The following is a 70237-nucleotide window of genomic DNA, read 5'->3' as shown; positions in this document are numbered from 1 at the left end:
CGCCGCCTGTGTCCTGAAGAAATGGGGCTCATTCGGACGCGAAGCCACCACAGGAGGAAAACCAGCGTTCGCCACACCAAGGGGGTCGGCCCCGGCCACTCGCAGTTTGCTTGGTTCTGAGTTGGCAGCCGAGACAGGTAGGCAGGCAGTCAGTTCTGAATCCATAATGCCGTCCTGGTTGTTGGAGGCCGATGGTTACAAGCGATGTGTGGCTTTCTGGGCTGTTACCAAGAGATGCTGGTCTGACTTTCTGCGGGCTGGCTCCCCGGCTGCTTTGGGCAGGGCGTGGTCCAGGCTGCTATTTGTGCTCATGGGCTGACCATTGCCCGTTTGTATTTCAGTCTTTCAAGTGAAATTGGGGGGGGGGGCGGTATTTTGGACATGATGACCTTCACACCAGAGACACCGGTACGGAGCACCCTGTGTTTCCGCACCTGCTAGGCTGGGGTTGGCTCGGGGCCAACAGGGGGCAGGTCTAGCTCAGCGGCGGGCAGAAACCCTGTCTTGGATGCAGCACCGCCACGTATCAGGGCGGCACGGGTGCACGGGACCGTGCCAAGAGAGGCATGCGCCCGGGTCCCCCCGGGCCCAGGTTCCGTGAGAACCGCTTTATTGAGACAGATGGTATGCAGTGGATTGAGAAACTGCCACGGTTGGGGAAACAGCGAGAAAACCTTCCAGAAGAAAACACTGAAGAGGCAAGTGCCAGATCGAGGGAGGAAGGCAAGTCTGGAGCATGTGGGAAATTGCAAACTAATTTAAAACAATGTGAGAGGTGGGGAGGCTTGCGCGGTCCCAGCGCCAGTGCCGGGGGATCTGGCCGGATGGTGGTTCTGACTGCGTTTCAAGTGTAAGATATACTTTGATTAATTTCTCTAGACTTCACCAGAGTTACACCAGCAAGTCCCAGAACACTAATTAAGGCGAAGAGGCGGACAGTGACTCACGCTGGAAAGAGCCCAACTGACGAAACCCTCCCAGCCCTCGGAAAGCATCCACGGTCCTCATGCGATGGGAATTGCCTTGATCAAGACAGCTCTGGCACGAGGTCAGCACGATAATGGAGACAGAGCTCTGATTAATGGGCGTGTGTGTGTGTGAGAGTGCATGCACGCATGCGTGTGCACACACACACGTGCGCAGGCTCTGGGTGTGTGTTCCTGGGAAACGCTGGCAGGGCCATCTGGCCGGCGCTTCCTCGCGGGGTCACCCCGCAGGAGACTGATGGGATGGCCGGGCGCTCTGGGGTTTGGATTCCCGGGAAAACAGCGGAAGCCCGTGCCGAGGGAGACGCGGGGCTCCCCAGGGCATCACCTCCTCCAGCTGGACGCCACCACCCAAGGCCCCCGCTGGCTGACCAGACTCTCGCTTCAAGGCTCCAGTGGTGGAGGACGGATCGGCTTTCACCCCCCGGAGCACGGTGGGGAAAGCGGACGAGAAAGCATCCGTATCCTGGCACAGAAGTGGGTGTGTAAGAAAACAGAAGGGCACCCAAGCAGGTATCTTCTCTCCAGAGGCTTCAGGCTCTGCCGTGACCGGCCACTGTGGCTGCGGGGCTGAGGGCCACCCGGCGGGGCCACCAAGAGCCCACGGGCTGGCGGTCACCCACGTTCATCGTTCTCAGTGCAGAGCGGGAGGAGACACGTGGCGAGATGCCGTGAAGGGCACCTCGCGTGCGGACGGCCCAGCGGAGCTCCGCACGGGCAGTCCGTGGGTGTGCACAGGAACCCACGGCCCTCCGTGTGGATCTTAATACCCGATGCATTATGCCTGCGCGAGACAATTTATCTTCACCCTGGGTCCACGTGCAACGGTTTGAGGGCAGATAAAAACCAGCTCGCCATCCCGAGGTAACTTCTTCTCCAAACCTGTGAAGGCCCGAAAATGGTGGGTGCGTCTTTCACAGCTGCAGGGTGTGTGCGTGTTAAAAACGGAGGCAGGAAAGCCTGCGGGTCAAGAGCAAGAACTCTGAATCTCTCTTCTGCCTGTCCTGCAACTTCGGGCTGGTCACAAGCTGTGTGGGTGGCCTCAGTTCCTCTGCCAGAGGACAGCGAGTGAGAGCACCTGGGCCAGGGGCCACGGGAGCCGCCGCAGGAAACAGATGAGAGAAGGCACAGCCCAGAGCACTGAGCCATCACTCCGGGATGTAGTCGGGCTGGCAGGACGCAGCAGGGCGGACGGCTGGGGGCGGCAAAGTGTCACAGTGCACGGGGCGCGAGGAAGCCCCAGGGGCGCGTGGCCCGGATTCAGGAACCTTTTCCAGTTTGTAACCAGAGCACCGACACAGGAATAAAAAACGCTAGCACAGCTCCTGGGGCGCCTGGGTGGCTCGGTCCGTTAAGCGTCTGACCCTTGATTTCAGCTCAGGTCATGATCTCGTGGGATCGAGCCCCGTGTCGGGCCCCTCGCTGAGCGTGGAGCCTGCTTGGGATTCTCTCTCTCCCTCTGTCCCTCCCCCCTGCTCATGTTCTCTCTCTCTCTTAAAATAAATAAACCTTTAAAAAGTATTTTAAAAACCACTAGTACGGTTACAAAGACATCTTAAATTCTCAACCTGTGGAGAGGTTGTGAGAGTTGAGTTTATGTGTCAACTTGACTGGGTGAAAGGATGCACGGTGACCTGCAAAAAGCAGGATTTCTGGTTGGGTCTGGTTGTGTATCCTGAGGAGATCGGCTCTGGAATCAGCAGACTGAGTAAATGGCCCTCACCAATGCAGGCGGATACCATCCCATCCCTTTAGGGCCCAAATAAAACCAAAAGGCAGAGGACCGGTGAGTTCCTCTGTTTGAGCCAGGACAGCCGTCCCCTCCCGCTCTCAGACGCTGATGCTTCTGGGTCTCTGGCCTCGATTTGCGTGGAGTGACACCCCCAGCTTTCCCGGGTCTCCAGGTTGCGGACGCAGACCGTAGGACTTCTCAGCCTTCACAGTCACGTAAGCCAGTTCCTGTAACTATGTCTCCGGACGTGTCCCATCGGTTCTGTTTCTCTGGAGAACCCTCATGCAGAAATACTACGGTAAATAAAGGAGTTCGCCTTAAAAAGGGAAGGCGGCTGGATGGGAACGGTCTGAGAAATGTGGACACCCGTTGAATGACGGGCACAGGACCAAGACGGAGCACACAGAGGAAGCACTCCTAAGGCGACACCTGTGGATCCTGGGTCGCGACGGGGACGTTAGAGTGCAAGGTCGTGACCTGTGCCTCCGTGTTCCCCCAGGCCTCACTGGGTACCCCCGTGCACATACGCTTTGAATTCAGCCGATTTGATCTTGTTGGTGCAAAACCCTACAACCTGGCGTGAGCGTGACAGAGGGGCACGCACTGGTTGTGCAGGCAGAGCAAATGCACGCTCGGCCTGCCGCCCGCGGTCAGCTCTCCCGGGAGAGGTCGAGCCCCTCCCTTGCATTGGGAGCGCCCGCCGGCACACCCGGCCGGGTCACACGTGCGTGCGAGCCCACGGAGTCACCCCTCACGAGCGGATCCTACATGCCAAGGGCCGTGCCAGGGCCTGGAGGGCCGGGGGGGGGGGAGCAAGGTGACAATGGCCGGGCCCTTGCGGAGCTTAAGCCGCACTTCGGAGACAAATCAGGCAGAAGAGCAAACTCAAGCTCCACCCCTCGTCCCTTGTGCCCCACGAAGGAATGTTTCTAGTAAAGAAACATTGCTGTGACGTCACCAGCGCCGACCCTGACGTCACCAAGCACAGATGCCTAAACTGTGCTTCCACCGTGGTGGAAAAACAACTGAAAAACGTTGGAGGTTTTTAAACTCGTGATGTCTTTCACGTCTCGCACAGAAAGGGCGTCACCCAGACTATGACAGTCACCAGCTGAGGGCCGTCCCCAGGGTGCAGCCGTGGCACACACAGGGCACGCCCGCTTGCCCGTGTCAGCCTCTCTGCAGCCTGCTGAGGGCTCTCGGCCGCCCCACCCCTCCCGAGCCCCCACCGGGGCTGCGGAAACACATCCTTCTGTCTCTACCCGCCCCCCCTGCCCCGGCCAGTGAGATCAGGCTCCACGCGCCCCCACCCCCAAGGGGACCCCGCTCGGCCCAGCTCCTCGTGCCGACGAGGCCACCCGGGCCACGGCCGCGGCAGCTCAGAGGTTGGCTGCGTTGGGTCCGGCATCCACCCCCCTCCGGCCGGCCGGGGAGGGGGACGGGGTGGCTATGCGGAGACCAGGCTGTTTACTCGGAAGAGCCGTGGGCAGGAAGATACTATCGACACGGAAGACATAAAACTGAAGGCGGGGAGATTTTCCTTTTGTTCCTTGTGAATCCTTACAAGTCCCCGAATGGACAGTGGGAGGGGCTGGGTCCTCAGGGTCAGCAGGACCATCCAACAAACAGCTGCGCAGCTTTTTCCAAAGTGATTGGCTTTGCGGTCTCTCTCTCTCTCTTTCTTTCTCTTTCTTTCTTTTTCTTTCTCTTTCTTTTTCTCTTTCTTTCTCTCTCTCTTTCTTCCTTCCTTTTTCTTTCTTTCTTTTTTTTCTTTCTTTCTTTTTCTTTCTTTCTTCGTTTTTCTTTCTCTCTTTCTCCCTTTCTTTCTCTTTCTTTCTTTCTCTCTTCCTTCCTTCCTTTCTTTTTCTTTTTCTTTCTTTCTTTCTTTCTTTTTCTTTATTTCTTTCTTCCTTCCTTCCTTCTTTTCCTTTCTTTCTTTCCCTTTTATCTTCCTTCCTTCCTTCATTTTTTTCTTTCTTTATCTTCCTTCCTTCCTTCTTTTCTTTCTTTCTCTTCTTTTCTTTCTCTTTCTTTCTCCCTTTCTTCTTTCTTTCTTTCTTTCTTTCTCTTCCTTCCTTCCTTCCTTTCTTTCTCTTTCTTTCTTTTGTTCTTTCTTTCTTTTTCTCTCTCTTTCTTCCTTCCTTCCCTCCTTCCTTCCCTTATTTCTTTTACTTTCTTCCTTCCTTCCTTCCTTCCTTCCTTCCTTCCTTCCTTCCTTCTTTCCTCTTTCTTTCTTTCTTTCTTTCCTTCTTTCTTTCTCTTTCTTTCTTTCCAATCTGTGAATTGTTGGGTCAATACCAACATCATAAAGAGGCAGCTTTTGTTAATCTTGGCATCAAAATGGTGTGTTTTCAAAACCTGAACCAAACCAAAGAAGTAACGAGTTAGAGAAGTAAGCCTGAAGAAGCAGCATACTGTTTTGTGGGGAGTCTGCAAAAGAAAACAAACAAACCACAACCATAATCGGGGGAAAAAGCAGCCTGCTGCGGGCTGAGTAAATGTCTAGCCCCACACTGTGGGAAGCTCGAAGGCTTTCGTCCGAGCTGAGCATGGGAAGACGTGGGTTTTAAGACGGATGCATCAGCCAAGGTTCTGGCCCAGCCGCGCTCTGCTCGTCTGGGATGGGGTTCCCACCCTCCCAACAGAGGGCTGCTGTAGGGTAGTGTTGCCCGCCCACAGATCAAGAGAAGTGTGGGAACAGCCTTCGAGGACCTTGACCCTGAAGAATGTTTGAGTGTGTCCATCAGAAACGGAAGACCTGCCCACCTGTCAGTGGACGACCCCGAGCCAAATGACCTAAGCTGGGACACTTGAATCCAGGAGCACGGAGATTGCACTTAGCTTTTGACACCCATCTGACGTTTCTTCCCATCTCTGGGGATCAAAAAGGGGGCACATCAACACAGCCCCAGGAATGACGGCCAACGTCTGACTTGCTCCTGTGTCATCACATGTACATTTCTCGAGAGCCCTGCACGTGTTTTTCTTCTTTGATTCCTTCCTCGCAGAGGGGGAAACAGAGGGAAAACGGGTCATTTGTTGTGGTTATTTCTTGTGCTGGGTTGTGTCAAGTCAGAAAACTGTCTCTCTGTTCTTCTTCCAGCAGTGGAACAGGAAGACAGGGAGGCCTGTTCAGCCCCGGTGGCTGTGAAGGTGGCCCTCGTGGTCACCTGGATTCCTAGCATGTTACGTCTGGTGGTTTCTGCTTTCCTCAATGTCATTGTAAAGGTGACTGTTTGAACGTGGGTTGTTATGATGTCAACATATCAGAAAAGGTTTCCTTCTCCTCTCATAAAGTTCTGCACGCGTGACAATTGTTGGCAAACAATGATCTGATTCCTGTTTTGGTGGAAGTTTTGAGCGCATTATCTCAGGGCTTTTTACATCATGAATGGACAGGCAATCCAGTTTAAATGGATGTAAACGACTAGGACAGTGTACTTTGCGGAGGGTTCGGGAACCTTCAGGAGAAGTTTGGTCCAGCAGCTCTGTGATGCAGAGGGACAGAGCTCCCTCAGGCCCCCGGCTCCCCCTGCATGGCAGGTGGAACCACAGGCTGGCCGCCCCCTGCTCTGAAGGAAGGGAGTCGTCCCCAGCTGGATTCCTGAGGCTCACTGAGCCACCTCTGTGTCTTTCTTGACCCTGTGCTATTTTCTTCAAGTGTCCTGGGGCCCCCAGGTGATGGGCTCTGGTAGGGCCACGCATCAGAAGGCACCTGTCTGGAAAGCCACTTGCTGAAGGGCTCCCTGGGAAGACCCCGGGGTGGATGGCTCTGAAGAGGCATGCGCCCCGCAAGCCATTCCCCTCTGGGCCTGGAGAATTCCCAGAGAATCCCGAGCAGGGACACCTCCAGGCCAGCTGCTGTTTCCAACCCCATGGGCCCGCTGACCCCATCCTCAAGTCACCAGGTCTCCACCCTGGCCAGCTCAGCCACCCACAGCCCCCCGTGCTCAAGCCCACCGCTCTCATCAGTCTTTCTACGGCGCCCTCTGAGCTCTTCAGGCCCAGACGATGGACGACAGAGAACTGTCCACTCTCCTCTTGGCGAAGCTCTGTGCCTTCCCCTCCCCTTACCTGTCTGTCCTCCTCCCATGTCTCTCCTGTCTGCTCTTGTGCACCACACAGCACAGCCGGGGGCTCCCAGTCCCCCCGCCGCTGGCCACACGCAGACTTCCCTGCGGCCCCCGCCCACCCCTCCTGGGGTCAGGCCGCCTGCCCTCTGCCCTCCACATCCCAGCGGCAGGTGGGTTCTCCGGGGATCACAAAGCCCCCACTCCTCTTCGGCCACGCACCCTGCCCTGCGGCACGGTGGCCACTCCTCCGTGTCTGTCCTGTGCTGCCACTGCCTCGGCGGCCTCTTTTGAGCACAGCCCCAGGTTGCTCGCTTGTGTAGACATTCATCTGAGCTGCGGGCTTTGTGCCCCTGGAGCCTCAGCCCTGCCCGCTCCCAGCAGTGAAACCACCCTTGGGGAGGCTTGTGGGCTGTTCCCCTGAATATGGGGATGCCAGGAAGGTGGGGGGGCAGGAGGTGGGGAGGGCAGTGGAGGCAGCTGAGAGGCATGGGAAGAGGAGGGGTCTCTGCTGGCCTTTCCTGTCTTCATCACTTTGAGGACCGAGGACGCTTGGCTTAGCTAAGCTTCTGCTAACAGCATGCTCGCTCTTTTAAAACAGAAACCGGTTTGGGAGTTGGGGTGCGCCCAGAGGAAACATCGCCCCTGGATCTCCGCGCTGCATGGGTGGGTAGTCTCGTGAAGGGGGGCCGTGAGGCTGGCGGCCCTGGTGTAGCCCCAAAACCAGCTACAGGGAGCCCTCGGCATGTGTCATCCACCGTCCCTTGACCCCGGGCCACCGCAGGCTGTGTGGTGTGCTCGGACAAGCAGGTGGTTCTCCCCTTCTGCGCGCAGCCTGTGCAGACGGCCCTACTGTGCGACGACCCTATTAGGAGTCAAGCCACGATGACACTACGAGAAAACGCGAATACACAGATTACCTTCCTGTCATGAAACCCCAGGAGAAAGGCCCGACGGGGGTTTCGTCCCATTTTACAGCAGAAGAAATCCAGACCGCAAAGCCAGCTTCTGACGGGACCCTGCCCCGGCTCGTTCCAGGAGCACGATGTGACACAAACCACAGACGACAGTTGCACCAAGAGGGCAGGAAGAAACTGCTGGTAAAAACAGAATGGAAACCAAGCCACGTCTCTTCAAGGCCCAAACTGCTGGCCGCTTGGGATGCGGCAGGAGAATGTTTCTGATGCTCGAAGGGAAGGTCGTAGGAGGGTGAGGCCGGCTGGGTCCTTCAGGGACGAGGGTCCTGCCTCCTCTGTGCCCTCTCTGACCGCCCCGCTGAGTGTGCATCCGGCCCAGAGTGGGAGGGCTAAGATGTTCTGGGACCCAGACAGGCCACGCCCCTGGCCCTGGCTGGCGGTGCCCTCCCCGCTGGGGAGCCCGGGATATCTGGAGGGGTTCCCTGCCGTTGCCCCAGTGCCCGTCACTGGCCTGGTTCACCTTGCAGGGCTTCCCTGCCGCCCACGTGGGAGGCACGCCGATGCCAGGGAACAGCCCCAAGCCCCTGGCCAAAGCACGCAGAGTCCTGCCCGTGCCAAGCAAGTGAGGAGCGTGGCCTGGCGTAGAGTTTGCCTCTGTCGTGCAAGGTCCAAGTGCCTGCAGCCCAGCGAGGAGCGGCGATCTGGTCCCTGTCCACCACGGTGGATGCTGTCCTCAAGGCCACGTCAGTACCTCTCTGGGTTGACCCTCCTGAGTGCCGAGGCCAGGCCGTGGCTGGTGGAGGGGCCGGGAGGTGGGTTTGGGAATGGCCGGTGGGGCAGACCCACCCCTGTCTTCAGGAACGCCTGTTGACGCTTTTCGTTCTCACACTGAGGGGCCGCCCAGCCAGGCCCTCAGAGGGTTTCCCAGCCCAGGCCCGTCTGGCACACCACCCTGAGCCTCTTCTCTGTGAGTGGTGTCTGAGACCTCTCAGGACTGAGCCCCAAGTGGGAAGCTGCACCCAACATCCAGTCCAAAGAGAAGTTTGGGTGGCTGGCGCTCCCCCCCACCCCCCCGAGCGTTCCTGGGGCTGCGGTGGGGAAAGTTCGAGCACAAGGAAGGGGGAGGATTAGCGTCCAAGAGCTCATGGGTCACAGGGGACACCACACAAGCAGGCAGGTGGGGACCGCAGCCTCCTTCCTCCTCCTCTGACGTGGGGCCTCGGGACTCCGGCAGGCTGCTCTCCGAGTGCCTTTCGATTTTGGAGAGGGACCCAATCTGCCGCATTCCAACTAGAAACATCGCGAGTGTAAAAATACCTGAAGGCAACGTGGGGTCTGATGCTACTGGACCCGCAGCTAAAGCTGGCCAGCTCCCTCCCACCGGTCAGCCTGCGTTAAGCCCCGTACTTTGAGAAGCCCTGAGTCTCTGCGGCGCCTGCAACCACAAACCTTGATTCTGAAGCCCGAGATGAGTAGATTTAATTGACCCGAAGGGGCCAAGAAACCAGTCAGAAAGGCCAGCAGTACTCCACCGCGGCTCTGAACACACAGCGGTCAAGGCTCAGATGGCTCACGCCATCTGCCACCCCCAGAAAGGAACTCTGAGCCTCGGTGACCTTTCCAGAAGACTTGAGAAGCAGGAGCCCTAGCGGGCGGGGGTAGGACTGTGCCTTTTGCCCCCAGTGGCGCATCGTTAAGGAGAAGCCCGGCTTGTGGAGGGTTTGTACGTATGCCTGGCTTGTGTTTGCTCTGAGCTGGGCGGCTCGCTTCTACAGGAGCGGGGAGCAGTCAGGTGGCGGCTCGTCCGGCTGGGCGCAGCATCCCAGGTAGACACCCAGACAGAGGCCCTGTCCTTTGGGCCGTAAATCGGCAATTAGCCGAGAGCCCCGTACTCCTTCCATCCGGTCTCTGTGGAGGGTGACGGTCTGCAGGCAGAGGGCTCCCAGGAGGGGCCTGCCCCTTCCTTCCCACAGGCGGAGGGGGGAGGGGCAAGAGGAGGGGCCGCACGTGCCACCGTCCCTTGTGTCCCCAGGTAATTGTGTCCCCAGGGTCGGCACCACCGGGGAGACCGAGAAACCGCCTCCCCATCATCCGTTCTCATCACCGACGTCATTGTGCCGTCCTGTCCCCGTCTGCACCTTCCCTCCTTCGCTCCTGTGGGGAAGCCAGCCACGGGCAGTGACTGGTAGAACCCGAGAGTTCTGCCCACCCTGCATTTTTAAGCTTGGGAAGTAAGGCCAGCCCCCCGGCTTCTGGCGTTTCTGGTCTCACTTCACTTTCCCATTTTATACTCAACAAAGCAAACATGGGGGCAGGGAGCTTTCCAGCTTCGTCTAGGGCTGCCCTAACACATGGGGCAGCTTAAACACTGGAGACGCGCCCTGTGTCTCTGTTCTGGGGCGGGGAGGTCCCAGACCAAGGTGTGTGTGGGGTCATTCGTTCTCAGGCCACGAGGGAGAACCTGTTCCAGGCCCCTGTCCTTGGTTTATTGATGGCCATCTTCTCCCTTCCTAACTTCCTCTTCTTACAAGGACACCTGTCATATGGGATTGAGCTCACCCTAATGACCTTTTACTTGATTACCTCTGCAAAGACCCCAGCTCCAAGTGGAGAGTCACCTTCTGAAATCCTGGGGGCCAGGACTCCAACGTATGATTGTAGGGGACATAATTCAACCCATAACAAACCGGAATGGCTTTTACAGGGCACCCCGTCCACCTCTGTGGTTTATAGAAGGAGAAACTGAGGCAGAGAGAGAGAAAGTGACCACCACCAACAGCTCTCTTTCCGGATGATCGCTGGGTGCCAGGAAGCATGTTGGGTGTCGTTCACGTGTGGCCCCACCCAAGCCCACCCTGGAAGCAGGTATGTTGGCTCCCGGATGCAGATTATCTGGGGCACCGGCATCTCGAAGAGTGGGGAGCAGAAATGCATCTATGTCTCCTATCGTGAGTTCTCATTTCTATTGTTATGGGAATCTTTGTCTCTTTGTTCCTTTTTAAAAAACGTTTATGTCCTTATTTTGAAAGAATGGGAAAGAAGAGAACAAGCATGGATGGGCAGAGAGAGAGAGAGAGAGAGAGACAGAGAGAGGCGAGCCCAAGCAGGCTCTGAGACGTCAGCAGAGAACCTGGCACAGGGTTTGAACTCACGAACCATGAGATCACGACCTGAGCTGAGATTAAGAGTCAGACGCTTAACCGACTGAGCCACCCAGGCGCCCCTCTTTGTTCCTGAACATCACTTATCACTTGCTTGTCTCCTCATTTGGTAAAGTCTTCTGTGGGGTGACAGCTCCCTGAGGCCTTCCCTGAGTCCCAGCCTGGCTTGTGTTTTTCACGTGCACCCCCAGAGTCGCAAGATGTCTGTCACGGCCCCTGCGCATGCCCCTGGCCTAGCACCTGCCCGCTGTCTCCGGGACTTACCTGTGATGTGAGAGTCATGTCTTAATAAAGAAACCACCTCATGCCAAAATAATCCAGGTGGCCAGTAGAGTTCCAGGAAGCTCGTGGCAGGGAGCTGTCTCCCCAACGCGTGGCAAGAATCTTGACGCTTCCCTGTCCATGGCCGCTTTCGGTATCCTTGGCAATGACTGCCACTGCTGCCCCGAACTCGGTGCCCCTTCCTCAGCCCTCCATCCCAGGCTGTGTCTCCCCACTGCCCCATCCCTGATGCTCTGCCACGAAGTGTAGGCACTGACAACACCCAGGACTTTCACTCCAGACATTTCTACGTCCCAGACAAGGAAACAGAGGCTCCGTTGCTTTACTCCGCTTGGGTGGGTCACGGAGTCAGGACGGCCTGAGGTTCTCAGGACTCCCAAGTCGGACCCTCCCACCACCCTCAGGCTGGGAAGGAGGGGATCGGGCAGGGTTTCTGATTCTCCTGGGCCACAGTCCAAGGCAGACCGCATGTCGACAAAAGGAGTATTCAAGCGGATGGACCGAGAGCACACGGTCAGTGAATAGAACACGAATGGAGTCAACGTGCTGACCCCAAGCTAAACGCACAAAGTGTAAAGGTGAGTATGTTGGCTGGAAAGAAGTCCGTGGCCACACTGCTCCTCAGTATTAACGATTGTTTCTGGTCAGTAGGGGAGGAGTTAATCCAATGGGCTCTATTCCTTGCGTGAGGCCAGAGCAGTTGGAAGAGGAGTTCTCCGCTCATTTTTAAATGAGACCTGGGGGGCGCCCGGGTGGCTCAGTCGGTTGGGCGTCCGACTTCGGCTCAGGTCATGATCTCACAGTTCGTGAGTTTGAGCCCCGCGTCGGGCTCCCTGCGGACAGAGTGGCGAAGCCTGGAGTCTGCTTCAGATTCTATGTCTCCCCCTCTTTGCCCCTCCCCTGCGTGTGCTCTCTCTCTGCCTCAAAAATACATAAAAACATTAAAAAAATTTTTTTTTAAATAAATGAGACCTGGGAACGTAAATGCTTTATTCAGGGCCTTATGGGGTCCGGGGACACAGCGGTGTGTCCCAGGTCCCAGGATATGACTTCAGTCCTTTCGTGGGGTGCCCTGCCGAGACCCTGAGCTCCGTCCCCGACTCTCCCACGACAGGCAAGGTGTCTTCTCTGGTCTTCCCTCGGCCCTAGCACCCCGCTGTGGTCACACCCGGCCAAGCCCTCTGCCCCGCATCGGAGGCAGCACGAATTTTGCAATTTGGAAGTCAAGAAAGAAACTCTTTGTGGCCACCCCATCTGCACATTTGATGTGATAGCATTTGCTATTGTTTTCCTTTTGAATCTCTTCAACGCAAGGTGCCGGAGTATCTAGTGGCCTCTGCTGGACCCGGCAGGACAGCGAGGGGCAGTTCTGGACTCTCACTGCCAGGGCCCCAGCTGCCCAGCTCTGTCTTCCCGAAACCTCTACAAGGGATATAGTTGTGTGTGTGTGTGTGTGTGTGTGTGTGCACGTGCACGTACACGTGTCCACTCTTGTCTGTGGTCAGTGCTGGGGCTCGTGCTGCAGGGACCAGGCCCCCAGACAGGTGCACAGGACCCCTCTAGTTGGTGCCAGTCCTGGCGGAAGCTGGTGCTGCCTCAGGGTCACTGCAAGGAGCCAGCCAGGTGATGGACGTTGAGGTCTGGCTGGTGTTCTGAGGGTCTGCCCTTCTAGTGGCCCCGGGCAGTGGCAGAAAGGGAGGAAGAAGATTCACAGGCCGCCACAGCCCTGCTCCCGAGAATCCTGTCCAGGCGCTGGGTGGCCTCCGGGTGGCGCCGTGTCCTCAGACAGCTCTGTCCAGCAGACCTCGTATCAGCGTCCCCCCCCCGACACATGCCACTGGTGGTGCAGGGAGGTGACCTGGTGACGTGCGGCTGCCCAGCTGGAAGCCCTTAACCTGGGGCTACCCACACCCGCCCTGGTGCCCCCAGACGTGGCGAAAGGCTCAAAAGGCCAGCACGTGGGGTACGGGGCTCCCCGCCCCTCCCGGCGATGTGTCTCCCGTTACCCCGCCCACCTGGACCGGACCCCAGCCAGACTCGCCTTCTTAGCTGCAGACTGTGGCCCTTCTGGGATTTCTGGGCAAGGGCTCCGAGCTCCCCTGTAGATACAGGTGCTCCTTACTTAACCTCCCCCTGCTGTGTGCACAAGGCTCTGGGGGGCCGGACAGCTGCACGCGGGGCCCAGGGTTAGACGTATTCAGAGCAATCTGGCCCCTTCTGGGAACGTGAAGGAGGGGCATGGGTGTGGGGGTGAGGCTGTGGGGAAGGCTCTGCAGAGCCAGGGGTGGTGGGGGGTAAGGGGGGCTGGCCTCGGCCTCGGAACGGGGATGGACGCAGGATGCACAGTCTCCACGTCACAGGCAGGAGGAGGTCTGGACAGCGGTGCTGTCTAGCCCCGGGGGCTTCGGGGGAGGCCAGACGCACGGAGGGGCCCAGGCCAGCCTCACCCGCTTTCCCAGGCCTGCGTCCATAGCCCTCTGCACCACGTCAGGGATGGCAGCTTCTAGAAAGTTGTACGACTACCCGTGGCACACTGCCTCACACCCTCTCTTGTCCCTTCTAAAGCGAAGCAGTGGTCAACTCTGTGACCTGGTTCACGTTTCTCGGGCCGATTCCTTGCTGCGAAGTACAGAAGAGGAGAGGGAAGGCCGGGCTGCAGGGACATCTTTATTATTCCTGGGAGGGGGCAGGGTACACAGCCACGTTGCAGTCACCGAGCTTGTTAAAAACATCTCAATAAATAAAACAAATAAGCAACATATACACTGAAACAGAAAATATTTTAAAAAATGGTTAGCTGAGCAAATCACGAGAGAGAGAGAGAGAGGCGAGGGGTGAGAAGGAGTCCAGGCTTGCTTGGAACGATCATGCAGAGGCTGGGGTGGGGGGCGGGGGGGGGGGCATGCGAGGTTCTTTGTCTGAGAGCCTTGGTCCAGTTTAAACAGAGTTGTACAGGAATGCATTTCTGTTTTATTAAAAAAATATACATTAAAAAGGCACTTAGAGGGAAATACAAATCCAAAATTTAAATCCTTGTAAATACGTTCCTGAATCTAGAGATTTTCAGAAAGAACAAATCCCCCCTCCCCGCCAAAAAAAAAAACAAAAAAACCCAGAAGGAAAATCCAAACAGTGGCAAGGACGATAATGACCATGTCACCAGCAGGGACCGTCTCGGGGGAGGAGGTGTGCGGCCCGGGGTCCTCTATCCAAGCCGCTGCTGTCCCCGTGTCTGGACGCTGTGCCGGGAGCAGAGCTGGGCCCCTTGAGGTTGCACAGGTGTCAGAAGTGACAGACGTGGAGGTGCCCCGATTCCACTTGGGCCTCGGCCCCGCAGGACAGCCTGGAAGACAAGGGAGAGGGAACGTGAGCCCTCACTGCATGCAGGTGTGCGTGTGTGTGTGTGTGTGTGTGTGTCTGTGATGTGTGTGTGCGGTCCTAGGCCCTCTCATCACGCGTGGATCCCGGCACCCCCCACCGTGATCAGGGCACACAACCGTCCCGTCTCTGAGGGCCCGCAAGCGTGTGTAAGGGTCTGCCGGAGCGTGCGTGTGACGTGCACAGCGTCCTGTTGAAAGAGTGTGTCCAGGGGCCACCCAGAGCACCCCCTCCCAGCCCCCCTGCCTGACCGTGGGACCGGCCGGCGAGGCGCCAGGTCAGGAGCCCAGCCCACAGACGAGGGGCCACGCTCTCCCAGAACCGCCACGGCCTTCCTGTGAGGAAGGTGGGCTCACCCAGGGGGCCTCGTCGCCTGGAACGTGGCGGGGTTAGGACAGAGACCCGATGGAGAGGCAGTGAGAGGGAGTGCGCGCAAGGGACCCAGCGGTGGGGTCCCCAGACCGCGCCCACGAGTCCCGCTCGAGAGGACGTGCTTCCTGGAAAGAAGCTCGGGTGGGGTATGATCTCCAGACTGTAGACAGACGTGGCCGCTGTGAGCCACGGTCACCAGTCACGGTAGTGGGAAGCCCAGGAAGACGGGGGTCCTGCTGCTGGGCACGGGCGTCTGCTCAGGGCCTGTCCGCCTGTTGCAAAGGTGCTGCAGGTGCCAAGGGCGAGGACGACTGGGCCCCACACCTCGCTCCAGGGGGCAGCTCGCGGCTAGGGCCACTTCCAGCCCGTCGCCGGCTGTTCTGGGGCCAAGGGCTGCTGATGGCCTCGTCCCGCAGGACCCCCGTCCCACGGAACGCTTGGCAGCTTGCAACCAATCCCAACCTATGTCATCCTTCCCAGGAGCCCCTGAACTTTGTTAGGGATTCTTTAGACTGCCTGGTGGGCACTCCGGCTCCCCGTGATCTTTACCGCCTACCCCAGGGCCCGGTGCGCACAGCACGCACCTCCTCATCTGGAGAATAAACAAAGAAATACCCAGATCAACTTCATAACCAAAGGAGGCAAGTCCATTCATCAGAGTCGTCTATGTGCTGGGGCCACGTGGTCCTGGGGGCAAAACGATGCTTGAGGCAGGCCTGCCCCTGCCCCCGATGCGCTGTGGCCGGGGGTGGGGTGGGGGGCTGCCGGACCCAAGTGCTGAGACAGAAGGATGAGGTTTGCAATGAGGCCGGCAGGGGCTAGGGGTGGGGAGGAGTCAGGAATGGCTTTACCAAGGAGAAGCCTGAGAGGAGGGTCACTGTAGGAACTTCCCTCCAGGATAAGAAGTCAAGGACAGGCACCCCAGGTCCTGGGACCGTGATGTGTAAGGGTACAAAAACACAGAAGGATTTTTGATCCGGTGATGGGTGACAACTTCCACAGTGTGTTGTGGGTGTGCATGTGAGTGTGAGTGTGTGTCCCTCATACTACTGGGCAGTTGCAAGCAGGAAGCTTCCCCCTCTCACTGCACCCCCAACTCCCTTCCCCCAGATCCCTAGAGAATTCTAGAAAGCCCCGCTGGGCCAAGACAAAGGGCTAAGAAGTTTAAGACACATTTTCCCTGAAAGAAACTCATGTGTGTGACAACATGCACACACACACACACACACACACACACACACACACACACACTTCTTTTCTTTCGAGCCCAGAGCACTCCAAATATGTACGCCTTTCTAAGTGGTCCTGGGCAGAAAGTCAAAGGCTGCTCTCTCTTGGAGAATGTGGTTGTAATTAGATAATTAATAAGGGGGGCAGCTAGAGAAAGGTAAATGGAAGCCTTCCTCAGAGGGAGGAAATAATTACAGCAGTTTTTGATATATGAGCCGCACCAACCCTCCAAGGGGAAATACAGTATCATCCATGAAAAGCCAAAAATGACAGAGGCCGTCCCCCAGTAGTGGTGAGTTTCAGGGCTGCTTTGTGTACCCACGGGGCCCAGGGCTCAGGCAGAAATGAGCAGGTTCATTCGTCTTCTTGACCGAGAGCCTGTGGGCCTGGCCCCCCTGATGTCACCCTGACCCCGGCCATGTCTGCTGACATGGGCAGCGTTCTCAGCAACAAATGTAAAACATGTGGGGCCCAGGACTGCCTCCCGCGTGTAACAGCCACCTGAAACCATATGCGTGTGCCCTGTCTGTAGTTCACTCCCCACATCTGTCTGCCTTGCAGAGATGGGGGGGGGTGGTGACGGGCAGAGCAGCGGGGCAGCGGCTACACTGAGAGGGTGACTTTGCTCCTCTCTGCCACACCAGACCCTTGGGCACGAATATGCAGTAAAGGGTCTTAGTTGACTATTAATTCCAGGACCTAACCCAGGGAGTGAAACACCAATAAAAATTCTCCAAAAGGTGAGGCAGGGGCTTCAGGGGGAAGATTTTATTAAAAGGCCTTCCATCCATCCACCCATGTACCCACCATCCATCCATCCGTCCATCCACCCACCTTTCACATATCTACCCCCCCACCCTTCCTTCCTTCCACCCACCCGCTCATCTATCCACCCACCCACCCATCCATCCATCTATTCACCCACCTACCATCCATCCATCCATCCATCCGTCCATCCACCCACCTTTCACATATCTACCCCCCCACCCTTCCTTCCCTCCACCCACCCGCTCATCTATCCACCCACCCACCCATCCATCCATCTATTCACCCACCTACCATCCATCCATCCGTCCATCCACCCACCTTTCACATATCTACCCCCCCACCCTTCCTTCCTTCCACCCACCCGCTCATCTATCCACCCACCCACCCACCCATCCATCCATCTATCCACCCACCTACCATCCACATATCTACCCCCCACCCTTCCTTCCCTCCACCCACCCACTCATCTATCCACCCACCCATGCATCCATCCATCCGTCTATTCACCCACCTACATTCATCCATCCATCCATCCATCAATCATCCATCCATCATCCATCTTCTTAACACGTATGGAGCTTCTATCATGTGCCAGAAATGCTAGTAGTTATTTAAAAAGCCCAGAAATGAAACAGAGAAATCTAACAGGGGAGAAGAAACCTGTTTGTAAGCAACTAGAACACACAGTAGACAGTGGCAACTTTTTAAAGAAAGTACAAGGCAGACTGTGCAGCCAGAAAGGGAAGGGACAAAGTACCTTGAACTTTGTGGGACACTGCCAACAAAAGGCAGGGTAGGGAATAAGGGTGGAGGGGAAATGGGCACAGATGTGTGATCTCTAATCAGTACAGCACATGCACACGCGCACACACACACACACACACACACACACACACGCTCCTGAGATTTTGCCAGTGGAGATGGGGGGGGGGGGTTGAATGTGACTCTCAGGAAGGCAGGAACTGCGCACAGAAACCCCGGAGCATGGCCACCTTGCAGAGCGTGGAGCAGATGCCCTGAGCCTCACCCAGGCCCTCGTCGCCCCCTTCGGCCTGAAAAGGGGAGGAGTCTGCCTCCCTCAGACCCGACATTGCCCAGCTCACTCGAAGGAGCCACCACCGGCCAGTCTGCACTTGCTGCCACTTGTTGTTTCTCCCCTCCCAGTCACTATGCCAAAAACAAAGACCCCCAGCTCCTGGGCTCCAGAACACCGGGATTGGGGGGACGTGCCCTATGCAGACGGACAGTAATGAACCCAGTGGTGGAGGTGATGGCTGCCACCTCCCTGGAGGGTCTTGCCCATCCCACATGGGCCAGTCCCCCTGCTTGGGCACTCATCGAGCACCGTTGTTCAGCTGGGGCCCGCCGTGCCCTCGCCAAGCCTGGACACAGCCTTCTGACCATTTGAACATGGCTCCCCGGGGTTGGCTGGGGGCATAGAACCCACGTACTAACACCAATCAGACGTGCCATAAATATGAGTGGAAACCATGTGATGCCTCACATCGGGCAACTGGGGACCACGGCGGGGAGATTAGCAAGCCAAGCGCCTCACAAGTGGCCCAGAGCACGAGGATCAAACTTTCCGGACAGTGGAATTTACCATTTGGAGAGAAGCCACAGGGAGTCTGCATGGAGAAAGTAAGGCTGCTCTGCTTTCAGAGAGAAGGAGCAACCAGGAAGTAAGAAAAGGGCTCTTGGAAATAGCAAAATGTCTGGAAGTGGAGTATTTCTCAAGTAATGGAAGCAAACTAGCAAAACAGACCTGATAAAAAACGATCAATAAATCAGAGACTGACTCATGGAGGTCTCCAGCATCTGAGCAAAAGACAAGGAATGTGGAAGGAGGGAGGAGAGGCGGCCACAAAAGAGATATGGGGGAAGACGTCCCCAGGCTCAAGGAAGATTGACGGTCCCAGATTAAAGGGACACAGAGTTCTGGAAAGAAGAGCTGACAACATGGGTAAGCATGCCACATCACAAGGCAAGTTCTGGATTCTGAGTACAGAAAGCCTCCTACAGGCTTCCAGACAGAAAAAGAAACAAAAAAGCACCCAACGAGGGCCACCCGCTGACAGCCAATCCCAGGATGTCCCGTGTTCCTGCAGAAAGGGGTCCATGGACCACATCGGGGAGCAGAAGGAACATGTTGAGGCATATACGGCTCAGAAAATGCACCCCCCCACCTCCAGGAGCCACTTCTGGGCAAATTCTACTTGAAAAGGTCTTTCCACCCAGATGAAGAGTCATTAGGGCTTCTGTCTCCATAAGTACAGCAGCAAATAACGCGACAATCGTCCCACCGCAAAATGAGCAGGCAAATAGGAACTGGGGGAGGAAAGCCTCAGAGGTCAAAGGTAAAGCAGAGGCCACATCTGTGGATCCCCAGCCAGCCCGAGCTCCCACCCGGCCAAGGCCACAGGACCGCACACCAGACAGCCCCATTCATTCATAACCACCACACCCTCCGATTTGTCACTCTGCTTACCAACCTCACTCAAGAAAAGGCAGGAAATCTGAATGTATCAACATTTGTAAGATAAGGTGACCAGGCTACCCAAGATCCGTATCTGCCCTACAAAGAACCCGGGGCCAGATTCTTTTACAAGAGCATTAAATAGAACCTTCTGTGACCAGGTCATTCCCATCTGTATTACTTGAGCTGTTCCAGAATTTAAAGACGAGGAAACACTTCCCATTTTGTTTATTTTTATTATTTACTTTTCCAAAGGTTATTTTTTAGAGCAGTTTTAGGTGCACGGCAGAATCGTGGCGCAGGTAGAGAGGGAGTCCGTGTGCCCCCTTCCCCCCCTTCCCCTGCCCCATGCGCGGCCTCCTCCATAAAATGCCAACGCGACACAACTCGGGCCCCCGTCCAAACGGCATCAGAACCAAAGGCCAGGTCATGCCACCCGTGCCTCTGAATAAGACATCAGCAAGCCAAGTCCCGTTATGTAGGTGAAGAACCCCTTCCACATAACCAAGCAGGGTTTACTCCAGGAATGCTGGCCGGTTAACACTCGGAAGCCCGGCACAAGACGGGGCCGTGAATGAGTAGCTCAGCAGACACGGAGACCTGTAGTCAAAATGTCATGAGCATTCTGGAAGCTCCCGGTAAGACAGGAACCAGGAACACGGCCTTGAGCCAGATCCCAGCGCCGCGATCCATGGGCAGTCCAGCCTTAGGAAAGCGGCCTCGCCTCTCTGGGCTTCACCCCCTCCCGCCGAGGGTCACGCCAGGCCTGCCCCCTCGGTGCTACGGGGGTCCAAGGAGCCACAGCAGACAAAAGGCCTGGGGCCTCGCCTGGCTCGTGCCCGACTCTCTTGTCACCTTGAGAGGTCAGGATGCTGCTTCTTCCCCAGCTGGGTCTCCACGGTCTAGACCAACACCTGGCACGAAGTAAATGCTCAGTAAACCCCTGTCCAAAGAGGCCACGGTGAAGAGACCGCACAGCCCCCCCGTGCACGGCTTGTGCAGGTGCAAAGTGCCGGGTCCACTAGAATCACTCTCACGCCTTCAAGTTCCTGCTGCTCCGACGGTGGCTGATGGCCAGTGGCACCTGCATCAAACCAGAGCTCGTGAGGAATTCGGGGGCAGGCCTGGCCCTGAACCCGGGAGTCCACCTCTGCACCCTGGCACGTCCCCCGTCCCCAGCTCGTCTGAGACGCTTCTCGAGAATCGGGAACGGGAGAGCATGCTCAGTCCGCGTCGTTCAGTCCCCGGTCAGCAAGGTCAGCCGCAGCCTGGACACGCCGCGACTTGCCAGAGACACGGCAGGTTAGAGACGAGGCTGGGCATCCTGATGCCCCTGGGGGGGGGGCCGTCCCCCCTGCAGGCAGCCAGGCCCCGAGGCTGTGCCCGCCGGCTGCAGTTCTGCCCCACGCGCAGGCGGGCGGGCGCGACACAAAGCGGACACGGCTGGGCAGCCGGCCTAGGCCTCCCGCCATCGGTCACCCTAGGGGTGCCAGTGACAGGCCCTGGAGGCTCTGAGAAGGTCACACTGCCCAGCTCACGGGGAGCTCCTTCCTTCCTGGTGAGGGCTCTGAAGACAGCCTTGGCTCTGGGTGTAGGCTGGCTCTGCCCCGCCCCCCGGCCCGCCAGCCCGGCCGGCCTGGGCCGTTGCCAGTGAGCGGCCCGCCACAACGCTCGCTCTCCCGGAGCCGCCTTGCCCCAGGGGCTATCTCTGCGACTTGTCCAGAGACAGAGGAATAAAACAATTTGCCTTCAGAGGAGACGGTGTGCAACCTCCTTCCAGGTCGGATGTGCGGGCAGCCCCAGTCAGGCCGCAGGCAGGACCGTCCCCGGCAGGCAAGCGGCCAACCCCTGCCAGCCTCACCTGGCTGACGAGAAGGGCGGAGACCCAGCTGCCCTTGCTGGGTGCTGGGTGGGGTGAGGGCAGCACGCGGGGGCCCCCAGGGGGGCAAAGGGGGGCTCAGGCCCCCTCCCCTGCCTGCCAACCCCTGTGCACCTGTCCTGGAGGGGCAGAAGGTTAGAGGCAAACGACAGAACACGCCCCCGCCCCCCGCCAGCGAGTGCGGAAGGATCCATGTCTAAGTGACAGGGCAGGAATCACCGCTGGTCCTCTGGGGGGCTCGGACTCTATCGCCTACGACTGGGTTTCCTAAGGGGTGTCACAGGACACAGGGAACACTCTGTGGGATGCTGGTGGAGGCAGGAGAAGACAGACAAAGGCTAACCGTCGTCACTGAGACAAATGCAAGTCAAGAAGCCATCGGACTTGTAAGATTTTTACCAGGCTCCTCTGGCTGCCCGCCCGTGCCCCGGCCACCCCACTCTCCCAGCCGCGTCCCCCCGCCCCCAGCGTCCCTGCCCCGTACAGGGGGGCCTGTGTCCCATCCCTGGGTCCAGCAGTGGTTCTGACAGGCAGGACGCTCTGGTCCCTCTCTGCTGGTCCTGGGGCCCTTTTTCTAGGAGTTAAACAGAGGCCACGGCTACGGGGTTCTCCTAGGCCATGGCGCTCTCCAACGCAGGCCAGAGTCCAGATCCAGGAGCTTCTGTGCTGGGCAGGGCCTGACCCATTCCCCTCTGGACGGTCTGCTTTCCCAGGAATGGGTGGGTGGGCAGGTGGGGTGCCCTTTGGCACCCACAAGGCTCCCAGGACACCGACGGGCTGCTAGGCTTCTGCCGCCGGGGCCGAGAAGTGGCCGAGGCACTGCGTTCGGTGCGGCCCTGGCGGGACCTCCCGGATTCCCGGGACCGGTGGCCCTGTGCGTCCAGGTGGCAGTGAGACCGCTGGGAAGGCTGCCGGGAGGCCGGCGCGGGCGGGTGTCCCTGTGTCCCCTGCCTCTCTGCTTCCGCGGCAGGCCCCACGCTTCCAGACGCCAGGGCCTACGCTCAGGGCCTGGAGCCTGGGGCCTGGGGGCAGGCAGGTGAGAAGACACTGTGCCCCTTTCCCCTCAGCTCTGGGACTCGGGAGTCTGACCCCCGGCCTGCCTTGTGCCTGAGAAAGAGGAACCCCGTCTACGGTGACTATATTTATGATGCGGGGGCTCATCTTCCACGGCTCCCCACCGTCCACGATTCCCACTGTCCACAGCTCCCTGGTGGCTGGCGGCCGAACTGTTGGCCTTGCTCCTTCAGGGGAGCGAGAGGCTCCCGCCAACTTGGAAGCAGGGCTGTCTCTTGGTCCCTGTGTCTCTCTCCTTGGGGCTTGGCTTCGGGGATTCAGGCCGACTGTGTCTGGAGTGGCCTGCCTGCCAAGGGGCTGGCCTGAGAGCGACCTGGGGGAAAAGGCAAGTTTGCCTCCGCTCGCAGATGTCTCCTCTGCGAGGTGCCTCCCAGGCTCTGGGCCCCGGAGGGACGCGGCCCCCGGCTCTCCTGGCCAGCACTCTCGGATCCGAGGGGGCTGGCGCAGGAGGCCCAGTGTTCACCCTCAGGATTTACCCCGTCCGCCTTCCTCTGAGCAAGGCCTCCCCACTCGTCCTCCATGAGTCACGGGACACTGCAGAGGGAAGCCCCAAGCTCAGAGGTGGTGAGGGACAGCAGGCCTGAGTCACTAGGTGACAGGAGGGTGCGGCCTCCTCCCGGGACACGGGGCCCCCAAACCCAGGAACTACCCGGAGCGGCGAACCGTGATTTCTACAGATGGCACCAAACTTGCCGACAAATAAAACCCATCGGCCAAAGAAGGCGGTGTTAAGAAAATCACCCTGTAGGGCCCTATTTCAGGCGCAGGAAGTGCCTGTCGCGATGACCCATCCAGGGACGTCACCCCAGAGACGAGATGGGGTTCGTGGCGGGGGAGGGGACTTGCGCCAAGCCACCGGGCAGGTGCAGTGTCATCACCAGAACTCGGGTCAGCGAAGGCCCGAGGCCTGAGGCAGGAATCCCCATCCCACGGCCCTCCGTCCCACAACACCGGTCACGTGGGTCCAGACCCGCGAACGCTGACTTAGTAAATGTCTTTGCACACTTGACAAAGGAGTGTGTGAGGACACACCCCTCCCCGTGACAGCAGCGGCGGCTCAAGAGGAAATTCACCGAAGGTCCGCCGATGTCAGGCCCTCTGCTGGCCGACCGGCTAAGGCTGAGGACAGCTCGGTCCCTGTCCTAAGCCAGTTCACTTGGGGACAGACGGCAGAACACGTTCTGATTACAAGTATGTGCTAAACGTTCTAACAAAGGCACAATAAAAGCATGTGGGATCTACAACTATTTTGCTACAAACGTAAATGGTTAGAGCAAAATATAGTAAGAGTTAGAGTAAAGGTATGAAAAGGCGCATAATAAAGGCACAGAGAAGCAACAATTAAACCTCTGGTCAGGTGGGTGGGCTAGCTAAGGGGGCTTGGGGGGCAACGGTGAGCCGTGACTCTGGGGAGGGGCCCGGGGTGGGCAACGGGGGTCCGTGAGAAGCGCAGGGGGCACTGACATGACCGGGCCGGCTTTGCAGGGGTAACTGTGGGGTGGGCCTCGAGGACCGAGGCTCAAGGAGGTGAGACCCCCCCCACCCACCCACCCACAGCGGGCTTCGGGCGGGGCATGTGTGTGAAGCCACAGGAGGGGTGGCGACCCGGAACCGAAGAGGGAAGAGGAGGGAAGGAGCCTTGGGGGGAGCCAGCAAGAGCAGAGCAGGTGGCAGTGAGCTGGAGGTGGGGTTCACTCAGCAGGATGCCACCTCGGACCCTAGAAGGGACTTCACACGCACTCTGGGTGAGGCCGTCGTCCCCCTGCCCTTTGAAGGGAAAGGGAACGGCTGCTTGCCTTCATCTGGATTCGAACCCAAACCCTGGGCTCTGTGCTTCCTGTCCTCGACAGACCTGGATGCCGGAGAGGGGGCGGGCAGGTGAGGCCGCAAGAGGCCACGTGTGGCGCCCCCTGCTGGAGGGAGGAGAACGGGGCGGGGGTGGGCGGTCCCCACACCAGGCAGGCAGGGGTCACCAGGCCCAGCAGAGCTCCCACTGGTGCTGCGGGTCAGGGGGCAGGGAGGGCTCCGAAGGACGGTCTTGAGGACCTCCGTGAACGGAGGCGGCCCGCACCAAGCCACGCTGGCCGCACGGCGAAGGAACCAAGACCTGGGAATTGAACCCAGAGCCCCGGGCTCTGGGTGCCACCTCTCCTCAGTGCGAGAGAACGTCTCTCAGGCTATTTCCTTGAGCAGTGGGCAACGGGGGTGTGCAGCCACTCCCGGCAGTGAGTCGGCTCCGCCCACGCGCACCCCCTGGCAAGGGCCACCAGCATTCACTTCCCAAGATCAATCTCAGAAAAAGACGCAATTTTCAAAATGCGAAACCGCTGACAGAAATAAATCTATTTTCTAGACCTATTTTCTTGGACACTCTTTTTAAAAATACTTTGTATTTATTTTTGAGAGAGAGGCAGAGACAGAGCATGAGCTGGGGAGGGGCTGAGAGAGAGAGGAGACACAGAATCCGAAGCAGGCTCCAGGCTCCGAGCTGTCAGAAGAGAGCCCGACGCGGGGCTTGAACTCACGAACCGCGAGATCGTGACCTGAGCCGAAGTCGGCCGCTTAACCCACTGAGCCACCCAGGCGCCCCTGAATACTCCTCTTTTTTTATTAATGACCCAGAGAAAACATGCTACTTTAGAAATCTCATGCACACACTCGTGCATGTTTGGAAGAATGCTAAGTCCCTACTTGGTAATGGGAAGAGCCCTACTATGCTCCAGTCATCAGCCCTCACAGCTCTGGGCTCCCTGGTTTCAGCAGACGCTGCAGGTGTGGGATGCGTCTTGAAATGCCAACAGCACACGGGGTCTGGTGCGAAGTATGCGTTTCCAGGCGCCGTGGACACCCCAGTTTTCAGGAGCACGAACGTGGCCTTGGCTCACACCCCCCCTGAGCAACAGGCACAGAACCTGTTGTTCCCCAAGCGCTGGACTCAGTTACTTTCAGCCTATGTCACATCCTCAACCTCCAGCACCACGCGAATAAAACTGGCCTCTGCGTGGAAACACATCATATTTAGAAACCAACGAGCACACACTCAAGCGTCGAAGACTCTGTCCAGTGCAGCTGAAGTCAGCGCATCTACAGACGCAGGCGGGGTGGCACGGGCCACGGGGCTGCGGGGGGTGCGTGCTGAGGCCGCAGGAGGACCGGCCATCCTGGAGGTGGCCTCACGGCAGCTCGCTGGAGCCAAGGCTCTGGGGTCTCGAGGGAGGGGGCGCGTGGCTGCCGCGGGACGGTTCCACGAGCGAGACAGAACGCGCCCGGGTTAGCAGCCAACGAGAGCTGAGACCGGATAAACCGTCCAACTTCACGGACACACGGAAGAAGAAAGGATAAACGGTCCACAAACAGACCTCAGTGTCCCATCGCAGCTGCACGACCTCTCTCACACGCGTCCCATACGTTTCCCGTGCTCAGTGGCTGCGAATTCAGACGGACATCTTGCAAGCGCTCAGGTCTCTCTAGGGACAGACTGGAGACGGAGAGAGGCAGCGGGGACCCAAGAACGGCAGGGTTTGCTGGACCGGCCATTCCGCCTGGAAAACGCACACACCCTTGACCCCCTTGACCCCCCGGCTCCCAGGGTGACGGTACCATCAGCCAGCGGAGCGTGACCCCTGGCCTCTGAACTTCCACTTTTTGTTATCTCGGGGCCTCCGCGCCCTTTGCACGACCTCGCCTCCTTCTTGCGGAGTGAAGGGGTCCCTCTCCAGTATCCACCTCTCTCTCACCCTGCAGCGGACCTCACACCTGGGAGCCCGCATGTTGCAGGGACAGCAGACAGGGAGACAGAGTCCAGGCCGAGATCCCGGTGGCGCAGAGAAGAGGGTACGGCCCCGACGTGAACCCTGCAAGCCCCGAGTTAGGTCCGGGAAGATGCCCACGTCGGTGCCCCGGCTCAGCACCAGCCAGGACCTCCAGGGCCCGTGGGGGGACACAGAGATGCTGCGCTGTTGGCTAAGAAGGGGCCCCAGCCCTGTGGACACAGTCAGGGTCGCCCTGCCCATCTTGAAGCACTTGACCTTGGCATCGCCCCTGGAAGCTGTGTTTGGTATTCTCTCCCGAAAACGACGTCCGTCAGACTCCCTCAGACAAAGAGCTGTGATTCCCAACGTTTTATTTCTGAGACTTAACGCTTCTAATTTCACGGTCCGCCAGTCCATGGGCTTCCCTTGTCTGCGTGGGATCCTGAAGGATCTGGGAGTATGGGTGGATGTGCACAGACCCGTATCGGCCCACAGGGAAGAAACACTGTCCCCTTCCGTGGTGGGTGGGTGTCGTAGGGTCTGAAAAGGAGTCACATGTCCTGGTGCTGATCCGACACGGACGGGGCCAGGGCAAGAGATACAGGAACATGGTCTGTATCACTCAAGTTTTTCAACATTCACTATCCCTGGGTTGAAATTTCCCATACTCAAATCTACGGACTTTTTTTTTTTTTTCAAAATAATTTTCAATAAGAAAAAAATGAGAAATGACTGTGCATGCACATTTCTGAAAAAAAATTGGGGCGCCTGGGGGGGCTCAGTCGGTTGATCGTCTGACTTTGACTCAGATCATGACCTCGTGGTTCATGAGTTCGAGCCCCGCATCGGGCTCTGTGCTGACAGCTCGGAGCCTGGATCCTGCTTCGGATTCTGTCTCGCTCTCTCTTTCTCTGCTCCTCACCCGCTCGTGCTCTGTCTGTCTCTCTCTCTCTCTCAAAAGAAATAAAAACATTTTTAAAAATAGTGAAAAAAATCCTAAGGGAGACACCATTTCCTTGATTGTGCGGTGCACAGAACGGGTTCCTTCAATTTGACAGGTTTCGTGAGATCCCTGGCTGGCTCCTGACCCCTCCCCCATGGGGACTGTGGGAGCAAAGCGTCTGAAAACAAACAAAAGCATTCCCGGGATGTCACGATGAGGGAGCCCTGACTTTTGCCTGGCTCTCGAGGTTTCCCGTCCCGCTGCAGCGGCTGTGACCCAGACCAGATGTTGCCACGTCCCGCAAAGACCCGTGACCAGCGTCTGTGAGTGCACAGCCTGGCCGTGCCTCCCTTCCAATTGGTGTCTCACCTATAAAGCGGGCTGGGTCCGCCTGCGCCCCAGGTGAGTGGCCAGCGGGCGCGTGGCAGGTGCTCGCGGAGTGTTAAGAGATCCACACGGAGGGCACTCAGGTGCGCGGCGGTTACAAATGAGGGTGGAGGGGTGTGAGGGACAAGATCCTACTCTGTGTCACATACACTGACTTCATCTGGGTTTGGGGTGTCTGGACGCTGCAGGCAAATAAATCAGGCAGCCTGATTTATGGCACAAATATAGACAGAAATTTCTTTGAAATGATAGAAAAGATATCTATCGTGCGCAGTGTGGCTGGCTCTGCTTAGACTCGGGAAACAGGGATGGACAGAGCACAGCTGGTTGGCATTGACTTTAGGGCTCTGATGTTTAGATATATTCGCTATTTGTGCAACTGGTTCACTTCTAGAGTAGGTGTGTGTGTGTGTGTCACAGTATCACATACCGTACGTACGCACATACACGCTCCAGACACACATCACATATGCACACGCCGCATATAAACACATGCACACCCCCGCCATTCTTCCCTAAGGGTCACCTTCGTCCCAAGTTTGCTCCAGTCCTTACTGGTGTCCCCGTGTGGGGGCGGAGGTCATACACCCATGCTGTTTCAAACTGGTCCGTCGCACAGGAGCCGGTGTGTGCTCAGGGTGTGGAATGATGCTTCCGCCACACCTGGCTGGTCCTGCCGCCTGGCTTCTGTTTGCCCCCACGACCCTCTGCTGAATACGGCACCTTCAGGATGGCCAGGATTTGGGAGCGGACGGATAAGGAGCCTCTCTGCACCCTGGACCTGCCATAGCGCCAGGAAGCAGGTAGCCAGGAGGTACCCAAGGAAGGCACTGGAGTCCCTCTTCTTAAAAGAACATTTTTCTTTTTTTTTAATTTTGTTAATGTTTATTTATATTTGAGAGAGAGAGAGAGAGACAGGGAGAGACAGAGAGACAGAGTATGAGTTGGGGAAGAGGCAGAGAAAGAGGGAGACACAGAATCTGAAGCAGGCTCCAGGCCCTGAGCTGTCAGCACAGAGCCCGACGTGGGGCTCGAACCCACAAACCGTGAGATCATGACCTGACGGGAAGTCAGCCGCTCAACCGACTGAGCCAACCAGTGCCCCAATTAAAAGAACGTTTTTCATCACCCACGTGTCAAAGAACACTTCTGGTGTCTTCCTTTCTGGAAGCATCATTAGCCTGAGCAGTCACTGGGGGGGGCTCACAGGTGCACAGGTGCCCGTATAGCTGTGTATGTTCCCAAATTTCCCTGTGTCTTTTTTCATGGATTGCAACAATATTCCCGAGTTTGGAAGCCAGAAGCGACCGCTTATATTTGAAAGACAACAGAGCAACCCCCTGGCAATTATTCTCAGAGCTGAGTAGCTACGTGTCCAGATACTTGCTGGGGTATTTTTCGGCTAAATCCAGGCCTGCTGTTTAAGTGCAGACCCCCCTTCCACATTGTTCATGCATTTAACTACCATTTGAATTCCAGCTTAACATCCCATAATAACGTCTTTTGCCAAGAAAGACCCCCAGTGTCAATGGCAGTGTTTACAAGGGGATTGGGACTTCCACTTTCAATCCTAAATCCAGAAACCCACTTTCCCTTCTAGACCCTCTTTAATGGAGTTTGGTCAATAAATAGGTGTGATGCAGATGTCCTGCCGAGTCTTGAAGAATTCAGGGTGAATCCACTTTAAAATAAAGTGCACGGGAAGAAAAGTCAGTAGACACAAGGAAGTCCCAACAAAACCCAAAACGGAGGCAAGGGCCTCGAAGACAAGCCAATAATACACCTTGAGCCAAAGATCAGAAGTCAGATAATGCTTAGGGGCAGTGCAAAACGATGAAACATTTTTAACATTGACTATAAGTTATTTCAAGGAAATCTGGTGTACCGAGACCCACGTTTAGTAAACAAATAAATGACGCCATGGTTACACCCTTTGTAAAGTTTTATGATTTATAAAAAGCTTCAGGGAAAAGTGCCTTTAGAAACCGGGCTTCTCTAAAAATGAACGTGGAGCGACTCACTTTAGATAATTTTTCTAAGCACACATCCATTTTACAGAGCAGGGCATACCTGTCTAGGGCCCTGCGGCAACACAAGGGAGACCCATGAGCGACGCCAGATCATCTGCCCTCTTTTCTCAGGGTGTTTCCATCAGGGCAAGCGAGGCTTTGCTGCGACGACAGACAGACCCCCACAACTCACTGGGGTAACACGGTGGTCATTTACGTCTTGTCCATTCTTGCTTGTTCGGGTCAGCGGGGGCTCCTCTCCACACAGCCTCCCAGGACCCAAGTTGGCAGGGTCTCTGCCATCTTGTAGATGCGTTGTTTGGGACACACGCCTTCTGGCCCCTTGGGGCAGCAGCAGGGAGACTGGAGTGGCACACTGGTTCTTCCACACTTCGGCCTGGAAATGCTATTGTCCCTTGCTCCCAAAGCTCATTGGCTGGAACTAGTCACATGGTCTTGCCCAGCTGCAGGGGTCCTGAGGAGCATGAGGGAGATAGCCACTGAGTCCGCCTCAAAGGCCAAAGCAAGGTTTTTTAATAAAGGCTTGTCCAAAACACAAAATAATTTCCCTCGAGAAGCTGTCTGATAATTTAATTTCACTAATCTCTACCAAATGTTGGGATCAGAATTCTGAAAATTCACAGGTAGCAGAAATAATGGCTGGGGACGTAGGGTAGGGAGAGGGTGCAGAGAGCAAGATGCTAAATCAACCAGTGAAAGGACTTAACTTTTAAAAAAAGTACTCATTAAGATCAACAGAAGGGCACAACACCGAGATGAGTACGGTGATATGCATTCGACCTGAAGTTGGTGCCAGTGGGGTCCTAGTCGCTAGCCTCGGTCCTTGTTTGGTTGGGGAGAGGTGGGGCACTGAGGGAAGGTGGGTTATTACTGGAAAGTGCCTCCTCACTCTCCTCCCCCTCCTCTGAGTGATGGGCCACCTGGTCCTCAGGACCGCGGCACAGTGTCCTTGGCGTGAAAATTCCACTGGGACCCGTGACTCCGGGAGGCCCGCCATGGTGCAGTGAGCTGCCATGTTGCGTCTAATGGCACTAGACTTCCAGAGAGGCTCCCGTGCTGCCCTTGGAAGAAAGCTCCAAGGTGCCTCAGTGGACTGGCCTTTCACGGAGTCTTCTTGGCATCTGTACCCAGGATTGCTGGGCATTGTTCAAGCACATTCTTGGATGTGGTGAATCCATCTACTCCAAGTTCCGTCTTCCAGGGCTGCCTGGACACGACATTTCTCTCTCTCTTTCCCGGTTCTCTTTCGGAAACTACACTTCCACCACGATAGGAAGGTTTGGCAACGGGAGGTCACTCAGAGCCTCCCTCGTGGAGCAGCTTCTCTTGCTGCTGGGAATCCGTGCTGAAGACAGAGCTCCCGCTGACCCAACACACAACCCCTCCACTGCCGCACGCCTCCCTGCCTTCCCTCTGGACCTGCTCACCCCGTTCAGCTCATAAGCATCATACAGTCACACACCAAGATGGCGGCCAAGAGCACCGCACACATGCAACAACCTAGGGGCTCCAGGAAGCATTCTAGAGGATTGCTTTCCCAAATGTTGAGCAAGGTGAACTCAGGGCTGGATGAGGGATTGGAGCAAGGTGAACTCAGGGCTGGATGATGGGGTTGCCATGTACACTGGGCTCATCTTTGCTGCACCGGTGACCCTACGGCACCCTCTGGGGAGAAATCTGAGTTCTTCCGCGCACCTTGTGCTGTGGACCAAAGAAGCAGAAATGGAAATGTTTCAGTGAACCAAAAGGATGTGGACAGAAACCGTTTTCCTTCCAGTATAGTCTAGCTTGAGTTTTAGGTATTAATTGTGGAGTCAAAGACATAATTGACACTAAGCAAAGCTGTGACCTTGGATATTTACAGGGGTGCAGGGGCTAATGTTTCACTAGCAGCTGGGGACTCAGACCCCAGAAGAGGGTCTTGGCAGGCGTAAAACATGGGCGCCTTTCTGTTGCTCTTTAGAACACATTTCACGTCTTAGTGGGAAACTCATTAGCGATATGATTGCGAGCTAAGATTACCAGCATACTCTAAGAATGTAAAAACCACCTTGGCTGCCTTTCCAAAATGATCCTAACATATTCCAAAAGGCCCTTCATCCCCCCAGGGTGGTGCAGAGCCGTTACGAGGAGGTTTTGCAGGATTCCTGGAGATCTCGAGGGGGAATTCTCGGCCTTACTCCCAATTCTCAGACAGAACCTCACCTGCTTGACAGATACCAACCCCCAGGCCCCGGGCAGGGAGGGTGCCCAGACCTCCGCACGCTCCGCGGGGCTGCGGGCTGGTGCGGCAGACAGAACACCAGACAGCCGTGACAGGCAGAGTCACAAACAGAACACTCTCCCCAGGTCAACTGTGTACAACAAACCCCCGAGAGGCCAGTTTTTCATTGTCCACCTCTTCGCCGGGACCCAATAAAACTGGGCGTACCAGGGCCTCGGCGGGGTGCCGCGTGGGCCCTGGGAGGGAGAAGGTCGGGAGGAGCAGGGGACCCTCCAGCCCCACAGCACGCCCTGAGATGGCCCGAGCGCTACAGGGGACCCCGAGAGGGAGGTGGCGGCCCCAGGGTGTCCCGGCCCCCGTGCCGTCTGCACTGTTTGGGACAGACCTGAGAACTGACGGGCCAGGAGGCTGGGGAGGCTCCCTTGGGCTGGACTGGCCCCAACCTGCTCCCAGCTTCTCCAGGAAACATGTCTTCATGTGTGTCCTTCACTGCCATGTCTCCTCCCACAGAGAGAAAGCTCAGTCGATGAAACCCTGGCCTCCCCCTGCCTCCTCCCCTGCCCCAGGGAAGCTGGAGAAGTGGCCAATGACTGATTTGGGAAGAGAAAACAGAGTGCATTCAGCGCAGGGTCTGGAACCCTCCGCCAGGAGCTGGAGCTGGCTGCAGGGACCAGGCGTTCCCCGTGCACCCTTCCAGCAGGTTCCCCACCCGGCGGACCACAAGGGGGGCCCACCTGGGTCCAGCTCCGCCGGCACCGCGGGGGAGTCGGCCTGCATCTGTGAGAAAGGTGATACTGCACCGGCCTTGTCTGTCTCCAGTCTCCATGCCCGGGTCGGGGGAAGGGCACTGCTCATCCCACCCCTGCCCTGCTGGGGGGCACGTGCGAGGGAACCACACCCCTCCAGCCCGGTAAGTAACCAGCCCGAGGCCCAGGATGCTCCTGGCACTCACACCTGGGCACCCGTGGTGTGGCCAGCAGGGAGTGGGGTCCACCGTGCACCAGCTGGGGCTTGCGAGACTTCCAGCTGTAGAACTTGCCATGGGGCATGAGGCTGATTCAGGAGGAAGCTTCCATCAGGCCAGGCTGAGCCCACCTGCCTCCCCTCTGCCACCTGCTGTCTGAGTGACCTTGGGCACATCTCTCCACGCTGGTCCTCACTTCTCCCAGGTAGAAATGGGGGGGGGAGGTGCCTGGCTCAGGGGTCTTCATGGTCCCGGGGGCCTCATGACTTTCTAGAAACTCAAGGAGACTGGAGGGCTCCCTCACACGTTCTGTCCAGGGGCACAGATGGCATCTGATATACGTGTTCCAGAAAACGGGGTGAAGGCGTACCGTCCGTTGTTGGCCCACATGCTTAGCTCTGAAGGTCCTCACGGTCCTTCTTGGGGAGGGGCCTGGTGTTAGCAGAAGGATTTCTGAACAGAAGAGGAGGCTGGGAGGGAATTCAGAGACACCAGGCCGGTCCCAGGTGTCCTCCCGCCCCGCCCAGGGCTGGGGGACAGAGGGGCTGCGACCAGACCCACCGCTCTTGCCCCCGGCTTCGTGGACTGACCTTCCCCGGCCACGTAATACAAACGTGTGGCAGGTGCTCCAGGAGAGAAAGCCACAGTCATGTACATCATGCAGCTGGGAACCAGCGAAAACACAGCCCCGTCAGGTTTTCGTTCCCCAGGGCCACCTCCCTCTCCACAAGGCAGAGCCGCTGTCCTTTCTGAACGCCCCGGAGGCTGGGGTCCACCTTCCTCAACGCCTCCACGCACTCAGGGTGCCTCCCTGGCCAGGCTTCTAGAAAACTCTGCTGCTCACACACTGTCTTCCCTGCTCTGTTTTCAAATTCCCATTCCCTCCCTCCTATTGGAACGAAAGGGCCATGTGGTCGAGGAGGGCCGGGCCATCCCGCCTCCGTCACTTCCCTGCTGTCTCCTGCCCCTCCCCCTCCACCGTGCTCCCCCCTCGTCTGCCCTGTTTAATGTCAAGAGAGCCCGCCCAGCTCCTCAGGAACAGCAGCTGCAGAAGCGAGCATGAGTGAATTTCACATCAGCAGAGTTTTCCCAGTGAGTAATGTGGTGAAGCCATTGTCTACACTCGCATGGGTCCTGCTGGCCCGGCCTGTGCTCTCGGGACAGTGAGAAGAGCAGGCCAGGAGAGGCGGCTCCCGTGGGCAGGAAACGTCCTCTGCCCCATCCTCACAAGCAGGCAGGGTCCAGTGACCGCCACGGTGCTCCTCCGAGGTCCTTGAAGCGCGACAGGCAGAAAGTGAAGGTCCCAAGTCCCTCCAGGGCCACACTGACCACAGGCTGCCTGGCCCTGTCTGAACACCCTCAGGCTCACCGTCTCAGGATGGGGAGACGTTTGCGCTCGGGGCAGCTCTGTCCGGCAGACATCGGCTCAAGCCTTCCCCGGCTCTCTGCCCCCAGGGCCACGGTGGACAGGCCACCCCCAGCACCCGGCCAGCTGCACACCAGGGCAAGAGGTCAGGCACCGGGAAAGCCGTGGGGCCCAGACGCTGGTCATCCCAGAGCCCGCTCTCCCCTGAGCCCTGCCCATCGGGAACCGGGTCTGCCCGGCCCTCAGCTGCCCTGGGCGGCCAGGACTGCCCGGGTCTCTGCAGCGCTCAGAGAACACCCTTCTCCTCTGTAAAAAGCAGCTTTTTGTTCGGCCAACACTCAGAAGTGGGTTATCACGGGGGTTTGGCTGCCGGAGGGCCCCCTCGCCAGGGCAATCTGAGTCGCACACAGCTCTGCCCCGCAAGAGGCTTTCCTCCCAAACCCAAGTGTTTTCACAGCCCATTAACCCTGGTGGCGAGGCCAAGGCAGCGCGGAAGCTCTGTGGTGGCCGCTGCCTCGGACGGCCAATCACCGCAGAGGCGAAGAGGCTCTGAGATCATAATAACATGAGTCAACGCGAACCCAAATTAAATTCACACATGCTTCGCGAGCGCGGTCTGTTTTGCAAGGCAGGGCACACCGGCACGGCCAAGGACGCACGGCCAAGGACGCACGGCTCCTGCATCTGTCGGGGCCGCGGCGCAGCGGGGAGAGCAGCGCTGGTGTATTTCCCAGCCGCCAGGTTGTCGACTGCCTGTGCGGTCCTGACCCCCCGAGCACGGCACTGTGTGTGCGCGTGCAAGAGTGTGCGAGGGGTGCGCGTGCAAGAGTGTGTGAGGGCAAGGGCGTGCGTGGTGTGTGCATGTGTGAGACACAGATGGACCCAACGACAGAAAGAGATGCCGTGTGGCCCAATGGCTCCCACGGTTGGGAGAGCCCAGGCGGGAGGTAGGGGGGGCTTCCTGGGGTGCAGCGCTCTCTGGCGCTTCCTGACACAGATGTTCACAGATGCAGACCATGGACTGGGGCGACGCACAAGCCTGGGCTGCTGAATGGAACTGAGCCAGGACAGGGATGTGAGCTCACAGCCAGGAAGGCAGGCTGGCCAGTCCAGGGGCAGCCCCGGCACAGGTGAAGCAGGCCTGGGAGGGGGCCCTCGAGGAGGGAGGTGAGTGAGCAGGGGGGCCGAGAGGAGCACAAAGGGGACCCTCACTCTGCTCTCTGTGACCCCCCCGTTAGCCAGGGCTCACTGAAAGAGGCAACACCAGAGATCACTGCTCTGGACACAAGTGCCCCTGACATTTAGTAATAAAATCTCCTTGGGGCTCCCGGGTGGCTCAGTCAGTTAAGCGTCCGACTTCAGCTCAGGTCATGATCTCGTGGTTCGGGAGTTGGAGCCCCGCGTCGGGCTCTGTGCTGATGGCTCAGAGCTTGGAGCCTGCTTTGGATTTTGTGTCTCCCTTTCTCTCTGCCCCTCCCCTGCTCGCACGCTGCTCTCTCTTTCTCAAAAATAAACATTAATAAAAAATTTAAAAAATAAATAATGCCCCCATTCCTTCCTTAACACGCCATAGCTTGCCACCTGGTCCCTGGTTCTGGGGGTGAGAATCAAGGGGGAGGGATTTTCAGCACATGCCTCCCAATGGGGAAGAGGCAGCAGGGAAGAGAGCAGAAAACCCCACGAGTAATTCTAAGGCACAGCCTTCCCTAGAAAGCAGCAGAGCTCATGTGTGTGTGTGTGTGTGTGCGTGGACCCTATGATGCGTCCCCTAAAGCGAGCCAGTTTTGAGAGTGAAGGGGGCAGTTCACAAGCAGACTCAGACACGGGAATTAACCAGGACAGTCCTAGGAAGATGGACAGGGGCGGTCACATTGATGGGGCGCTCTTCACCCCCACTCAGTCCAGTGGAGCCCCGATGATGATCTCTTCATCACTGAGCCCCCATCTCTCCAAGATGCCCGGGCTGGGGTAAGACAAGGGCAGAGACCCCCACCCCCACCCCGAGGGGGCACAGGCTCAGCGGGGAGAGAGCCTGGAAGCCGTGTGTCCAGGCTCCCTGCCTCCCTGTGCCTCCCGGAGTCCGTCTCTGCATGAAGCGCTCACTGGACTAGATGTCGTATGATCAGAATTCTCGTTAAATTACGGTCTCACTTTTCATTACTTGGGCGTCAGCTTTTCTATACGATTACATGCCCTCCGTTGGTATGTTTAATGGGCGAATTCTTGCCGCGGCCTCCAACATTAACATTTAACAAAACGTTAAAGAGAAAAAAGTCAGCTCTTGGAGGTGGCCGGCAGTAACGAGAGCAGGTCGCATGTCCAGCTGGCGGCCCGGCGGCCACTCGACTCGGCTCCTGGGCCCGGGTCTAGGATTCAGTCTGCACTGTCACTCCTGTCTGGGGGGACATGTCATCATTCTGGGTTATCTCCTGGAGGAACAGACGCCACATGAAGCCGGGGGTCCTGGCCTCACCTGGAAAACCCATCAGGCGGGTGCTGTCACCTGCACTGTGTCAGGGTCTCTGCGAGCTGCTCTGCCATTGCATTTAACTCCAGATTCACTGCAGAAAATTGTAGCTCTGTCTACAGGTGTCCACGTGGACTCTGATAAGGGGACACGGCCACGGCCAGGCCTGTGCCCCTCTGACGGCAGAGACCCGTGCATTAACAACTCACTCGCTGGCTCACGGAGAAGGGAGGGGTGCGGTCAGGGAGGAGGGCACCCCAAGAGTTAGGGGTCACAGCTGTGCACAGAGAACTTTGGTCTTTATGACCTCTAAGGCTGTTCTTGCATAGACCTGCCAGACCCCAGCCTTTTTGGGGGTTACCCTGGGAATACCGCTCGCGAGAACCATCCCCTTCCCCTGCACCTGAGTATGACACACGTGCAGGTTTTTCCGGAAGTCTCTCTGGCACTATTTCATTCGGTTTCCTTCTAGTCCTCACCCTGCCCCCCACCTTCCAGTGATTTCCATGCCAGGGCCCGGAGACAGATAGCACCTCTGCCAGGGACGGCCCTCCCGTGCACCCCCCTGCTTTGTCAGACATTCTCCGATATGTCTGTGGTCTTCCTCTTCCATATATACTCCAGGATAATTGTGTCCAGTTAAAAATCATACTAAATACTTGAGTTAATTGGGGAAGGAAATGTCACGGCCATGGTACTAAGCATTTCCAAACAGCATCACAGTCACAGAGAGCTCCTCATTCAAAACAACATTCTGCTGGACTCCCCTATCTCATAGTTTTCATGAAGGATTATACATTTTTGTTTTCTGGCCCCTTGGATTTCATTACATGGTCTAATGGGCTATTGCTAGCATGCATGAGAGTGTTTTCAAAAAGCATCTTCTCTTAGTAACTGGCCTCCATTCTATATGGTTTCATCAGTCGTAAAGGTTTTGGAGGGACGTTTTTGGTGATGGGGTGGGGGGCAAGGTTCCTAGTAGACAATATCTTTTATTGTTCTGTTTTCTGGTAGACCTCATCATTATTTCTTTTTCTTGTTTTACAGAATCACTTAAAACGTTCAAAGCAATGTTATAGAACAGTATGTCGGGGAGAACAGTCTTGACTTTGACACAAATGACTTGACTGTCACTTCGGCTTCCGAGACTCATACTCTAGGAAGGGGAGGAAGAATCTTTTTATTGTGGCTTCCGAAAATCCTAAGTACGAGAGGTTAGTGTCAGAAATACGTTGAATTTTTTCAAATGCCTTTCCAGCATCCACCGAGATGATCCTTTCTCTTCTGACCATGGATGTGACGAACGGCATACAGAGCAGTGAGGGTCACGAACAATTTCAGTGCTGTTGACAAATATTGCCCATGTGCCAATGCCCAGGAAAGGACCCAAAGGTGAAATCACCCTCATCGTCCATCAGTAAAACCTCCATGTCGTGGGTCTTACACTTTTGAAACATCACAGAATTTATTTTTTTAAGTTTATTTATTTTGAGAGAGAGAGAGAGAGAGAGAGAGAGAGAGAGAGAGAGAATTCCAAGCAGGCTCCTAGCTGCCTGCACAGAGCCTGACACAGGGCTCGAACTCATGAACTGTGAGATCATGACCCGAGCTGAAGTCAACTGATGAGTCAGAGGCCTACCAACTGAACCACCCAGGCGCCCCAGAGAATTAATTTTTCTTGTACTTTACCTGGAATTTGGGTTAAGTTCCTAATGAGATGGGCCTGCTTGCTTTGTTTTGTTTTTCATGTTTCATGGGTTTTGGTATCACAGTATGACAGATACACTGTGTGTTGGGGGCTGTCCCCAAAGAGGGGGGGGGGCTTTCCACAGTCCCCAGGAGGAACGGACCCACCAGGGGTGCCTATTTATTGCCTGAGTGATCCTTGAAAGAAGAAGGGAGTCATCCAGAGAAAACATACTTTGAGGCTGATACCATTCGAGAAGTAGTTCATGAAACATTTTACAGTCATTTCCCCAGGGCTTTGTTCTTCCCAGTTTCAAAATTCTTAGGAGTATAAAAAGTTACGAGCCACTGAGAGTCCCCGCCTCGGTTTCCCTTTGGTGAGGGCCCAGCGGCTGCCGGGCGCCCTCACACGCAGCTCAGCACCGGGGCCCCACTCTGCCAAGGCCCCACGCCCACAGGCGGCGAGGGGGTGAGGATCTGAACCTTACCCTGCGGGCCTAGGGGCCCCCGCCCCCCAGCCCTGCCCGACGGGGGAGCCCCACAAGGGGCCAGTTTCCGTGTCCTTTACTTACGTTTTCTCTGTTGCACCCGAGTCTCCCGCAATCAGCCTTCGTCGGGGCCTGAGCGGCGCTGGTCCAGAGGTCTCGGCCAAGGATCTGTGAGGTGGTCTTTCCATCTGTTCACCTGTGGTTTCGATGCGTGGGGACAGGGGAGACATGCACAGAGGCCCGTGGCCCCCGGCATGGGGATTTGTCTGGCTCGATCTACGGCATTCTTGTGACCCAGGTCAGGCAGCTAAAGTTCACAGCGCTTTCTTGGCTCCCATCTGTTGCTGGACGTCCAGCTCGGGGGAAGCCAATCCCTGTTTCAAGGTGACGTGCAATTCTGCGGTTTCTAGCAAACGACAGATGCCGGCCGTAGGAAAAATAAAGCGTTGGGGACGAGCCCCTTCTCAGAGTGCTGGGCCACCATCACACAGACTTCATTTTCTCTTCTCTGTTCTTTTGGCCAAATCCATTTCCCCCCACGGAGGAAGCTGTCGGAAGAACAGCAAGGAGCCTCTCCCAGGGGGTCACACTGAAGTGGCCTTCTCGGGAGGACCCGCAGCTGGGTTCGTCCCTCTTATCTGTCATCTGGGCTCCTTGAACGGCCAAGCATCCGCCTTGCCCACTCCAGAGCAAAGAGCTGGGTCCACTGTGGCCTGAGACAGTGATGTCCTCCAGAGATCCCCTGTCCCCAGCCAGGATTTGCCCGCTTAGGTCAAACCATTTAAGAGGCGGGAGAGCCAATGAATGTATTTCATATTTTCTGCATTGTTTCCTGCGTCTTCTGGTAGTAAGAGAAAATAAATCCACCCAGGCTGCGTGAGCTCCGCCTCTCCCCCGTCTGACTTTATTTATTTTTGTTCCTTCGTGCATTCTACCCGAAGTTGCTGATAGAGCCTAGCTGACTGCAGGGGCTCCACAGTGGGGGGCATGGGGAGGGTATCTCCAGTGTGGTAGAGACAGACAGACGAGGACACAGAACCCCACTCATGCAGCCTCGCTTGCTCCCGGGGGGGCTCGGGGGCCGGGGGGGGCAGCGCAGGCACGTCTCCTGCCTGAATCACAGCTGGCACCCAGGGGATGTTCACCTCGATCTCCAGGGGAGAGATGTCTCTGCTCCAGAAGACGAGGAAAGGGCCGGGATTTATGTCCTAAAAACAAAAATACCTGCTGGCAGCCGGAGAAGGACCGGGCCAGGGCTGGTGCGGACCAGCGTCCAACAGGGAGAAAGTCAGCGGGCTGCTGTCCAACGGCGACACAAATCATCGCGAAATGTCAGCGTCTTGTAGCAGCACGGGGGTCCGGGGCCAGCTCCTTTGCCGGCATCCTCACATTTTCCCCATTCTTTTGCAAAACAAAGACACTTGGTAACTATATCGCACATCTTCAGCTCCGAGAACGTGGGACTGAAGAGAGACACTGCGTGTGCAATTAAGATAACCACAGCAGCAGGCCAGGTGGGACTTTTAGGCAACTCTGGTTTCCATTTTTTGGACTTGGTCACAGACCAAGTGTCTGGGCCATCGTGTTCCCCAAGTGGCTGTTCCCCTTGACAGATGACGGCCGCCACCCCCCCAAGGTGCCCACCTTGGTCTGTGATTCCTCTTTGGGGTCTCGTAACTGGGGAAGATGGTCCCCACCCCTCACCACCCCACCCTGGGCCTGGGCTCTGCCTGCTTTGTGCCCGGTGTCTCCCAGACAGGTTGTTAACTTCCCCAAGACACGGGCCGTGTCTCCGCAAGATGCAGAACTGCAAGTGAACCATCCTGGTTTTCTTCAGCAAATATGGATCAGTGAGCTGAGACAGAGTCACCAACACGGCTTTGAGCCCGTGCATGACACAGTCCCCGTTCCCGGGCTAGGTTGGGGGACAGGGACAGCAGACCAGGAGATGAATCACAGGCTTCCAGCTTCTCTTGAGCAAGACCTGAACAAACACATTTTATTATTTTGTTTTTTGGAGCTGAGATGTTCCAGAACATTCCTTACAGGCTCACTTATCAAGTCTTTCCAGACAATGTGACTTTGGGTCAAGTTTTGCTTCTGTCCTGCCCTGACAGGGTAGCTTTGCAGGACACTACGTTGTGTTTGAGAATGTGTACATATGGACGTCCAGCTATCTTTAGCTCCCGGTCTCCCCCTGCTCCCTCCAGCCGCCTCACCCTCCTCGGCCCCATGCACAGCCTCGCAGGGCAGAGCCCTCACTGCATTCAGATCCGCTCAAGAGAAGTCACGAGCAGGTGCCGGGAGACGGATGAATCCACGCCTTCCTGGTTTGCAAACCACCATGACCCAACACTGACACGTGGTATCGTAACCGGTGGCTTAATCTACTTGTCTCCATGGCTGGACGGCAAACCCTCCACAGGACAGACCAAATCACCCTCACCTTTATGTGTCCAGCACCAAGCATAAGACTGCAAACAGTCAGTGCTCAATAAATGTGAGCACCACATAACGGAAAAGCTCGGAAAGAATAAGTCTGTCGCGTCAGACCAGCTATTTGGAACCACCCACTGAGTGGGTCCTGCTGGAGGTACGTCCATGACCTTCAGATTTTCCTTCTTCAAAAGGAGGAAACACTGGTCATCCGTCCACCAACCTGCTCAGGTGCCTACGGCCAAAAGGGCATCTGTTGGGTGTGACGTGCCCACGTCCCCGGTGAGGCCCACCTCCCCCCAGGCATATACGTGCTATTTCATAATTCACAGTTCCTAGAGCCTCTGGGAGCTTTGTGTGCGTGACCTTTAAGATGCAGTTATCAAATCGGCAGATGTGTAATCCAACTCCTAGAAAAGAAAGACCATCACCTTTTCCTCCACAGACTGGCCAAATTAAGTTACTAAGTCTAAACACAGGCAAACAAAAAAGGGGCTCTAATTTCTGTAAGGCTTTGGACTCAAGCCTGTCTCTGAAATCCGTAAGAATCACTTGTACCTGGAGGGTGCTGGAAGCCCTGACATACCCAGGGCCATGCTCCTGAGACCCCTTCTCAGACCTGCTGGGCTCCGCTGGGCGGCGAGCTTGCTCAGGGAGTGGGGGCAGAGAGGGCCTGGAGTGGGGGGTGCCCAAGAGTTGTTCCCCTCTTCCAGTTACTATGACAGGAACACCTCCTGAAAGTTCTGTTGTTGTTTTTTTAAATGTTTATTTATTTTTGAGAGAGACAGAGAGAGAGAGAGAGAGCAGGAGAGGAGCAGAGAGGGAGACAAAGAATCTGAAGCAGGTTCAGTACAGAGCCCGATGCAGGGCTCGAACTCACAAACCATGAGATCCGAGCCAAAGTTGGATGTCCAACTGACTGAGCCACCCAGGCGCCCCCTGAAAGTTTTAACTGTAAGAAAAAACACAGGTGCAGCATTATTTACTATCAGCAAGAAACGGAAGCAACCTAAGCATCCGACGATGAATGAATGAGTGAATGAAAGAAACGTGGTATATACACACAATGGAATATTATTCAGCCATAAGAACAATGAAATCCTGCCATTTTTGATGGTGTGGATGAGCCTTGAAGGCATTATCCTCAGTGAAATAAGTCAGAAAGAGAAAGACACATACAGTATGATCTCACTTACTTGTGGGATCTAAAACAAAAAACAGCTCACGGATACGTAGAACGGATTGGTGGCCGCCAGAGGCCAGGGGTCAGGGGTGAGAAAAATGGGTGCAGGAAGTACACAAATCCTGGGGATGTCACGCACAGCATGGTGACCACAGCTAATAACCCTGTCTTGAATATTTGACTTAAAAGTGTTCATCGCTAGAAGAAACAGTGTTGTAACTATTACCATGGCTGATGTTAACCAGACGTACTGGGGAGACCATTTCACAATATCCACAAATATCAAATCGCTGTGTCCTATACCTACAACTGATACAATGTTATATGTCAATGACGTCTCAAGGAAAAGAAAAAAGACCTACATCTGAAAGTTGTAAAAGTCAAATGAGATGATGTATTTAGGGTACCTGGACTGAAAATAAATGTATATTCCTACCTTAAAAACACACACATGGCACAAATTTTACCACCTTTGTCATTTCAAAAAATTTTTTTTAATCTTTATTTTTGAGAGAGAGACAGCGTGTGAGCAGGGGAGGGGCAGAGAGAGAGGGAGACACAGAATCCGAAGCGGGCTCCAGGCTCTGAGCTGTCAGCACAGAGCCTGACGTGGGGCTCGAACCCACGGACCACGAGATCATGACCTGAGCCGAAGTCAGCCACTTAACCGACTGAGCCACCCAGGCGCCCCACATCTTTATTATCTTCAAGTGTACATCTCAACAGTGAATTGAATGTCCACGTTATTGTGCAACCGATCCCCAGAACTTTTTCATCTTGCAAAACTGAAACTCTGTTTCCATGAAACATTCCCCATTTTCCTCTTGCAAGGCTTCTGTCTCCATGCATCCGACTCCTCCAGGGACCTCATGGAAGTGGAACCATGCATCATTTGTCTTTTTTGTGACTGGCTTGTTTCACTGAGCATCAATGTCCCAGGTCCCTCCACGTTGTGGCGGGTGTCCGAACATCCTTCCTTTTAGGTTGCTCTACTGCAGGGGTAGACCACGAGGGGTTGATCCACCCAGCCCTGCAAGAACATTTCGGCTGCTTCCTCCTCTTGACGCCTGTCATGAACGCGGGCACACACATCTCTCTGGAGAGACCCAGCTTTCCATCCTTTTGGGTGTATGCCCAGAACCAGGATAGTTCGACGTTTAACTTTTTACGGAAGCTCCACGCTGTTTTCCGCAATGGCTGCACCAGGCCGCGTTCCCACGCACACCACACGAGGGTTCCCCTTTCTCCACGTCCTCGCCAACACCTCACCTTTCTGTCCTGATGGGTGCGAGGGGATAGCTGTGGTTTTATTTGCATTTCTCTTGCGTTTAGGGACGTGAAGCACCTTTTCTTGTACGCGTTGGCCATTTGTAGACGATCTTCGGAGAAATGTCGATTCAAGTCCTTTGCCCTTTTTAAAAATCAGATTATCCGATTACAAATCAGATCACAAATTGTTAAGCTGTAGACATTCTTTACGCGTTCTGGATGTTAACAAATTTGCAAAGACCTTCTCCCATTCTGCGGCCAGCCGTCGTCACCCTGTCCATTAGGGTCGATAAGTCCCATTGGTCTATTTTTGCTTTTGTTGCCTGTCTTCCGAAAATTTTCCCGAGAGGGCCCAGACTGTTCTTTCTGCAATAAAGTTCCAACCCCGTGGTGGTGAACAAGTTATGGCAGTAGCCTGTGGCCATCACCTCTCTGAAAGAGCTCCTCACTGCCGTCGACGTGCCTTCCCGCCCTGGGTGGACAAATCCTCATCACTCACTTTTCGAGTGGGTCTGGCACGCATTGGTATCTCTCTGTGGAGTCCTCCCCGGCCACATCCTTGAAGGAAAACCACTTGAAGCATCAGACATCTGCACCCCACTCTCCCCCCTAACATGATTGGACAGCACATCCAACACTGCCTCGTCACGCAGCATTCCCTCAGTCACATGTCAGTCCCCGCACCCGCCGCTCCCAGCAAGGCAGGACCCCTGTGCACAGCATCCAGCTGTGGCCGTGCTGAGCTGTCACATTTGTTCCTTCTCTACGTCCGCCCCCCCCCCCATCTCCAAACCAGCCGGAATCTTGCAGATGTCAAACACCCCTGAGAACACAGGTCAGGGAACGATTCTCTCTTCAAGATCACAGGCCCCTGAAGACTGGGGGAGAGGCACCACCATGGGGTCAGAGCGCATAAATTCAACCCCAACCAACCCCCAGCCAGCACACGGACTGGGCCTGATGGGTAATGACCCCTCTGAGACCCATACTCGGGTCTAGAAAATGCGAGGAGTAGCCCCCACCCCAGTCGCTGGACTGTCGTGGGGACTTCATGGCTGCTTCAGGCCCCTGTACTGTGCCTGACATGCAGGGAGTTCCTAAGTACTTGCTCAGCCACTAGAATACGTCCCCTCCATGCTGTGCCAATCGCCACACCGAGCCCAGTTGGCCATGTCTGCGCCAGTGGGCACCCAGGACGGTGTGGGGAACCTGGTACCGGAGAATCACCAGCTCGGAACGCGGTGATCCAGACAGTCTCAGCCAGGGATGCTCAGCTGCCCACCCTGGAAACAGCATCTTTTATCTCGTGAGGGGCAGCTAGGGGCCCTGTGGTCCAGCCCAGTGATGGCATGACCGAGTGATGGGGGTGGGGGTGGCTGGGTCTGTGCTGGCCACGCCCCCAAGTGCCGTGTGCCTTAGACGGCCTCCTCACCTCTCCTCGGAGCCAAAGCTATGGGTCGTGTGTGCGTTAAGTCTCTCTCGGCTGCAGAATCACCGGGAACACAGTGTGCACCAGAGTGAGGGGTCAGATCCAGGCAGATGGTGAGCTTGCAACCCGGGGGCCCCCCCAGCCTCAGCCCTAACCCAGGAAGGCTCTGGGGCCCCCCAGAGCTCCTTCCGAGGTAGCTGTTCCGGGGTCGGCCGAGAGCCTCCAGTCCTCTGGGAGCCCCAGGCTGGTGCACCCAGGGGTGCGGTGGCTCAGGCTCAGGTTGGGGGGATGGAGCCCATGATGACCTCCACCCTCCCCTGACTGCAGCTCCCGGGGTTTCCATTACCTTCAGCCTTCCACTCAGCCACCTGCTCACACCCCACGTGATGGGACAGCCCCCCTCAGCACCTCCCCCCCCGGCGGTGCGCACACGGGTCCCCGTGGTCCACCTCCCCGTGTCACCCGGCCCTTGGGGGTGCAGGGGAGGCCTCGAGAGATCCCTTCCCCCCGGCCTCCCAGCCCACCCAGCAGCTCCCTTCTGATGAGGACACTACTGCATGTCCGTGTTTGGCTTTCAGTCACTTCATCTGCAACACGGGCCCCCGTGCTGCACTCAGTCTTTGGATGTGCTTGTTGGCACGCGGTGGGCAGGCTGGGGGACGGCGCTCTTTCCTGTTTTATTAAAAGGTACCCAGCCACGACTCTCCCATCGGGGCCCAAGCACCCCAGGAACCAGGCTGGGTTCTTACTGACCCCCACACCCCCAAAGCCACTAAATAAAGCCTGGTGAGACACGGGCACTTCACTGAGTGTGTGAGTGTGTGTGTGTGTGTGTGTGTGTGTGTGTTGAGGCCAGAGGAGACGACATCGCACAGAGCACAGCATTTCACTCCACAAATCCCCCCCCCCAGATCGACGTGTGCCTCTACCCCCGAAGATCACCCGTTAGGACGCACTGTGCCAGGTGCCCACTCTCTCTCTCTCTCTCCACCCTCTTCTTCTGCAGAGAGCGACTTAGGGGACACGGCCCCAGGAGCCCCCGGCCTGCAAACTGCCACGGGCTTGTAGAGCGGACAAGGCCCTCCCAAGACGAGGCTGACTCCACTCTCAGCAGCGAACTCAAGGCCCACAGGCTGCCAGGAGTGTTCTCAGAAGCAGCCGGGGAAGGATAAATCGCAAACGCTCTTTCCTGTCCCAGAGAAAATGTGGTTTTGGATCACGGACCCTGCACGAATCCCCACTATTGCGTTTCTGCAACATGCAAACACGTCCCACGTACAAACCAGGTGCCTGGCTGTGGACCGGACCCGGCGGTCGTAACACACGACCAAGATGTGGTCCCGAAGCTGCTCCCAGGGAAACGGGCAAGCAGGTGCCTGGAGGTCATTACTAGGGGCGCACCAGACCCGGGGAGCTCGGGGTTCACCTGAAACACTGCAGGAGGACTGCCAGGGCCACCAAGAAGGGGATGCCGGGCTGGGTACTGGAGGGAGGTGCGGAGGTGGGGGCATGCTGGTGGAGGGAAGGCCGTACAGAGGCACCGAGAGCCAAGAGGCGACGCGCAGAGAGGCAGGTGCCTGGATCGCTCATCCACTCTGCCCCTCCTTTGGACCCCTGCCCCCTGCCGGTCCCTGCTGCAGTGCTGGGTGTGCTGCGAAAGGGCGAGACCCCTTCCCCGCCCTGGGGAGCTCATCTGGAGGATGCCTGGGGATCAGAAGAGCAGGGCCTGCAGCCACCAAGGGACCAGGGCAGCCCCACGGTGGGGCTGGCATAAAGGAGCCGGCATTCGACACGGCCCAGGGTGCCACACCCCATGAGGGGCACGTGACGCACGTGTTCCACCAACCGCTTACGTGGTTACATCAGACGTGGCCTGGGAAGGGGCCACTGGCCGCTGGTGTGAGGAAGGCACCGCACACCTGTCGGAAGAGCCCGTACCCGGAACGCCGACAGGACCGGCTGCCGGCGAGGGTGTGGGGCGAGGGGGCCAGGAGGGACGCACCCGGGACCGCAGGTGGAAGGCAGCCTGACGTTTCTCACCGAAGGAAACACTCTCGCCATGCACTCCAGCGCGTGCACTCTTTAGCAGGTACCCACAGGAGTTGCATGCTTACATCCACACAGAAACCTGCATGCGGATGCTCTGGCAGCTTTATTCACGACCGCGAAAACTTGGAAGCACCCAGGGTACCCTTCGGTAGCTGGACGCACGGACGGTGGCGCACCCGGCCGATGCTAGGAAGAAATGCGCCATCGAGCCACGAGAGGCCACGAAGGAACCGGAAACACGTGTTATCAAGTGAAAGAAGCCAGTCTGGAAAGCCTGCAGGCTGCATGATTCCAACTATGGGATCTTCTGGAAAAGGCAAAACTACAGAGACAGTAAAAAGATCAGTGGTGGCCAGGGGTCGGGGGTGGGGGGGAGAAGGGGAGGAGCAGGGGAGCAGGGGCGCAGAGATTCTTGGGGCAGCGAAGGGACTCGACGACAGCACAGTGATGGCTCCGTGTCGCTACACGTTTGTCCACGACCACAGAGTGCCCACCATCAGGAGTGAGCCCTCGTGTGCACTGTGGACTCTGGGCGACCGAGACGCGTCTGTGTGGGCTCATCCACCGTCACACGTGTACCCCCCACCTCTGGTGGGGTGCTGCTAACAGGACAGGGCGTGCCTGTGTGCAGGTGGGGGGCGGGGCGCAGGAAATCTCCCTACTTTCCCGCCATTCTGCTGTGAACAAAATTACACTGCTCTGAAAAAGTCAAGTCATAATAAAATATTAATAAATTGCAATTCACAGCACGGAGGGACGGGAGATGTTCCACTATCGGGAATCACAGGCAATCACTCACCGGTGTAATACAGACGGGGGGTGGGGGGGGGTGACCAAGAACACTGAATCTGCGTCCTTTCTTAGCCACGTATTTGTAAAGGGGGTGTGGTTTCTTTAGGGTGCAAGAAGGTTCCCGGCCTCCTACAGGAAAAGAAGCTCCAAACCAGCAAAGTCTTAATAGTACAGACCCCGAGATTCCCCTTCTTCCCTGGCCCTGCAAGTTCAAAGGTTTAATCGCTGGGCATGAAGAGCCAAGAGATGCCCGGGAGAGGAGAGGGGCAACCTGCCCATTTCTGGCCCCGGGGACCCCGCTGTCCAGGCTGAACAGCACCCGGCCTGCCTCACCGAGTCCTGCCAACAGCAAGCTGCACAGGTGCGGGGGGCGGCGCAGGGGGCGAGGTCAGCCCCCACCCGGCAGCGTGAGCAGGCTGGGCCGCCCACGAGCAGAGGCCAAGGGCCTAGGAAATGCCACATATGCTGGGCCGGGCCTCTCCCCTCTCTCTCCGAGGAACTGCCCTGCTACATTTGGGGACCACCACCTTGGCTGAGCCAGAGACGCCCAAAGGAACAGCACGGCCCCAGAGCAGGAGCTGGGCCATATTTGACACAGAAGGGAAATCCTCGCTCCTAGACAGTCTGCTGAAGGCCCAGACGGCCTCGGTTCAATTCCTGCCTCTGCCCAGCTGCTGGCTGGGTGCCCTTAGCTGAGCCACCAAAGCCCCTCAGTTTTCCCACCTGGGGAGTGGCAGTTAGAGACCCAACCGGACTGGGTTGTTTTCAGGATTAAAATAACACTACGGGCCAAGTGCTGTGGTCAGGGGGCGGGGTGGGCCAGAGCCTCAGCTGTGGACACTCAGCGTCTCTGCCCGTGTGCTCTGCTCTGCGCACCCCTGCGGGGCGGAGTGCTTCTGCCATAGTCGCTTACCCCCGCTGCCAGTCTGGAGCGGGACACGGGAGCTCCTAAGACCCCTCTGCAGCCAGGTCTGGGTTGGGCGAGACCACCCGGTCCCCCCTGAATCTAGGTCACCCCAGCTACACCCTGTGAGTTTTCCAGAGCCCCCAGCCTTTCCCCCCTCCCAGATCCTGAGGCCAGGCCCCGGTGCATGCCTGACACTCTCCACCTTACAGAGGGTCCCAAAGGAGTTGGGAAATCCCAAGGACCGCCTTCCTGAGTGCACAGGAGCTTACTGAAGGGCAACTTTGTGCAGGAATGTCCCCAACAGGCATTTCTGAGGGGGGCTGGAGCGCAACATGGACCCCGGGCCAGGGTGGACCCTGGCCTGGCATCTCTGAGCACCCAAGGCCTGCACGCACCACATACCCCCCCCCCCCGACCCCTCTGGGCCCTGCCGTGGCCCCATGGGCACCAGCCTCCACTCCAGTCCCACGAGCGTGCGCCCACGCCCCCTCTGCCCACGCCCGCCCTCAGGAGCCTGGAGCCGCCTCTGCCCTGCGCTCCTGGCCTCCCATTCAAGCCTCCCTGCTGTTTACTTGAACAGCCAGAAGACAGAAAGCCACGGCTCTGAGTCACCCGCTTTGCTCCACGGTCGGCTCTGATTCAGGCAGGAGGCCCACGGCAGGGACCAACCCGGCCGTTAACCTCCTGGTTTCTCTGTGTCGCGACAGCAGAAGGTATCTGTGGTTTCGGGTTGAGGATTAACGCACGGCTGGCTTGGCAGCCACGGCGTGTGGACGGGTGTGTGGACAGGAGACAACCTGGAGCACGCACACGCGCGGGGCTCTCCCTCCCCGAGCCTCGGGCCGCTTCACCGGCCGCGATGGAAACTTACAAATATTTCAGTCATGTTTCTGAAGAGGGTTTGGTCATCTGGCAAGTGTGGTCCCAGAACTTGCCAGAAGTATGCCTCAAGCGCAGCCCAGGGGTGAGAGAAGGCAGGCCTAGTGCAAATTAGATTATGGCTGAGGATCCGAAGGGGAACGTGAAACTAGGAGCCGGGGGCTGTGCCTGGGGACCCGCGGCTGGTGTCAGGTCCCCAGGGAGGTGGAGGTGTGATTCAGGCACTAGGGGTGGGCAGGGCTCTGCACAACCGGGGGGGGGGGGGGGGGGGGACGAACGCCCTGGCCCACCGGTGTCCCCTCCAGTCCCAAGCGCTCACGGGCCACCACAGAAGGCCAGGGGCTAGGGGGGAGTGGTTTTAACTTCTCATTCCGATCATCAGTGAGCACAAACGCCTCCAGAAGGTAAGAGGGCTTCTGTCGTATTTCACCTCCCAGTTTGGGTTAGGAGAACAGTCCATGAGTTCGTTGTATTTCTTCCACTTACTTCTATACATCTGAAGTGGTTTGTGATTAAGAACATACATCCCCAAATACATGGAGACGAGTTTACAAAATAAAGACAAGTGAGGGTGTTGTTAGCAAATGGGGGAGGGTACCACTGGGGGGCAAGGACAAGGACAAGCGAATTCCCGAATTCCCGTCATCGCAGGAAACCCATACACAGCCCTGCTGCCCCAAACAAACCTGCAGCTTCCTGCAGGGAGTCAGGCGGGGCCATATTCATACGTTCTGGAAAAGTGTATCAAATTAAACTACCATTAAAGGCACTGCATAAAAATAACAGTCAGGGTCTTGAGCCGAGGGTTGCAGAAGACAGAAAAATAATTATTTTTTCTTACGTGACTTCAGGTGGCACCAAACCTGTAGTATTGAGAGGAGGGCCCAGCGAGGGTAACAACAGACTGGTCCCTCAGGAGCGGGGCTTTGCGATGGGCACGCAGGGGAGGGGTCAGCAGAGTCCAGACCAACGACTCGCTTGTGCACACCCTCAACTCTGCCTTTAAAAAGCACCGTTTTCTTGGAGTAAGACCCTGGCATTTGCAGAAAATTTGGGAAAGAAGGAAAACCAATGAGAATAATAAGGAGAGGAAGATCTCTGACTCCCGCTTTGGCCGAGAGGCATTTGCTCTTGTGACAGATGCACCCATGCAAACGCACACTCTGATCCTGCAACCTGGGGTCAGAGGATCTGCTCCACTGGGGGGCCATTTCCCTTGATGACCAAGTATTTGCTTACAAGACACAGTTTTCTGGCTGTGTAGTGTTTCAGTGGATGGATAAACCACAATTTATTCACCCTTTTCCCAGGACATTTGAAGGATCTCACTAATATTAGCAAAGCTGATAGGAATCTTTTTGTTGCTGGTCAGATTCGACCATCGTTCGCTCAGGATAATGCCTAAAAGCGGCCTTGCTTGTCTCAAAGGGCATTTCCAAATTTTAAATCTTCTCTTATCCATTGTCAAAATCTCTTTGCAAAGATTTTACAATTTACCTTCTCACTGTCAGAGACGAGATGGCCTGGTTCCTCACGCTTTCCTTAATACTGAGGGTTCTCATCTTTCCAATGTAATTAAAAAATGGTATCCTCCTGCTTATTTTCCATTTCTTGGATTATTGCTGAAGTTCAACACTTGTCATGTGTTGACTGGACAACTGAACTTCTTCTTTTGTAAATTCGTATTATGACCCTTATTTTCCACTGGGGTTTTTTAAGTTTATTTATTTATTTATTTATTTAGAGAGAGTGAGTGAGCGAGCACGAGTGAGGCAGGGGCAGAGAGAGAGGCAGAGGGAGAGAATCCCAAGCGGGTCAGACAGAGCCCAACGTGGGGCTCTATCCCACGAATCGTGAGATCACGACCTGAGCCAGAATCAAGGGCCAGACACTTAATGGACTGAGCCACCCAGGTGCCCCATTTTCTTTTGGATTTTTAAGGGATCTTTGTCTAGTAAGATTCACTGTACCATACATTGGTAAGTACTTCCTTCCTGGCTCATGAAAAGTTTCTGATTGTCGTAATTTTTTTGATATATAAAATTTCAAATTTTAATTTAGTCTGTTATTTTTTCCTTCGTATCTTGCGCTTTGCCACGCTTGGAACGATCAGCTTCAGGAAGCAGAGGCCGTGAGGGGTCCCCATTAGTGAGTGTCACTTAGGTCCCCTGAATGTTCACTGTTGGCTTCTGTGGGACAGCGACCTGGGTGTCCCCACCGCACTCCGTCTGTGGCCACACGCTGCAGGTGATGGGTGCCGCACGAAGCATGGGGCTTCGATGGGGTAAAGTGAATGCATCCCCTTGGGTTCACCAGGAAGCCTGATTTTCTATTAGCTTCGACAGCAGATGCGGCCAAGGAGTTAGCTGAGTGGGTGGACATCAGGACACCGAGGCCTGACCTGCTTTGGGGACAGTAAGAAGGGCAGGTGAGTGGGAGGGAGGGGGAAGTCTGTGTGTTGCTCACCCAGGGGCACCAAATTTGGTTCACGTCACCTGGATGGTATGTCTGAAAACCAACTGCACAATCAAGGGCCAGAGACCCCCGCCTTGTGCCCTATCCTGACCGGAGCGCGGGCCCCAGTGTCCCGAGGCTCGCAGTGCATGTGGATATGCCCGAGGCTCCTGTTCAGGTACTCGGAAGCAGGAGAGAGGAGAGCAGAGGGTCTGGGTGCACAGCGAGGGTGCGTAACCCGCTGACAGATCAGAGTGTGGCCCCTCTGCAGCCGGGAACCCACACGGGGCTGACGGATGGGGATCCTGACATAACACGCGCCGGCTCGAGGCGACCCAGGCTCCCGGCAGGACAGGTGCACAACCAGGGGTGCGAACAACCAGGTCCCCTCCTGCTGTCTCTCCCTGGAGCCCTCCTTGTCAGCACGTGGGGACTCTCTGTCTCTCTCCCTCCCTCCCTGGTGGCCGTCCCTCTAGTGCGGCAGGGGACTGGGAATGGACAGACAGCAACGTCCTTTGCTCTGGGCAACCCCACTCTCCCGGGAAGGTTCTCTAGGACCTGCTCCCAGTTCTGAGCCCTTCTGCCTGGATTCCCTAGACGCTAACAATCCATGAGCCCAACACGATCTTTGTGGTTTCTGTGAGTGTCTCAAAGTGCTGACTGTGCAACACCATGAAGGTGAGAGTGTTTAAAAAAGAAACGGAGCTGGATCGTGGCCACGGAAGCCCCGGGAAAGCCACTCTGCCGCCCCCTCCCTCCGGCGTGGGTCCCGAGGGCACAGAAGGCTCAGGAGACACAGCAAGGTGGACGGATCAGGGGAGGAAGGAGAGGAAACACCGCCCCATTGGCCGGAATGACCTCGCACCACCGTCCTGCCTGCACCGTCTCTGGGGACAGCACAAGAGCACAAGCACCACCCTTTGTTCTATTCCCAGCCCCGGGGGGAGAGGGATTCGCTGAGAGGAGCAGCCCTGAGCCGCAGGCCCCGCTTTTCAGGAATCATCATGTCCCTGGTGGCAGCATCGACCTCTCCAGGGTCTCTCTGAGCCTGAAATGGTCTGACCCACCGACAGGCCCAGGGAGACCACTGCTGGATGGGTCAAAATGTCCATGGACCAACCCCCCCCACCCCACTACACATGGGGAAAATGCCCCCTGCTTTCGGCTGGGTGCACTGCAAACGACGCACAAGCTGGGGCCACCCCTTCCCCACCCGTCACCCCCAAAAGTGTGAGAAGACTCAGTCCATGGAGGGGCTTCCAGAGAGATAACTGACGGGCCACCAAAACCAAAGGGTGGGCAACGAAATGTCAAGTGTGTTATCAGAGTTCTTGGACGTATTTTTTTTTTTTTTTAGGACCACATTAGGAAATAGATTTCCAAAGAGAAAGAGAAACGCTTTCAGGCAGGGATAACTTGAAGGGAAGGATAATGTGGTACGCACAGAATCACGTGGATAAACCGAATAGCGCCTCTGGAAAGGGGCGAGAAGCTGAAGGTTTAACACCTCCCCCCCTCCCCCCCGTCGGCCCCGCCGCAGTCCTACTTGTTACCAGAGAGACCCACGGTCTGTGTCACAGGATATTTTGGGGTTTGTAAAATACACATTATTGACATTTATCGTTTTGACCATTTTAAAGCATAAAGTCCAGCGGAAGTAAGCGCACAGCCCTCACGCTGTTGTGCAAGCATCATCACTATCTATTTCTAGAACTTTTTCATCACCCCGAACAGAAATCCCACACCCGTTAAGCAATTCTGTCCCAGGCCCCCTCCTCCGGGCCCTGGAAGCCACAGATGCACTTTGGCCTCTTCCGGATCTTTCGTCCAGATGGAATCCTACCACATTCGGTCTCCTGCGCGTGACTTCTGAGACTCAGCGTCGCGTTTCCAGGGTCCGTCCGTGTTACAGCAGGTGCCGGCGTCTCGCTCCTTCTTACGGCTGAACAACATCCCACCGTGGGGCTAGCCCGCATTTTACTGACCCCGCAGCCGGCAGACGCCCGTACTATTTTCACCTTGCGGCTCTCGCGAGCAGCGCTGCAATGAGCACACACGTGCACGTTTTTCGGTGGAGACCCTGCTCTCGATTTCTGGGGGGCGTACAGCCAGCGGGGAGTGGCCTGGTCACACTGACTCACAGAATACTGACAGCTGCAGGGCATCAGAAACTCACTCCCTCATTCACATAGAGGGAAACTGAGTCCCGGAGAGGCGACGCCTTACCCAGGCCACGCGCAACCGCGGGCTGAGAGCGGGAGTGTCCTCCAGCCCACGTTCAGCTTCAGGAAAGTCTCGTTGATCCCCTAGACCCAAGACAATGGGTTTGCCCAACAGATTAACTCGGGGGCCCAGCCGGCTCCTACAGAGGCCACAGACTGCGGTTTCCGCCTAATTAGAATTTCCCGAAACAGAAAAATGCCACGCAGAAGGAGTTTGCTAAGGGAAAGTATTCCATACGGTGTCTTCTGGGAACAGTGACTTCAATAAATCGCAAAACCCACCGTGGAGAGTCACGCTGGTTACACGGAGCCACGGGCGCTGGAAAGCCCTCCCAGTGTGCGGGTTATTGGTTCCCGTCGTGCAGGATCACGCAGGGGAAAGCAGGTGGACGCCCCGGGGACCCAGAAAGGCACCCCAGCCTCGCCCTCTGTCTGCACACACTGCCCTTCCCCTCGTGCTGCTTGGAGAAAGGAACATTATGTAACTAGCAGTAAACGAGATTTGCTGCATCTTTCAAAAAAGAAACGTACACCACAAGAGATGGGTTTGGAGAATCTGCACACGGCACTGTCGTGCCAGTGACAGTGGCCGGGCACTTTCCTGACGCCCCTTGGAACAAAGTCAGAGGCGAAAACACTTGTAAAGTCACTGTGGCCTGGGTGGCCTCCTGCCTGGGGTGTGGAGGCAGAAGAATTGAGGTGGCCTTACTGGGTGTGAATGAAGCGTCCTTTTTCCGGGAAGGCGGGCAGCGTGTTTATTCTGATAAAGCATTTTCCGCTCCCTCCCAAGGGGCCCGGAGGGAAGAAGTGATCCGTGTGCCTCCAGCAAGCAGCACAGGGGGAGGCATCGCGGCACCCAAGCCCGGGCCTTGCATTTTCTCATCAAGGGGCCTCCACCCGCTCGGTCGCCCCGTCACCTTTTCCCTTTAATACATCGCGAGACGCTGGATGCACGTGTGTGGAGCCTTCGGAGACCCACGAGGAGAGCAAATGGCTCAACAATGAAATTATAGGAAAGCGTCCATTTCTGAAATGTCACTAAACAAAAGTGGACGCAGCATCAGAGCTATCCTGAGATGAGTCAGCAGGTACATACATCACGGCCCTCGCTTTGTGCTTATTGAAGTAGGAGAGGATCCCTATCCTCAAAAAGGAGTCCACAGGGGAGCTTTGGAATTGGCAGTGATTTAACATCCAGCAAAATCACCTTAAGTTAATTCTTCCCTCCGAGTGTTTCGCCGTGTGGACCCTTCCTCACACCTCAGCAACTCCACGAGAGATGAGCTCTGTGCGCACGGAGATCTGCCTCGGCCCTACCGACGATGCCACAAAACACCAGTGTGCGCTCATGGGGTCACCACGCGGTCCCCGGGGGGTTTGGGGTGGCTGAAGCCACTCAGGTTGCACGAGAGAAAAAAAAAATAAAACCAGGATAAATCAGGTTTCCTGGGGTCCAGATCTCTGGCACACTTCTGTTCACTGGAATCACTGGAGCAGCTTTCTTAGGAAATGGTAATGATGGGCAATTAAGGACAGGGAGTCACCGAGCCCGGGCGGGGGGGGGGGGGGGCTGGGTGGACCTCGTTCACGAGCTGCACCAAACTTCCCAGACCCACAACCGCCCAATCCCGGCGTGTTTCCTCGCCATGTGTGGTTGTGCTGTCGCTGGAACCTGACGATGGGCTTTCTGTTCACCCTTTATCGCTTATCATAATATGAAAATGTATGTGGGCTTTGGATAACAGTAATAACAACACAGAGGAGCCCTCAGCTAAAGAAGACAAGAAAGAAAGCTGGGTGTAGGGGTGGGTGGTGAAGGGCACGGCTGGGGAGGAAGTGCTCACCAGGCAGGAAAAAATGTGCAAAGGATCAAATCCTTCTCTCTGGGTTTCCCACCCACGCACGCAGACATCACAAAAGAGAGGAAAATCAGTTTTGATTGTAGTCAGGGACCCATTTCTATGTGGTGCGCGTTTGCGAACGGTTTAAATTCGGGAAAACCCATTTTCGGTGAGGATGCTGTTGGTCTGTGGGGCTCAATCACGTGAAGGCAACACGTCTCAATTGGAGACAGAAAATCACGCCTTCCCCTCCCTCCTTTCCTTCCCAATTTGCAGTAAATCAGGCGTTTAAATCCCAGAGAAAGGACAGACACCTCACAGGCGGTCTCATAAGAACGGGATTCTCGGTCCACGCAGCCTCCTGGAAGTCAGCGCAGGACCTCCTAACCCCGCAGGCCAGCCTGCCTTCGGTCCTTCCACTGAGCCAGACGTCTCTGGCTGACAGGCACTCTGCACCCCCGGGTCTGAAAAGTCAACGCAAGTGGCTTTTGGTTTCTGATCCCCCTGCACACCCTTCACGAGCCAAATCTACTTTAAGAACCGAGATCAAGGAAAGGAAATAGCAGTTTGATCTTTTATTTCTAGAGCTCTCGTTGGAAGGAAGACGCTGCCTGCTTCTTCCAGAACGTTAAATCAAAGTAGAACACACAAAGAAATCCACCGTGGCAGTAGACAGAGTCAGAGACTGTAAACTATGGGCCTGTGTTTTCTTTTAGGGAGTTTGTTTATTTTACAAGCTGTCCCTTCTGGAGCCCCCACTTGCCACGGAAGCAGGGAAAAAAAAAAAAAGAAAAAGAAAGAAAGAAAGAAAAGAAAAAAAAAGATCTCTTGAATCTCTTAAGAGACATGCTCAAAGAAAGAGAAAAGTTAGCGCGGCATTTTGTTTGCTTAGCAGTAGTAAAACAGCATTAACAACAAAAATGTGGGCATTTTTTTTTCCTCCAGGAGGAAACCGGCTAAAGTTTCCCTTCCCGATTCCTCCCTCCTCCAAGCAAAAGGCTGAAAACCTGCCCTAAGTTGTTCTGTGCTGAGTGGCCCTGTCTGGTGCTCGGGAAAGTCTCAGGATGGGACTGCAGACCTCGGCTACGGGGTTGGGATGTGATGTCTGGTCACCACCAAAGGGTTAATGAAAACCAAGGTTTCTGCCCAAATCTTTCCTGAGTCAGTCACACACCAGATCTCCACGTTCAGAAAAACAAATGTGAACTCTGTCAAAAACGAAACAGCGGGACATACAAATCTAATGCCAGACAACAAAACTAAATTTACCATTTCCACCCCCCCACCACCACCAATGATGCTGATGACTATTTTTTTAAAGGCCGAATGTGAGCTAAAAAGAAAAAGTATTTTCCAGTAACTGAAAGCTCTTTGGGTTACCCTTCCTTTCACTGATGGGGAAATTGTGATCGAAAGAGAGGGGGATGTGCCAATTTTAAAGGTATTGGTCTTAGAAGTTGAGAAGTAAAGTTACGATTCTATAGAGGAGGTCACGAGAAGCTGGGTCCTCTCCATTCCCCACCCCCCCCCCCACACCGGTCAAGTAACAGAAGAAAGCGTATCGGGATGGGAAACCGGGTTCTAAGCACCAAGTGTCCACAGACCCCACGCGCTGAGCTCCCTCAACCACGGGCTTCATACACATAATCGCAGGTGTCTGTTACTCTGAACCATCGAGCTACACGAAAAGCAATACCGATATTCGAAGCAGGCAAAACACTGTTTTGGTTCAAAACGACTCTATCTTCAATTAACCATTAGAAGTTTCTCTCGTGCCGGAATGAGGCTGCCTGCTGGCTTTCCCAGTTTCTGACTCAAGTCTCCTAGAGCAAGACCACCCTTAGTAGTCACTGAAGAAAAATCCCATTGTGACCTAGTTTACATCAGCATGAAAATCACATCGTTAATGTCACTGTATCGCATTCCAAAACAAACATTAAATTAAGGCACATTTAATATAACTAAATTGCGTTCGAAGGTTTACCACTGAACCAAACACAAAATATGTTCCTAGAACAAACAAATATTACCTTAAAACAACCATGACTGAGTTTAGGGTTTGATCTCTCCCTCTCCTTCTCTCTCTCTCTCTCTCTTTCCTCTTCCTCTGTGTATGGCTCTAAATACTAAAACTTTAATCTCTACACCTCTTAGTGAATAATTTTTACAAATCGCGGGCTTTAGAATTATGTGTGTGTTTCACGCATGTCAGTGTAGATTTAGTATCTTAAAAGCAAACGCTGGGTCCGTTTGGGGTAAATACTTCATAAAATTTATTTGAAAAATATTTTGTTTCTGAGGATAGGAATAAATACCAGGATTGATTGGTATTTCTCCTCTCAGATTTTCCGGGATTCCACTCTAAGAATTACAAGGAACCGCCTTTAACTCTACATTGGAAACACACAGGGATTCTACACATTCTGAAAACAAGTACAACAGGCAAATGACATCAAGAAAAAAAATGGGCTCAAACCACCTTTTTAGTTTATTACCCCAAGACGAGGCATAATAATTCCTTCTATAATGTGCTTGTTTGGATATATGAAAAATTTTAAATTCTTGTGGAATATCTTTCCTTGAAACTTTTCATTCTGAGGTAACTGTAGATTCACATGAAGTTGTAAGAAATAATACAAAGAAATTCCCTTATACTCTTTACTTAAGTTTCCCCCAATGGTAACATCTTGCAAAACTATAATGTAATATCGCAACCGGGAAATTGACACTAATACAATTTCCACGACTTAGCTCACATTTCACCAGTTTTATGTGCACTTGTGCGTGCGTGCGTGCGTTTCATTCTATACAACTTTATCACACGTGGACACTCAGGTGACCATGCGGAATATCTTTTTAAAGAGTTTCTGTTTGCAGTATTCCATCTGGCCTTTACTTTTGAATGCATCCTGTCTGTATCTCTTAGGTTAGATTCTCCTTCTCCTTTATGGCTGCTTCTTCGCTGCAGTAACTTACTCACCTCTTCTTTGAGTTTTATTGCCTCATTCGTGAACTCTTTGCTGGTGGAGAACTTTGTATTTGGTTTGCTTTCTGCAACACATTTATCCTTTCCCAGGAAGAGACACATACATAAACAGACATTCCAGCATGCATTCACGGAGTTTTTAAAGACACCAGTGAGAATAGATTAATATAAATACTAAGCTTAAAAACTGTCATAAAAGTTCAGCCTTTAAAATTGGCTTATTAAAATATTTGTTTTTTTTTAAGCCCAGATTTAAACTAAACTTATGAGTTATAGTGCTCTGCTCAGAGAGAGTTTACGTTATCGTCTTTTTGCCAGGCTAGAGGAATCTGGCATCTGTAATGTCCGTCCGGAATACAGTGGAACAGGGAAGATGGAAACTCCGTTCTTTCGGGCTCAAGACTTGTCTGAAAACAGTATGGTTGTCAGAAAACCTCAATAAAATACTATATTTCACACGACCTCAAGCAGCCACTCTCAAAGCCCCATCTCACCAGCCCCCGCTTCGGCCAGATGCATCAGGCAAGGTTGAAAGCAGAGCTTCAGATACTTAGACAATACCCACATCTCGGAGGTCAGCTCCCTATACCGCATCTTACTGACGGCTATTTTTTAACAAAACATCACTTCTATTTCTGGGAGCTCAGTCTTTCGGTCCACTTCTTCTGATCAATCAAAAGCTCCCCTGGGATTCTGCACATACATTCTCCACGGGGAATTAATTTTGAGATCGGTTAGCATTCCAAATAGAGCAGTTAACAAACACCTCCAAAGAGGAAGTGCCCAAGAGGGAGGAACAGGCTTACACACTTTTCAGATGGTGAGAGGGTCATACTCTGTTCTGCAAAGTGAGTACAAGTTCTCAGGGGGCAGGGAGCAGGGATAAAAAGTAGTTTGTTGAGTACAGTAACCTACTGAAAATCTGCGTATTGCACGAGTTAGGGAAGATGTTTTCTTTAATGACAAAGCAGAGAATAGGAAAAATGTCTGCTAATCGTCCCCTTCCTCCAAGCCAGGTGCCTCTGACCCTGCTTCTAATGAGAATACTAAAAGTTTCTTTTGAGTTTTGTCCGATTCGATGAACCCAGCTGACCGTCCAAAGACACCTGATTTATTGTGTATTTGTGTGTTTAAATACCAGGCCAAAGAAGAAAGCCAGGGTAAATATTAGTACCAGCTGAACCCTCCACCATTTTCTGTGCTTCTCTTTATATCAAAGGACAATTTAGGTTTTTTATGGTTGCTGCTGTTCGTCTGGACACATGTGAAAGCATCTCATGTTAAGACATTAAAATCACACGCGATTTACTGAAAAGTCTAGAAACTGTTTGCTGATATAGATAACTAACACCCTGTCAGTTAAAAATGTTGCAAATAAATAACAAATGTCATTTAGCAACATTTTCAGGAAATCAAACCAATCATGATTGTATTTCTATTCACAGACAGTGTGATAAAAACAAACAAAAAATACAAAAACGCTTGCCTAACGAGTCTGATTAAGTAAAAACAAGGTGTATCCATAATCATTAGTGTATCAAAAATTTACACGTGTCCCTTCTCTTCTCGTAGAGCATGGTTATCTCCCTAAAGAAACTGGTTTACTAGAATTAGCCTGTTACATCCAAGTATATAAAAATAAAAATACATGGGCCCCCATGTGATCATTTGCTCTCTAGCTGAATGTGTTATCTGCTATATTTTAAGCATTTTTCCCCCAAAAAATCAACACTTTTAATGAACAAGGTGCTGCCTTTTATTTTTACATAATCTTTACTTGTGATCTATGTCTGATTCTCTAAGTTGGAGGAATGTAATTATTTTTAAATGAATTTTAAATGATTTTACTAAATTTTTCATTAAGGTAATGTCTCCTGGAATATGCTTTCAATAATTTTCTGGAGGGAAGTCTTAATGATAATTCTGTTGACATTTCCCTTAAACAAAGCTACGCATGTATGTTTAACAAAGATGACATCCCTCATCTGTTTGTCCTTTCTTCAGATGTGATGCAAACTATGGATGGTAAAAAGGGTAAATGGAATTAGCTAATGGAAGCTCATAATTTAGGCAGCAGAACCCAGAATTAATGTATTAACCCCCTGTAGCATTTTACTGCTCAGCCAATCCAAACTTTCTTCCCTAGAAAAATATGTGATTGAGAAACTTTCCATCTGTTTTTGACAAAGGTAGGAGAAGATACCCGTGTTATTCTCCACTAAAAATCCTTTTTTAAAAAACCTACAAAACAATCGTTACCTTAGGGGGCTGTTTCAGCAAAAGAATTTTCAGTGGCACAGAAATAAGAACTTTTTAAAAATCCACCTGTGCTGGATCGGCCTTGCGTGGCCACAGCAAAAACACTTGGAGATATTAGAGACCCACATAAAAAAAGAAATAGATATGTTTGGGAGCACGGGCGGGGGCACGCTCAGGATTAATCTAAATTCCTTCTGTGTGAAGTAGAGACTTAAAAAAACACTGCGAGATGAACAATGAACACGAAACCAAAGCATACGAGGTAGTGAGGATTTCTACCCTCCCCCCCCCCCCAATACGTCTTGCACCCTCCCATTGCCCAAGAGGGTCCTTTGGAAGGGAGATGCCCACCGGCCTCACCGAGCCTTCTGGAAAGGACGGCGCCTCCGGAGCTAAGCTGGTCTAAAGGGACTTCCAAGGTGTCTCCTGAAAGGGAGCCGGTGCAGGGCGCCCTGAGCGCTCTTCCGGAGCAAACCAGAATTTCCAAGGCTCTCGGCGGCTGCGTCCCCTCCGCCTCCTCCCGCGCGGGGCCTGGCCCGCCCCGCCTGTCCCTTCCCGCAAACCCGCTTCCCAGCCCGACCCCGTCGCGCGACGCTGCGAGGCCGGGACGCAGCGCGGGCAGAGCCCCGTCCCGGACTCTTCCAGGTTCAAGGCTGGAACCAGAGGCTCCCGGCTCCACCTGCCTGCGGGCCACGGGGTTCCGACCCCCCGCCACCGCCTCGTCCAGGGCCGCCCCCGGCCCAGGCGCTGCGGTCTCGGCGCCCCGGTCCCGGCCCTGTCTCCCGCGCTCCCGGGCAGGGCCGCCCCGGGCTGTCCCGCCGCAGCGGCCCCGGAGCCGCCAGCGCAGGACAGCGTCCTCCCGCCCTCCCCGGGACAGCCTGGCCGCCGGCCCGCGGCTCTACGCCCCTCCCGGCCGGCCGGGCTCCCGAAGTCCGCGAGAGCCGCGCGTCCGCACCACGAACGCGCCCCGCGGCTCCGCGGGCAGAGGGCGAAGCCGCCGCCCGGCGCAGCCCGGCTCCGGCTGCCTCCCGCGCGGCCTCGGCCCCGCAGGGCGCACCGGGCAGAGGCTTCCCGTCCCTCCGCCCCTGCCGGCCGCCCGGCCGCGGCTCCTCCGTTGCCCTCTCCCCCGACAGTCCCCCACAGGCGCCAAGGTTGGGGAAGGACGCCTGTCACCGGCCGCCACCCCACCTCACCGCCGACTGACACCCAGCGGGGAAGTCTGCAAGAGGCCGCAAGGGTGCCCCTGGGACCCGGGAGCTTCCCGGCCGACCCCCATCTGCCGCCGCGAGCCAACACGCACCCCGAGCACGCGGCCGCGGGCCGCGGGGCCTCCCCGAGGAGGGCGGCACGGGCCGCCCGCTCCCCCACACCCCCTCCCCGCCCCACCCCCCACCCCCGCCGCGGAGGGCGCCGGTCGCGCGCGCAGCACCTACCCTGGCGCGCGGGTCCGGACGTGGGTGGCGCGGCGCTAGTGGGAGGCCGACATGGACCACGCGCCCTCCATGCGCCACACGGAGAAGGCGTAGCTGAGGCGCTCGTGGGCCACGTAGCTGCAGCTGGCCACCTTATTGTCCATCTCGTCGCTCTGCAGGACCTGGTAGAGGAAGTCTATGTACCTGGCGGCCAGCTTGAGCGTCTGGATCTTGCTGAGCTTGTCCGAGGGCAGCGTGGGGATGATCTTGCGCAGCGCCGCGAAGGCCTCGTTCAGCGACTGGGTGCGCTGGCGCTCGCGCACGTTGGCCAGGATGCGCTGGCTCTGCAGCTCCTCGAAGGACTGCGCGCTCGGGCTGCCCTTCCTGCCGCGCTTGCCCGGGGTCGGGCTGCCATCTTCGCTCGACTTCTTGCTGTAGCGCCGCTTCCGGCCGAAGCGCTTGGGCTGCCTCTCGAGCTCCTCCTCGCTGGTGCCCAGGCTGTCCACGGGGGACACGGGCGAGCTGGAGCCCTCCTCCATGGCGCCCGCCCGGCGCGCTTGGGGCTGGGGGCGGGGGGCGCGGGGCGGGGGGCGGGGGGGGCGGGCGCCGGGCGCCGAGCGCGCGCCGCTGGCCAAGCCCGCGGTCGCCGAGCACACGCTCCCGGAGCTGCTGGAAAGGCTCTGATTTCAAGGCCGGCTCGTGCAAAACCGAGGTCTCCGGGAGAGGAAGTTATTCTAACTTTTTTGGAAACTCTAGCCGGGCTGGGTTGCTAAATAGTTGTCAGGAGCGAGGGCGGCGCGCTGATTGGCCGCGGCGGCCGGGGGCAGGACGAGCTCTGGGGCCTTCGCCGGCCGCCCCCGCCCCCCGGCGCGGCACTTTCAGTTTTGCCTCCCCCTTCGGCCCCGGCCGCGGCGGGCACCCCGGAGGCCGGGCCCTCTCGCGCGCCGCGCGCGCCCCCACCCCGGGATCCGACCACCCTCCGGCCGCCCCGCGCCCTGGGCATCGCGGACCCGCTTTGTCTGCCGCTTAACGCGCAGATCCGGCTCCGCCGAGGCTGCGGGATCTCCCGGGGTCGCGAGGGCGCGAGGGCGCGAGGGCGCGAGGGGCGCGGGAGCCGAGTCCTACCCTAGAGGCGCTCCCAGGAGGTGAGGACCAGGCGGGGAGCCCCCGGGGGTGCCCCGGCCTGTGCACTCCTTGGCTGCCCAACCCCCGCCCCCGGGCGCGCCGCGAATCCGCGCGGCGACCCTCACCGTCAGCCCGGGGTGGAGGACGTGCGCGGCCAGGGGTCCCGGGCGCCCGGACTACGGGCGTGCGGACACCCAGGGGCCCGCGGAGATGCCGCTGGCCTCGCGCGCGCCGCGGGAATCAAGCCACGCGCGCCGGCTCTGCCCAGGCTTTGTGTCCGCTGTGGTTTCCCACCCTGACTTTCTGGGGATCCCCGGCCCCGACGCCCTTTGCAGACCCTCCTTCTAAGTGCTTTCTCACTGGAGCGCCGCAGCAGCGAGCCTCTGCGGGAGCGCCCGGTGCCCACCGCGCCCACCTGCTCGGCCCTGCCCGCGATGCCGGGTGCGGGGCGGGCGCGACCGTCAGGCCCCTCGCGCGGGGTCCCAGCCTCTGCGCTCCCCTTCTGCTTCGCGCGCCGGCGTGGGGACGGAGGGCAGTGTGGGGAGCTGCGCCGCCTCCCCTGCGCCGGGCGCCTGCGGGCAGGAGGGCGCGGGGCGGCGGGAGCGCGGGGCCCGGCCTCGGCGGGCGACACCGCGGACCCCGGCCCCGCGCCATCTGGACGCCGCGCGCGGGCGCGTTTGAAGTGGTCCGGGGGGCTCTTTGTTCGCCAGGCCGCTCTGGCTCCGGGCCTGGAGGTGGTTTACGGCTTTGATGCCTTTGAACCTATTCCCAGGTGACCCGGGCTCAATTAGGCCCGGGCCTGAGCCGGGCTGTCAGGCAAGCCGCGTGATCAAGGGCGGGCTGGGCCCTTTTATTGAAGTTGAACTCGGGGCGGCGGAGCGCTGGGCCTCCGCGGCTCCTGGGCCGCCGGGCGGGCCGCGACCACCGCGTTAGGAAACCCGCGGGCCGCTCAAGGGATCATTTCCCTAGCAGTGAGCGGAGCAGAGGCCTGGGAAGTTCAGGCCCTCGCCCAGAGGTGGCCGTTGGCAGTTTCTGACCCACCCGCTGGCTTCTTGATCCTGTGACTGAAGGGTCCTGCCCAGTCGGCTCGCGCAGCCCCACCCCGCCAGACCGCCCCTTCCCCTGCTCTGGGAAGGCCCGCAGTTGATCTGGCTTTCTATATCGTTCTCTAAACTTAGAAAGTAAATGTGAGGGACCAAAGAGGCCAAGAGGGAAGCCTGCTTCCCACCCGTCCTGCCCGCGAGGCACAGGCTTCCCGGGGCTTCCTGCTCCTTCCCAGACCCGCCTTGCACCCTCTGCCTGGCTCACCGCAGGACCTCAGCGATCTGCTGCCCTTTTCCGACTCTGTGTGTCACTAAGCCTGGGGAGGCCAAAGACCCAGGCCCCCGTGTTGGCCCAGCTTAAATCAGCCCCGTGACAGACTCCCCACGCTGGAGGCTCCCCAAGCTGGAGAGAGCAGATCCTGCCCTTGGAGTCTGCCCCGCCCCCCACCCCCATCTCTGTGTCTCTTCCTGGTGATCCGCAGCAGAACACCTTCTAGAAGTCAGGTCTAAGAGTCAGTCATCTGCCTACATCGCAGCAGTAACCCAGGCAGGCTAGAGGCACACTGACAAAGGGCTGAAACCTAATGTCCACGCCACACATCCCGTATAGGCAAGAGTCTCGTTTCAAAAATGGCCTTAAGAACGTCCCCCTGAGATATCACTCAGAAGCGCCTCTGACAAGTGTTGGTGATAACACTTTCTGCTTCTACCATTTCAACACTTCCTCCCCGTGCATGTGGCAGCTGGGTGCCCACTCTCCTTCCATCGTTTTTCTGTTGCTTCTCAAACCGCGGGGCATGGCAGGCCAAGATGACCTTCCTCCGACCTTGGCAGGCCCTGGGCTGCAGGAGCACTCTGGTGGCATGTGTAGGGGGAGGAGGGCCGTCCACTCTGCCCAGTCCTGTAGTCTGGTGCTGGATGTGTTTGGCTTTGCTGGGCAGCACAGTGTGTGGTCCCCTGGATGCCTAGAGTTTGGGTGTGAGCATCAGTTTTCAGGAGGGAGCACAGCAGGCGTGGCCCTGCCAGGGCAGCAGACCCCGGATTCCAGGGTGGTTCTAGAGCCACTGTTTTCCGGGTGCAGTAAGGCAAGAGCCCCAGTGCTGCGGCACGATCTGGAAGTGAGCTCGAGCTCTGCCCCGAGCCTGCTTACTCAGCTCCCTGGCAGGTTTAGCGTGGCCTCTGATAAGTCACTTCCCATGTGGACCAGCCAGTGCAGGCCGGGACATTCTCTACAAAGGAGCCCTGCCCGAGTCCCCACCCCCCACCTCTGGACTGGGGTCTGGAAGGGGTACATTAGGGCCCTCCCCAGGACGTGCAGGTTCTTGACAGCGTTAACGTTCACTTGTAATGTGGGCCAACATTGTCCTTTGACACACTTGTGTGCCTTTAAGATCAAATCAAAGTTGTTCTTGCAACAAGCTCACCTTATGAGTTGTTTTTTTTTGTTTTTTGTTTTTTGTTTTTTTTTTTGTCTTGGGATATACACCACGTTTCAATAAAACACCACAGTGGAAATAAATGGCATAAATAGAATGGGAGAGAGAGAACAGGGTGTCGGGGTCTGGGACACAAGCCAGGTTCTTCTGCATACACTTTGTTTTATAAATTTGACTTTGGCATCATATGGATGTTTTACATAGTTATAAAAAAATTAAATCAGAATGAAAAATATTTTTTAAAAACCCTACAAGTCCAAAGCAGAATCAGACAATGTAGCTGATTTTGTATCATCTCTGGGGCTCCCCCTGCGCACAGGAATCACTGAAGGTGGCTGTAAACATGGGGTGTTGACTTTGTAGCCCTAAGGGCATACACTGCAAAGGCAAAAAGGACTTCAGGTGTCCTCAGTGTTCATGTTGCTGGTAACAATATTGCTGTTGTCATTCTGAACCTGTGAGCTAACGCGGTCACCTGGTATGTTTCCGTCTGTGGGAGTCAAGATCTCCAGCCTAAAAGAAAAGAGATACAAATATGAAATGAAACAAATTAGGCAAGAGCGTCCCATGTTGGAAGTATCGGTATGAACTCATGATGTGTTATCTCTGAAACAGTGCATTTCCTGGCCCTGACCACTGGAAAGACCTAGAAAGGTTGATCCATCTGGTGGCAACGAGAGCCATGAATGCTCAGATAGTGTTCTCTCCTGGAAGAAATGGCTGACTTCAGGTGTGGGGAAAACATGTGCGAGATGAGCGGAGGGTATCTTCCTGCGCCAGAAAGCACGGAAGCAGTCACGGCAGGACTCAGGAATGCGTCGAAAGAGGCCTCCATTGGCCAAAGACAGTGCCGGGTAGGCATCAGTGAGAGCAAAAACTACGACGGGCAGAAACACAGCAAATGGTAAAAATCCATGCATGTATAATGTTAGTCAAATAAAAAACTTACTGGCCATCTTTGGCCGGTGATGGGAAATGCAGTCATGATTCTGGAAACTGGGAAGTGAAGGAAAAGAGGCAGCACCTAGCCAGGCTTTCTTACCAAATCACAGTTCAAAGTAACAAGAGCCAATGAGCAAAGTCCTTCAGATGTCCCCCAGATAATAAACGAGAGTGGAACAGTAGGATTACATCATCAGTTTGCAAACCTCATCCATGCCAACCAACATGAGGGATTCCTACCAAATCTCCAGCCTCCGGACTCGGCGGCCAGTACCCAGGGATCCAGCGCAGGCTCCTTGGACAGGTTAAATGGTGTCACAGAGACGCAGTCCGGTCTGACGCTCCTGTTCTCAGAACCCCAAAAGGGCCTGTCTCACTTTTTGTAAAAGCCTGTGGTTACCGCGATCCGGAAGGCTGGTCAGCGTGACAGTGATAATGCCCTGTCACCGCCCTGATATCCTGTCCTGGGGCTCGGGCTCACTCCACCCCTGTCCCCACACAGCACCTGGACTCTTGCGTGAGCCTACCTGGAACTGTCCGCCCCGGGACGGCCACCTGGCTGGCTTCTTCACAGCCTTCAAGGCAGCATCATTTCTACTGTCACATGGTGAACCGTGCACGAACTTAGCGACTGAACATGCCGCCCCTTGCCTTCGCCCCACCTGAGCCGGCTGGCAGAGCGCACTGTGTTTGGCTGGGTGGGTTTTGTCAGCCCTGCCTGGGGTCCCCTCATGGCCCTTGCCTGAGATGCTTTCGGTCACAGATCCGCTTGAGAGGCCGTCAACTCTGCTCTCTCCAGGTGGCTTCCGCAGCAGGTGGCTTCCACCCATTCTCACTGTGTCCTTGGGACTCACCCAGAGCGTTCTCCAGCCTTTGCCTCTATGGAATTTGCCGATCTCCCCCTGAGCTTATGTCAATCACACGGCCGAGCCCAGATTCAAGAGTTTGACTGAAAAGTTGATTGGCAGCTCTGTGTGTGTGTGTGTGTGTGTGTGTGTGTGTGGTATGTGCATGTGCGTGTGCCTCTGTGTGTCTGTGTGTAGGTGAGGCCCTGTGCAGGTGTGTGCGTGTGTGTGTGTGCATGCCTGTGTGTGTACGTGTGTATGTGCCTGTATGCGTGGCTGTATGTGTGTGCGTGTGTGTGTGTGTAGGTGAGGCCCTGTGCAGGTGCGTGTGTGTGCGTGCTGGTCAAGGAGCCTGTTCTAGCTCCTAGACTGACTCTAGGACAATCAGCCGGGGGCCCAGTCACATCTGGCGGGCCCCAGTATTCGTCAGTGTTTCCTTTCTCTCCAGAGAGGCGTTCTTCTACCTCCTGCCCTAGAGCCTCAGCCTGGGCTCCAGGGCCCTGGTGTGCAGGGAGGGAAAAGGCCCAGGCTGAGCTCCGGCCATTCAGAATGTGGATTTTCACACATTTGCCTGTTTTCAGTGCAGACCCTCCCACTCCCTCTCCTCTCCTCTCAGCACCGCCTGCCACCCCCATCTGAGCCCTGTCTGCCTTCCATTCTCCAGGGTCACATCCAGCTCCCTCCAGGGTTGGGGAGAAGGCCTGCCCTGGCCAGTGCCCAGGTGTGTGCCAGTGCCCTGGCCAGTGCCCAGCAATCCAGCGCAGGCTCCTTGGACAGGTTAAGTGGTGTCACACGGATGCAGACACATCTGCTCTTGACATTGGCTGAGAGGTGGGGATGCTTCTGAGGGGGGCTCAGCCAGCTCGCTCTCCTGGCTGTGCCCTCCACCTGTGCTCTGGTCTCTGTGGTCCACTGAGCCGGTCGACACTCCTCCTTCCACCTGCCCGGACAAGCCTGCTGTGGACGACTCCTCTCCTGTTTTCTTTGCAATCTCGGTTTTCGCCTTTTCTGTTCCTTTAGCCCAATTTATAGGGATTTAAGGAGAGACCAGAAATAATACGTGCAAGCTGTTGTTTTCAATTGGAAATTGCTTGAGATCATTGTTTAGGAGCTAAAATGCAGGTGCAGAGAGCAGGAGGCGGGAAGCTCGGCCCTCTTCCTGCACTCCTTGCAGGGTTCCAGGGGTTGCCCTGGGCCCCTCGGCCTCCACAGCTCTGATTGGCAACTATTCCCCGCCGATCCCGTCAGGGTAGGAGACCCGGGGACATGCAGCAGGCCGGGGCCAGAAGCGAAACCCCACCTAGCGACCCAGGCTGTGAAAGCCAGCCCCGCCCTCCCCCATTCTATTCCGCCGACAGGCACTCGTGTGCCCGGTGGTGCTGGGTACCCTCTGCCCCCGCCCAGGCCTGCCTCCAGGTGCTGCCAGAAGGCTTGCAACTGCGTGGAATTTGGGGTGACCACCCACTGTTGTTCTAGCGGTGGCCGGATTTAATTTCACTTAACTTTAATTCACGAATCAGGAAGGCATGCTGTCCACCCCCCAATTCCCTTGCAAGAAATGCAACTAAGAAATGCAAGTCCTGATCATCCGAATGGAAACCTCATCTCCGTGGTTTAATATCACGTGAATAGAAGTCTGCTCAAGTAGTTCAAGTTCTCACCGTCCCGCCCTGTTTGTTTTTAACCTTCAAATTGGTCGTTCACATCTTCTGCCTTCCCTTCTCCCTCGCCCACCCTGGCCCCAGCCTCTCCTCCCCAAACCTCGCACTTTCAGACGGAGACCAGCAGAGGCTGTTGACTGATGGGTGGACAGAAAGTAGGACTCGTGGGGGACGGCTCCCCTCACCCCTGTACTCTGGTTACTCCCTAGTAAGAGCACACACCTCGTGGTGCACTGGGGGAAGAAATTAACAAAAGACAGGAGATTATTTATTCAGTGCCTTTAAATTAAGTCTCACTCTGTGTTTAATAGGGTGCTAAGAAGTGCAGTAGGAACCACGTAAACAGAGACTGTATGCAGAGTGCAGCCCCTTGAGGGGCATAGAAGAGAATGAACCAGACTGCGGAGAAGCCTGGGCGAGTGGGACAGGTGGGTG

The 70237-nt window shown here is 56.0% G+C and overlaps 1 protein-coding gene across 2 annotated transcripts; it reads right to left on the bottom strand.

Moving 5' to 3' along the window:
* Positions 1 to 11578: 11578 nt before the first annotated feature.
* Positions 11579 to 63478, bottom strand: TWIST2 (twist family bHLH transcription factor 2). 2 transcript variants are annotated; one of them, XM_027046204.2, is made up of 2 exons: positions 62772 to 63478; positions 11579 to 14491 (listed from the first exon to the last, which is right to left on the bottom strand). In XM_027046204.2, exon 1 carries the CDS (start codon positions 63287 to 63289, stop codon positions 62807 to 62809), a length of 483 nt encoding a protein of 160 aa, XP_026902005.1. In that variant the 5' UTR covers positions 63290 to 63478; the 3' UTR covers positions 11579 to 14491; positions 62772 to 62806. The 2 variants fall into 2 exon arrangements, with proteins under 2 accessions (XP_026902005.1, XP_026902015.1); XM_027046214.2 differs by lacking the exon at positions 11579 to 14491 and adding an exon at positions 42439 to 43662.
* Between the last annotated feature and the right edge of the window lie 6759 nt (positions 63479 to 70237).

The sequence above is a fragment of the Acinonyx jubatus genome, chromosome C1 (genome assembly GCF_027475565.1).
Source record: "Acinonyx jubatus isolate Ajub_Pintada_27869175 chromosome C1, VMU_Ajub_asm_v1.0, whole genome shotgun sequence".
Lineage (NCBI taxonomy): Eukaryota > Metazoa > Chordata > Mammalia > Carnivora > Felidae > Acinonyx > Acinonyx jubatus.
The sequence above is the reverse complement of the archived record's forward strand: the minus strand, read 5'-3'. Positions and strand labels throughout refer to the sequence as shown.

Bases quoted from the DNA above. Each gene is read 5' to 3' on its own strand.
- TWIST2 (XM_027046204.2), bottom strand. From the start codon at position 63,289: ATGGAGGAGGGCTCCAGCTCGCCCGTGTCCCCCGTGGACAGCCTGGGC.